The 59,836-nt window shown below is 37.0% G+C and overlaps 6 protein-coding genes, 1 long non-coding RNA gene, 2 other non-coding genes and 3 pseudogenes across 16 annotated transcripts; 8 read left to right on the forward strand and 4 right to left on the reverse strand.

Moving 5' to 3' along the window:
* The first annotated feature begins 4,337 nt into the window (after positions 1-4,337).
* Positions 4,338-28,055, forward strand: LOC18422234 (ATP-dependent zinc metalloprotease FTSH 6, chloroplastic-like; annotated as a pseudogene). The gene is made up of 6 exons (XR_016053996.1): positions 4,338-5,566; positions 5,757-6,068; positions 6,451-6,691; positions 7,300-7,639; positions 26,474-26,848; positions 26,930-28,055. The product of XR_016053996.1 is annotated as an ATP-dependent zinc metalloprotease FTSH 6, chloroplastic-like (transcript).
* LOC18422235 (pentatricopeptide repeat-containing protein At3g47530) lies at positions 8,560-10,520 on the reverse strand. The gene is given in 3 exon segments (XM_020664127.2): positions 8,560-8,908; positions 8,910-9,816; positions 9,819-10,520. Coding segments are annotated over 3 exon segments (1,575 nt in total). The 5' UTR covers positions 10,261-10,520; the 3' UTR covers positions 8,560-8,682.
* Positions 10,622-13,648, reverse strand: LOC105420624 (pentatricopeptide repeat-containing protein At2g02980, chloroplastic-like; annotated as a pseudogene). Its single transcript, XR_016055083.1, has 2 exons — positions 12,466-13,648; positions 10,622-11,449 (listed from the first exon to the last, which is right to left on the reverse strand). The product of XR_016055083.1 is annotated as a pentatricopeptide repeat-containing protein At2g02980, chloroplastic-like (transcript).
* On the forward strand, positions 13,983-20,486 carry LOC148782639 (uncharacterized). The gene is made up of 3 exons (XR_966576.3): positions 13,983-14,037; positions 15,428-15,539; positions 20,168-20,486. It is a non-coding gene; the product is annotated as an uncharacterized LOC148782639 (long non-coding RNA).
* LOC148782640 (small nucleolar RNA snoR143) lies at positions 14,357-14,499 on the forward strand. The gene has a single exon (XR_016055152.1). It is a non-coding gene; the product is annotated as a small nucleolar RNA snoR143 (small nucleolar RNA).
* LOC105420629 (pentatricopeptide repeat-containing protein At4g21065-like) lies at positions 26,111-30,738 on the forward strand. The gene is made up of 2 exons (XM_020664140.2): positions 26,111-28,264; positions 29,164-30,738. Exons 1-2 carry the CDS (start codon positions 28,102-28,104, stop codon positions 29,775-29,777), a joined length of 777 nt encoding a protein of 258 aa, XP_020519799.2. The 5' UTR covers positions 26,111-28,101; the 3' UTR covers positions 29,778-30,738.
* LOC18422237 (ATP-dependent zinc metalloprotease FTSH 6, chloroplastic-like) lies at positions 30,319-32,923 on the forward strand (annotated as a pseudogene). The gene is made up of 3 exons (XR_016055080.1): positions 30,319-31,454; positions 31,650-31,697; positions 32,328-32,923. The product of XR_016055080.1 is annotated as an ATP-dependent zinc metalloprotease FTSH 6, chloroplastic-like (transcript).
* Positions 32,924-33,998: 1,075 nt separating this feature from the next.
* Positions 33,999-37,974, reverse strand: LOC105420634 (pentatricopeptide repeat-containing protein At3g47530). The gene is made up of 2 exons (XM_088866136.1): positions 35,138-37,974; positions 33,999-34,544 (listed from the first exon to the last, which is right to left on the reverse strand). The coding sequence occupies exon 1, from the start codon at positions 37,497-37,499 to the stop codon at positions 35,535-35,537; it is 1,965 nt and encodes a 654-aa protein (XP_088722262.1). The 5' UTR covers positions 37,500-37,974; the 3' UTR covers positions 33,999-34,544; positions 35,138-35,534.
* Positions 37,965-41,178, reverse strand: OTP85 (Pentatricopeptide repeat (PPR) superfamily protein). Its single transcript, XM_006827193.4, has 2 exons — positions 39,855-41,178; positions 37,965-38,925 (listed from the first exon to the last, which is right to left on the reverse strand). The coding sequence occupies exons 1-2, from the start codon at positions 40,898-40,900 to the stop codon at positions 38,169-38,171; spliced, it is 1,803 nt and encodes a 600-aa protein (XP_006827256.3). The 5' UTR covers positions 40,901-41,178; the 3' UTR covers positions 37,965-38,168.
* Positions 41,179-41,316: 138 nt separating this feature from the next.
* LOC18422242 (uncharacterized) lies at positions 41,317-50,549 on the forward strand. Of its 5 annotated transcripts, none has more exons than XM_011623974.3 (3): positions 41,317-41,473; positions 42,840-42,954; positions 49,967-50,549. In XM_011623974.3, the coding sequence occupies exon 3, from the start codon at positions 49,996-49,998 to the stop codon at positions 50,272-50,274; it is 279 nt and encodes a 92-aa protein (XP_011622276.1). In that variant the 5' UTR covers positions 41,317-41,473; positions 42,840-42,954; positions 49,967-49,995; the 3' UTR covers positions 50,275-50,549. The 5 variants fall into 5 exon arrangements, 3 of the variants coding, with proteins under 3 accessions (XP_011622276.1, XP_011622284.1, XP_020519816.1); XR_016055082.1 differs by having other exon boundaries at positions 41,464-41,534; XR_016055081.1 differs by lacking the exon at positions 41,317-41,473 and adding an exon at positions 41,521-42,639.
* On the forward strand, positions 41,814-41,930 carry LOC148782641 (small nucleolar RNA snoR143). The gene has a single exon (XR_016055153.1). It is a non-coding gene; the product is annotated as a small nucleolar RNA snoR143 (small nucleolar RNA).
* Positions 50,550-54,038: 3,489 nt separating the features above from the next.
* Positions 54,039-58,951, forward strand: LOC18422243 (ribonuclease 1). Its single transcript, XM_006827195.4, has 4 exons — positions 54,039-54,170; positions 54,881-55,036; positions 56,715-56,913; positions 58,505-58,951. Exons 1-4 carry the CDS (start codon positions 54,078-54,080, stop codon positions 58,741-58,743), a joined length of 687 nt encoding a protein of 228 aa, XP_006827258.3. The 5' UTR covers positions 54,039-54,077; the 3' UTR covers positions 58,744-58,951.
* Positions 58,952-59,836: the final 885 nt, after the last annotated feature.

The raw sequence follows: 59,836 nt of genomic DNA on the forward strand, positions 1-59,836 counted from the left end.
TCAAAATTTAACTTAAATCCCCCACTCTCTAGTGCCACCCAAATACTCCTTGGTCTCATCTTTACTCTACCTATCAAAAACAAATTTGGCAAATTCAAAAGAACATCTGATTGTGAAAGCCCCCAACCCTCCTTAGTAATTGAGGGCCAAGACCAAATGGACAGTTTGACTTTACTCAACAGTCTATCTAAAGATAAACTTTCCTTCAAAAGTCTGTCTATTTCTTTCTTTCCATAGTTCCCATAGAGTAGCCCCTATCTCTATTTGCCACACCAAGATACCCCGGGAAGGTAAATGATTAAAAGCTAACTGTGATACTAAACCATCACAGATTGGGGTAGTAAAGCATGAACCCCAAGTAGCTCAAATAACCAGTACCAAATTCTTGCGGTAACGTGACAATGGTTGAGAAGATGCTCCCCAGATTCCTCATCTGCTTTACACATCAAACATATGTTAGGTAAAATTTACCCCTCTTAATAAAATTATCCACCGTCAGAATCTTATTTTGGATAGCTAACTATAAAAACACCTGTACCTTATGGGGAATATGTCATTTCCACACTTTGACTGTGGCAGATAAAGACCATCTCCATCTATCGTGAGAAAAAAACCTATAACAATACTTCATCAAAAATACCCCATCATACTCAACTTCCCAAATCACTTGATCTATTGCCCATTAGGAAATATAAACCGAGTCCAAGATACCCATCAAATCGTTTCATTGAAGATAAATATCTTCACTCAGCTTATTATATAGGAAATTAATACTTCAAGTAACACGATTACCTCTCACTTTAACCATATCAGAAACCTTAACAAAAAGTTCCGGATAAGTAAACTTCAAAGGGGCATCACCTATCCACTTATGATGTCAGAAAGAGATGTTGTTAGCACAACCAATATTCCAACGAAAATAACTCACATTCATCGGCCTACATATATAAATAAACGTCCACAAAGAAAACATCTCTCTATTTCTACCCCCTCCTAACTACATTCTCTGCCTATCCAGACCATATTTCGAAAGCAAAAACCTGAAACCAAAGCTGATCTGTATACTGAAAACTTCTCCAACACCACTTACAAAGCAAATCCTCATTCATATATTTTATCTTTCTAATGCCAAGACCACCTTCACTCTTAGGGGTACAGACACAATCCACCTAAGTAAGTGATACTTCCTTTTGTCTCCAAAAGATCCCCACAAAAATTACACATCATTCTCCCAATTTTCTTTATCAAGTAGATTGGTAAAGTAACTAAACAAGAACTTAGCAATGTAACCCTACCACCCATAGACAGGTATTTTGGTTTCCAAATATCCAACTTCACTTGGACTCTCTCTAACACCTTATCCTAAACCGTTATAGAGTGCTTAGAATTTGAGATTGACATTCCCAGATAAATAAAGGGGAAAGAGCCCACCAAGCAACCCAACAAATTTGCCAAACATTGAATCAAGGTCGAAGAACAGTTAATACCTATCATTGAGGTCTTATGGAAATTGACCTTCAAATCCAAAGCCACCTCACGGCAATCTAAAAATCGAGCAATGTTTTTCACTTGCGTCTCATTTGCTTCACAAAAAATAAGCGTATCACCTGCATATTGCAAATGAGAAACTCTGGACCCATCTCAACCACTTTAAAACTAGATAAATCCCAACAGCCTTCCACTTTATGAATCATCAGGCTAAAACATTCTGCATAGATAAAAAAAAGGAATGGTGACATGGGGTCCCCTTGGCGAAGACCCCTGGAAGCCTTAAAGAAACCAATAGGGCTTTCCTTAAAAATTATTGAGAAATGTGCAGAGGATAAACATCCAAAGATCCAATTCCTCCATTTAGCCCCAAAACCCATATTCTTAAGATTTTCTATAAGCAACCCCCATTCAACTCTGTCATAAGCTTTTCCATATCAAGTTTAATAATGACTCAAGGAATTCGACTTTCACTCTAGAATGAATACATTATTGAGCTACCAAAATATTATCAGTGATTTGACGATTCTGAATGAAAGCAGATTGAGTGTTAGAGATAAGAAAATGTAAGACTGACTTCAATCTTTCAGCCAAGACTTTTGTCACAATCTTGTAAAGACTGGTCAGAAGACTGATGGGCCTAATATCTGATAACTCTGTTATCATTGATTTTTTAGGGATAAGAGGTATATAAGTGACATTAACCCCTTTGAATATCTCACCCCTAGTCATAAAAGCTCTAATCATCGCTAATAATTTAGACTTAATCACGTTCCAAAATCAATGGGAAAAAGAAAAAACGAAAATCATCTGGGCCTGGAGCCTTATCATTAGGTAGAGCAAAAACGGCACCTTTAAGTTCTTTCACGCTCCAAATTAGAACTCATCTCTACTGTCAAAACTTTAAAAGGGTATCCTTTCCAGTTTTGGAATAAACTTCACCTCTGTCGAAAAAGCCTAATTCAAGCTCCTCCCTTTTTACTTTATTATCACCCCATTTTACCACTAGTTCTATGTTCACATATATGGAGAGGAAAAGCTCCTGCCTTATGTAATAATAAAGGGTAAAAAAAGAAAGAAAAAAGAAACGGTGTACTAATACACGGGCCATAATTTTGCCACAATCTTTTGATATTCTCAATCTCGTTCCTCTCCTTTGATCTTCCACCTCTTGTTTTGTCTATTATGGCAACGTTTTGTCTCCAACCATGTGGGAAACCCAATCAAAAGTTTGAAGCCAAACTAGAACTAGCCAAGTCCTTAAAAAAAAAAAAAAAAAAAAGGAAAACTGTTAAAAGAAACTTATGTATACAGTTTGGACCTCAAAATTTGATGATGTACTATACTTGTATTAATAACTACATACTAATGAAGTTGAAGGGGAAATTCTATAAGACAGCTATGAGACTAGCTTCACTTTATGGAGTGGAATGTTAGCAGGTCAAAAAACAAGACACCCTTAGGATGTGTAGAGGTCAGATGAGGATATTAAGAAGGACGAGTGATAAGAAGGGATTGAATTCGAAATGAATACATTTGAGAGAACCCAAGTATGGCTCCACTAGGTGATAAGATGAGAGAAAATAGCATGTGAGTTGGCCATATGCAACGTAGATCGAGTATAACACCTACTAAAACTTGCAAGTTGGTTTAAGTGGAAGGCCAAAAAAAAAAAAAAAAGAGTAAGCCCAAAAAGATATAATTGGAAGTAGTGAAAAAATATATGACGACTTATGCCATCACTGAGGCAGAGTCTTTGATAAAGCAGAATAATGAATCAAAATTTATGGAGCCAACTCCAAATATTTAGAAAAAAAACTATGATGATGAATCCACTAGTACCGACCGATTTAAAAAACTGAAAATTTAAAAATTCACCTAAGTCTTCAAGAAATAATCATGCTCCAAGATTCAACAGACCACCTATTTTTTAGGAGATAATTCCTAGGTCTTTTGGAGAATAATTAAATAACAATCGTAGCATGTTCCTGTGGGCGCACACTGTATAGTACTCACTTCTGCCGCAAGAGCTTTCTAGGAGGATCTTGTGAAATTTTGACATCCATCTAATAATCACCAGATAAATTTGGTTTTGTTATTTCAAGTATTTCAACGCTTAGATCTTGCCATTCAATTCAAATTAAACTATTACTTTTTTCAAGCCAAAAATATATGGTGTATTTATTTTTTGCGAAGTTCGTGCTAAATGTCCAAAATTCAAGATCTCAACAAATATTCTTAAAGATAACGACACTCTTTGGGGACTTTTGCCCGAGGGAGCAAGTGGACAGTATGCTCCCGCTGTACCAAGAATCCTTTCAATATCTGTAGAGGAGGTCCTTACGTGGGAATAGACATCGACACATACAAAAGCATGTCCATGACTCTTCTCTCTCATCGTCCAAATCCATGTTTGCATGCTTTTCACCATTTGGAGCCTAGTCTCAGTGGTTCTCTCTCTCTCTCGATACTTCTTCAGGTCATGAAGCCCATCCATCTCTCTCTCTCGATGCTTCTTCACAAGTCATGATTCATACAATGAAGCTACTCGAAACCACCTCTTTCCCTCCCCATCTCTCTCTCTCTCAACATCACACAAATGAAGCTTCCCGAAAGTTGAAACAGCTTCTCTCTCTCTAAAGTTGAAACCTGAAAAGAGCCTCTCCTTCTCTCTCTCGGTATATATGTACATGTGCTTTAAGAGAACAACATTAAGAGGACTGCCCAGATCATCACCTTATAGACAGACACAGGAAAAACGCTTAACACTAATTTTATTTGCGCCTTTCTCTCACTTGAAGGGCATTTTCTTTAGGAACCTACACTTTCTCTCACAAAAGGGAGTCCCAACTTAGTTACTAAAGACATTTCAAATTTCAGGCACAAACATCACTGAGATTTTCAGTGAAGGTCAACAAAGATGTCACCCACTCTCTCTCTCACTACTTCTCTTCACACCTTCTCCAAAGCCTTAGATTTCTCAACTGATGGGGTTCGGAGAAAGAAGCCTCTTAAGATACTTGCTACTTTAAGGGAAAGCCCAAATCAAATTCCCAATAAAATGCTCCAAGATGATAGTATAACAAGAAGTAAATTGTTGAGATCAAGTCTGCTTTCTTTAGCAGGTGGGGTCTCTCTGGTTCAAAAAGCTTAAGCTGAACCAGAGAGCCCACAAGAAGCCTCATCAAGTAGGATGTCATATTCAAGGTTCTTAGAGTATTTAGACCAAGGAGATGTGAAAAAGGTTGATCTCTTCGAGAATGGAACAGTAGCCCTTGTTGAGATAGACAACCCTGTTCTCAACAAAATTCAAAGAGTTAAGAGTCCAGTTACCTGGTCTCCCTCAAGAATTGCTGAGAAAACTCAAGGAAAAAGAAGTAGATTTTGCAGCTCATCCACTTGAAATCAACATGACTGATGCCATTTTGAACCTCCTAGGAAATTTAGCATTTCCATTGCTTCTTTTGGGCTCTCTCTTTTTGAGAAGCTCACAATTGAACAATCCAGGAGGCCCCAATTTGCCGTTTGGGTTAGGAAGGTCTAAAGCAAAGTTTCAAATGGAACCTAACTCAGGGGTCACCTTCGATGATGTTGCAGGGGTTGATGAAGCTAAACAAGATTTTAGAGAGACAGTCGACTTCTTGAAGACCCCGGAAAAATTCTTGGTGATTGTAGCTAGACTACCCAAGGGAGTTTTACTCGCCGGTCCTCCGGGTACTGGAAAGACCCTTTTGGCTAAGGCCATAGCTGGAGAAGCTGGGTTGCCATTTTTCTCTCTCTCTGGATCTGAATTCATAGAGATGTTTGTTGGGTTGGAGCTTCTAGAGTGAGAGATCTCTTCAACAAGGCAAAGGCAAATGCACCTTGCTTGGTGTTCATTGATGAGATAGATGTGGAAGGGAGACAGAGGGGGACTGTAATTGGAGGAGGGAATGATGAGAGAGAACAGACTTTGAATCAATTGCTTACTGAGATGGATGGGTTCGATGGAGACACTGGAGTGATTGTTATTGCTGCAACCAACAGGCCAGAGATCTTCGATCAAGCTCTCCTTAGATCAGGAAGGTTCGACAGGCAGGTAGGAATTAATAACAATTTGCAAGTTACGTTCTTTGTTTTCTGTTTTGGATATCATGATTTTCTACTGTGTCAATCACTATAAGCAAAATTCTGTGTGTTAGAGAGAGAGAGAGAGAGAGAGAGAGAGATGCGGTTGACATTCAACTTGAAGTTTCTTACAAATTTTCCTGAACTCGTAATTTGAACAGGTGACTGTTGGCCTCCCTGATGTGAGAGGAAGGGAAGAAATTCTCAAGGTACACAGTAGCAACAAAAAACTTGACAAGGATGTCTCTTAATGTTGTAGCCATGAGAACACCAGGGTTCAGTGGAGCCGACCTTGCTAACCTCATGAACGAGGCTGCTATACTTGCTGGTAGGCGTGGCAAAGAGAAAATAACAGTTAAGGAGATTGATGATTCAATTGATAGAATAGTTGCAGGAATGGAGGGTATGCAAATGACAGATGGGAAAAGCAAAATCCTTGTGGCTTATCATGAAATTGGGCATGCCATTGATGTGTAAGTATTAGCACAAACTCATGCACACAAACTGAGAGAGAGAGAGAGAGAGAGAGAGAGAGAGAGAGAGAGAGAGAGAGAGAGAGAGAGAGAGAGAGAGAGCTCTACAAAGAGCTACCATCAACAGAGACTAGTAACACAGTGACTCTAAATTGAGATAGACCAACTTTTGAAAATGCTACCAATTCTGAGAACACCATGCCTCCAAACTGCTATAATCGGTCAGAGACAGAGAACAGCATCAGGCAAAATTGAGATTTCTTCTCTAGTTTCTAAGCCAGTATAATGATTAGCATGGAAAAAGAATATTGTTATCCAAGAATTCGATTCATTTTGTCTGAAATGTCGCTTAATCTAACACTTTCTTTTGTGTTATATCCAGAGCATTGACGCCAGGGCATGACCCTGTTCAAAAAATTACTATAATACCTCGAGGTCAGGCTCGTGGGCTAACTTGGTTCATTCCCGGAGATGACCCAACTCTTGTTTCAAAGCAACAAATATTTGCAAGAATAGTTGGAGGCCTTGGAGGAAGAGCAGCTGAGGAAGTGATTTTTGGAGAGTCTGAGGTCACCACTGGTGCAGCAGGGGACTTGCAACAGGTCACCCAGGTAGCAAAACAGGTAAAGTTTTCATTTACCTAACATCTCGATTTGCACAATATATACAATATACTCTAGGGTCAATGCTTGTGTTTATTTATCAATACATACCGCAAATCGCATATGGAGAAGCAATTATTAGTGCAAAATTAATAAACTAGTATCATAACATAGTTTGCTGTTGATTTACAGTTGTATCATGCATGAACATAATAAAATTAAAAAAATTAAAAGATAAGGGGAAAGGTAAATAATAAATTACTCAGGCCTATGTGCCTGAGTAAGATTTACTAAAATTGAAATTTAAATTCAACAAAGCTTACCAGTATTTCAAAACCTTGCATTGCTTTTTGGTTTAGAAACAGTGAAGGTGACAAAACTGTAGGAATTAACCAATCAAGGGAAAACACACCTGTCGAAGTCGACAATTTAGAAGATATTCAAAGCATATTTTGAAGTGGAATATTTTTAGAAAATCAAATGGAGGAATACAAAAATGATCAACCTTTTCATTTATTTGCTGTATCATACTATTTCTTTAATTATTGAATAAATCTTTCTAAACAAATAATAAACAAAAAGGGTTCCTTTTGGAGATTTCCTTAATCTCTACTTTCTTCCTTTTGTAGATGGTCACAATGTTTGGGATGTCGGAGATCAGACCGTGGTCATTGACTGAACCAGTAGCCCAAAGCAACGATGTGGTTTTAAGAATACTAGCAAGGAATTCCATGTCTGAGAAACTTGCAGAGGACATTGATAAGTCAGTCAAGAGAATTATAGACAATGCATATGAAATAGCCAAGAACCACATAAGAAATAACAGAGCAGCCATGGACAAGCTGGTTGAAATGCTTTTAGAGAAAGAAACACTCACAGGAGATGAATTCAGAGTAATATTGTCAGAGTTAACTGAGTTTCCATTGGACAAAGCCAGTATAAGTCCTGCTCCTCTACCGGTCACAGCTTGAAATCCATGATACTGTACAGTATTTGAAATAAAGACTTGATGTAAATCTCATATTTAGATAATGATCAAGAATAAATACTTCTAATTCCTGAAATACCTGGGCCACCCCATCCTTTTTCTCTTCCTATAATTAAACGAGTGGCAATCCTATTCTTTTTTAATTTCATCATACACTACGCCTTTTCAGAGCACAATCATTCATAGTTGCGGGAAATTTATTAAAGGAAACAATTATATCTGGGGCATGCTCATCAAAGGCAAAAGCAGAGATCAATGGTTGCTATGCGTTTTTCAATGGTGATATATGGTTGTTTTGCTTCTTCGATGTTCAGTTTGTAGAAGGGATTATATACAATGAGACTATTTATCTTTTGTACATAGAGGTCACACTCATTCTTACTCATTAAATGTCAAATTGGATGACTTGGGGTTAGTCACAAAGTCCGATAAATTTTTTTTTTGAATTTTATGTCTATTCAATGATACTCTTACAACCATCAGTTTTGAAATTTAAGAGACAAAAATGATTCTGTACAAAAGATAAATGGTCTCTTTATAGGCGATCTCTTTGTGGAATGCTCTGTTACCGCTTAGAGGATATGTTCATGAAGATTGAAGTTTTTTGGGGTTCGTGCACTTGCCTGATTGGTCCCAGTGTTGAGGATTGTAAACTCTAAATCTCCCGTTCAAATTCCACACCAACTTATCCAGAAAAAAAGATGAAAACAAAAGATGATCCATGGGCTTTTAAGGTGTTTGTATGGCACCATCAACAAGAGGGACGGCAGACTATCATGAAATTTAGTAGTCTTTTGTTCTTCAGGGGTGTATCTTCTGTCTGATTCACTGCTCATCATGCTCTGGTCCTTGGCTATGTTCGAAGAGATGCATTGTGATGATTGGCTCAAACCGTCCAATACATGGTTGATGCTTCTCACTTTAAGGAATTGTACCCGACAAGCCAGATAAAGCCTTGTAGGCCTATAATTGGCTCAGTATCAAGCCCCAAGATTGACAATCAACTGGTTGTTCAATATTTGGCTCACCAGTAATCGTTACAAGAGCAAAGACCTTCTCTAAAATGGTGGAACCGGCTTCTATCTCTCACTATGATCTCTCTGTTATAAATCCTTGAAAGAACCTTCGCAACAGAATTCCAATCCACACAAATCCTCAGGTTCTTAGTGATCCTAATTGTCGTTCCTGGAGGTGTGCTGATGAGTGCGAAAGCGATTGCAAACTTCTCACTACCGTAAGAGAGCTTTCTCTCTCATCTCCAAATCTGAATCGTGAAGCTCAGCTGCCATGTTCACAGCATAACCTGAATACTTCAATTGCCTTTCCATCTCTTCAAGCATTGCATAAATCTCCTTAGATCGAGGGTGTGAATTATCATCCACCACAAACTTGTAAATCTCTCCATTCACTTCAATTGAACTCCATCCTGGTGAGGTTTGAATCCCATCATCTTTCATCACTTTTCTCAAGTTTGCAACCCCATCCCAGTTGCCCTTCGATGCATAGATATTTGTTAGCAGAACATAGTCACCCGCTTGTTGAGCCTTTAGGTCAGCGAGATGATCCATGACCTTTTCACCAAGACATGCGTGGCCATGGATGCGACATGCACCGAGAAGAGTTCTCCATATGGTCGCATCAGGCTTGACATGCATTGAGCTTATCGTCCCATAGGCCTGTTCCAGCATTCCAGCTCGACCGATTAGATCAACCATGCACCCATAACGGTGCAAATTTGGCACAGTCTTATACTTGCCATGAATGAGATCATGGAAATGTGCATGCCCATCATCCACTAATTCGGCATGGCTGCATGCAGATAACACACCAGTGTGCGTATGCTCATCAGGCTTAACCCCCGATCTTAACATGGCATCAAAGGCATCAAGGGCCATCCTCCCATGACCATGCATTGCGAGCTCGGATATCATGGTGGTCCATGTGACCACGTTCCTTTCCATCATCTCCCTAAAAACTATATATGCCTTATCCAAACACCCACACTTTGCATACATATCAATCAGAGAATTACACAGATTAATGGCTTTTGTAAATTCTCTTTGGTCTATATACTCATGGACCCTTTCGCCTAAATCCAATGCCCCCAAATTAGCGCAAGCCTGAAGAGTAAGCAGGCAAGTAACATTATCTGGGTGGGCCCATCTTCTGTTACCATCTCCTCGAAAAGCTTTAACGCATCTCTGGTTCGTGAATTTTGCAGAAAACTTGAGATTAGAACATTCCAAACAACTGTATCTCTTCGAGGCATGATATCGAACACTCTATGCGCATCGTGACCATAATGACATCGAGCATACATATCCATCAAAGAAGTTAAAAGGAACACATCTGGTTCATACCCATCTCGTATAATCCGACAACGAATTTGTTTTCCTTCGAACACGGCAAGAAGATTTGCACATGATTTGAGTGTGAAAGAGGAAGCAAAGGCATCGGTGTTCACACCAGTTTTCCTCATATGTTTATAGAAGAAGAGGGCTTTCTCAGGGGATTCACCGAGAGAGTAGCCTCTGAGCATGGTGTTATAGAGATAAACTTCAGGTTTTCTTATTCCGGCAAATACCAAACGAGCGTAATTCATGTTAGAGGGGGAAGAGAGGGCGACGAAGGAGAGGAGATGTCGTAAAATGGAGGGATGGTGTATGATAGATGTGCATATAGGTCAGGCATGGATTTGGCGAAGTTGATCCATGGATGGGCATAATTTCAAAAGAGAGATTAATGTCTCTTCGTGGTTTTTGTCTGCCATCTTCTGAGTCAAACCCACAGTTTTTAAGTTTTAACGAAGAAATGGAGGTTAGGGGAAGAACACTGATGTTTGCTTCCTGACTCAGCAGGGGGCTGGCCCGGGTCGAGTATCCCATTTTAAAACACTGATAATTAATTATAAGAATTACAACCAAATAAAAGACAAACCAAATAAAAAGGAACAAGGTTACATAGAACAAAACAATGGTTTTATAACATACATTTCTAATCAAATGGAATATACATGTGCACTGAGAAGAATCACTAAATTACAAAGAGTGAAACCCACCAAGAAGTTAAAATTCTCAGATCCTGGAGAGCAGACTCTTTTTTAGATCCCAAGATATCAAGAATTTAACAATAATTTCCTCTTAATTTATTTACCAATAATCACCACACGAGCACGACCCACCTCTAAAGTGGTGGAAATGATGCAAATCCCACAATATTATCTCCCTATCAAAAATCTTCAAAACGAGCTTCGCCATGCAGTGACAATCTGCACACACGCTGAGGTTCTTCACAATGGGCACGGTGGTACCAGGGGCCATATTTATGAGCCCAAAAGCCATGGCCAGTTTTTCACTATGGTATCGAAGTGTCGCTTCTTTATCTTCCTTGCCCATATCGACATGAAAACCAATGAAGTTTGAGGTATATAACCACCAAGCTTAAGCTGTTTCATGAGCGCGTCAAGTATGCTCTGTAGCTCTATAGCTTGAGGGTGGTTCCCATATCCTGAGAAGAACTCATGAAGCATAGTCCCCACCGTGCTCCTTGTCGTGTTCAAATATATGCTCTGCAACTCTCTTGCCCAACTCTACACTGCCTTGGACACCACAGGTGGCTAAGAGGGTGTGCCATAATATGGGGTTGGCTTGATCGGGAGGCTTTTGATGAAACTATAGGCCTCATTTAGGAGACCAGCTCGACCGACTAGGTCCACCATGCAACCATAGTGCTTTATTCCTGGTGTAACCCCGTACACGCCCTTAATACCTATATGCCGAAAATAAGAAAAGAGTGAGAAAAATTTTCATTCAATATGGATCTTTTCAAACCCACTGTAATACACCAGATCCTATCTGAGTTCCATTTTCATTATAAGGTAGGTATGTTTATTATATCAACATTAATCCACTAGATTCAGAACTTCACTTTCAATATAGCGCGTATTAATGAGCACCAATGCACATTTTCATTAATCATCATCTATAAGAGATAATAGACAGTGCTAGAGAGAAAGTAGGACTCATGAACATGACATCATCACAGTTCAAGGCTCTCTCCTTCACCATTCATCATTTCAATGGATGGTGACCACCCACTAGGACCGTCATTTTATGTTATCCACTAAGTGTTTGCGAACTCCGTTGGTGCAACTTGGAACCGGTTGGTGGGATCGAGAACCGGGCACTGGCCGGTTCCAGTTTTGGCTGGTTTTGGTTATCCGGTAAGATATTTTTTAAAAAAATTAAAAAAGAATTATATAAAATCTTAAAAAATAAGGGATTTGTTTTTTTTGAGAAAGTAAAAATAGAGGAGTTTTTTGTAATGCATTTTTGAATGAACGTTTTGGAAAGTGTTTTGGCTATGAATACTTATTTTTCCATTTTTCCATCTTTTTTGAAAAATTACAAAAATACTCTTAACCACAAATCGGTTTTCTAAAAATATTTTTTTTACTCATTTTCAACTTCATTTGGATATGTTTTGTTTAATTATGCTTTAAATATATTTTTTATATTTGCTTAGATTTTTTTTTTTGAATGCTTTTTTGACCGGCCAGGACTTAACCTAATTAGGTCAGTTGAAGTGGCCGTAGAGGATTACTCGAAACCGGCCCTTGGCCAGTTGTCGAAGCTGGTTCAATTTTTCGAACACTGGTCCATTTAATTGACTACATTTAACATATTTTTCGAACACTGGTCCATCAATTGACTACATTTAACATATTTTTACTGGTCCATCAATTGACTACATTTAACATTTAACGAAGAAGAGACTACCTTCGGCCGAAGAAGAGACTACCTTCGGCCCTCGTCTATCAAAGCCAGTGTGGCTACAAGCATACAAAACACCAAGGAATGTGATATGGTCAGGTTTGATTCTCTCAGTCTCCATCTTTCTAAACAAGGCGAGTGCATCCTCTCCTTGTCCGTGTATTGCAAATGCAACAATCATGGCAGACCAAGCCTGCGTATCTCCAAAAGACATCTTTTCAAAAACCATTTTTGCATCCTCTATGCTCCCACATTTTGCACACATATCTATGAGTGCAGTGTTCACCTTAACGAACTTATCGAGTCCATTCTTCTTCAGAAATTCGTGAACCCACTTCCCCAAATCCACAGCCCCGAGTAGAGAGCAAGCAGAGAGCACGCTAAGCACATTTACATTTTTTGGCGGTGTATTATGTGCCTCCATTTCTCTAAATAGGGCCAAGGCCTCATTAGGCTGACTACTTTGAACATAAGCAGTGATCATCGAATTAGACGAGACCACACTCCTCCCTTTCATTGTGGTATTGAAAACCTTATGAGCTGATTCAATGGCACCACAATCAGCATACATTCGTACGAGTGTTGGCTGAACAAAGGTGTTCGAATCAAGCTTGATCTTTATGCAATGGCAATGCAAAGCTCGGCCTTCTTTGAGAGCTGAAGCCATGGCACAAGCCTTGAGAATTGAAGGGAATGTGTAGTTTTCGGGTTGAACGTTATTGGTAAGCATCTCGACAAAGAGATTGATTGCTTGAATTGGGGTGGCTACGAGAATATGATCCAATGAGAGTGTTGAAGAGGACAGTGTTGGGTTCTGGGATTTGATCGAACAATTGTTGGGCATATTCGATGTTTTCAGGTAGAGAGAGAGAACAGAAACTTAAGAGATTAGAAAGGGTGGGGACGTGGTTTTGGAGGTGGGTTTTGATGGTGTTGGCTTGGTTTTGCTTGAGTTGGGAGAGGGTGGTACACCTAAAGAGGAGAGAGAGAGATGGTGGTGATGGCGGGTCTGAAATTTTAGTGCCAGGAGAAAAGAGATGGGTTGGGTTGAGAGGTAAGGATGTGGAAGCCATGGCTGAAAGAACCCAAATTATATCTCAATCAAATTTCCTCTCTCTCTGGCTTGGAAAACTGTAATAGTCTTTACAGCATGGTAATCTATCTGAAACTGGAAATCACAGGTAATGTACCCCTTGATGCAAGCCTAAAATCTCTCTCCAATGGAAACCTCTCCCACTGTGAGAATTTGAGACACAAGCTCTCTCTCTCTCTCAAGAACACATGCTCCCGCGGGAGCAACGTGGTCTAGTTCGCTCTCCCTAGCGCAGAGAAGAACGATTTCCGGTCTTCAAAAATAAGGGTAATTTAGTCATTTGTCCAAATACCGCCAACTCTTGATTGGACGGCGTTAAAGGGAATCGCTAGTGTCCTCTTAGCCGTATATCACGGTAACGGGAGTAGCTAGCGTTGTCTTAACCGTAGATCACTGTGCCTCTTCATCTCAACCGTTGATGTAACACTTGAAACGCTTTAAAAACCCTAAAGGGACCCCGTTCGGAGAAGGCATAGAGGCCCTTCATTCCATGGCCATGCCCATTGTTCTTAAGGTTTCTCTCTTCTCTTCCTCTTCATTTTATTGACTCTGTCTAATGTTTGGTCTTGTTTGCGATCAGAGATGAGAGATCTCTCTAGGTTTCTCTCCCTTCATTTTCTATACTCTCTCTAATGTTTAGTCCTTGTAGTTGCTTTATTTCCTTGAGATTTGAACGACAGGGCTGTTTTTTATTTTTAAATTAGGGTTTTAAAAGGAGATGGTAGTTTTTTATGTTTATTTTTTCTTCTGAATCTTTGATATATTAATATCAGATTTTCAGCACCGTTTGATTTGCACAAGGTCTGATCCATTTCTTGGTTGGATTGAACTTTGAAACTGGTGCTAAAATAGAAGTCCATTGCATTGCGTTTTGAATGGAATGCAATTGTAATGGAAGCGGCCAGACAACCGTAGGGTTGGATCCACAGATAAAGGGCTCAAAATGCCCCTTGTCTACTGATTCCAACCCACACCTATCCCTCTCTTGATGAAATTTGATGAAATTTTATTACACTTTCGATGAATTTCCTTCTCCTTTAGATGCATATCTCTGTCTCTTATCACGTGGGTCTCTCTCTATACTTTTATTGAATATCTCTCTTTTGATGAAACCGACCTTTCTCTACCTCTGAATTACCTTTTCATTTATGTTTTTGTTTTTTTTTTCCTGAATTACCTTTTATTTTTGTTGATTTTTCTGAATTACCTTATCTTTTTTTCTTTATTTTTTATTTTTTATTTTTTGTCGTAGGTGATAGAAAACTAGGCCAAACTGGCTACTGCAAACTAGGGCTTGCGCCCGTTCTGAGTGCCTTGCCCTACTCGGCCCGTGTTTTTCCATAGAGCAAGTCTTTTGATTGCTATAGGACTGGCTGACGCCCGGCCCACCTATTCATATAAGCTAGGTCCGCTTTTTCCTATAAGCTAGGATGACTCAGTAAGCTAGGATGACTCAGTACTATTTTTTGTACTTACAGGTTCAATGTTTTCAGCCACCCTTTTCTTTTGTTCTTATCCATCGTTTTTGATATGTTTTAGTCTTTTGGATTATTGCCTATCCTAATTATCTTTTGGTACTTTAAATCCAACTATTTAACTAATTGTTTTAGATTTTGGCCTCTGAAAATTCATAAGGCTGTTGGGCCGTCGTACTGAGAAACTCAGAAATTGTTGAAGTTTCTTCCAGTTGCTACAAATCAGAAATTTGTTCGAGATTTTATTTTTTTGGGTGGAATGCAAAGATATTATTTATGAATTTTATTTGTTATTTCATTAGTTTTCAACAGTAAAATATGAAAAGTGGATTTATGCATTCTTTTCATTTAGCAATGTTTATGGTTCATATCAATGTTGGCAATGGTTGTACCTGAAGATGTAATTGTTAGCAATGCTTGTACTTGCAGTTGTAATTATCGAAAAGATCCAATATATCAGAGCCGATCAAGATTCTTACGTGGTAGAGCCCTTCTGTTCAACAAAGCTCAGATAGAGGTGTTTTGTGCAACAATATTTTAGGTATGAACCACTGAAATTCTTTGGAATAATTGCTAATAATCTTGTTTGAAAAAGCTCATGAGGTATCAATCCTATATTGTGAAAGTAAGGGTTACCTCATAAACCCTTTACAATATGTTGCTCTAATTCTTGTAAGTCTGAAAACAGTGTTGGAAAAATGGGGCTGTTCGAATTCTACTTGCTCAGTTAGATCCCACTGGCTGGTTCTTGTTTTGCCCGGTTTTGGTGAACTGGCCAAGTATTTTAAAATAAATAAAAAATTATAGAAAATCTCATAAAAGTAAGTGATTTTTTTTGGCCATTAATACTTCTGTTTACATATTACATCTTGTTCTAGAAAATTTAAAAAATATCCCTTGAATTGTTGTAATTTTTATTTTATTAATTTTTAACGTCATTTAAATGTGCTTTGTTTAATCATGCTTTAAATATGTTTTTTTATATATTCTATTTTTTAACAAATTTTGACTTCCAAGGACTTCAGCTACCTGGTTTACTAGTTAGGCCGGTTGGACTGTGTTTGAACCCATATCCGGTTAACTGTTTCGAGTCGATTTTTCCTATGTTGGTATGAAACAAAAGATCATAAAATAAAAATACAAATTGTGTATCTTGTAATGAATTATCTGGTTTGTTTGTTTTCAATCCTTTCAATTGTTTAAAAATTTCATTATGAAGCACCATTTTACCTGTTTGAGGGGCATGCTTTAAATAACCACCCATATTGTATTATTACTCAAGAAATAGTCATTTTTGGTTCATTAGACATGCCACCTGTCTTGTATAATAATCATGGGTATAGTCTTTATTGGTTCAATTCACATACCTTAGTCGTTGGATTTTTATTTATGAAGAGCTTTATTCTCCCTTTTTTAGGAAAAAAAGACATCTTGAGAATTACAAGGCCATTCTAAGAATTTTTTAATGTATTTTTTTGAGTAGGTGTGAGTGAAATAGAAATTAGAAACAAACCTTCTTCTTTTTAATAGGGAAGATTTTTTTAAAAAAATGTTTAATAGACTGGATTTTAGTCCCTTAAAAGGCAACTTTGCCGAGGTGATCATTTTTTTTTTGATCTCCTCTTTTCCCTGTTGCCAATATCAAATAAGAATTTTTGTGCGTGATCTTTTAAATCTATTTATCTGATCAATGCAAATCCTAATGAGGATTGTTAATCCACATTTTCCAATTTTAATGTGTATTGATATTTTTCATTGATAATCCATATTTTCCAATTTTTTTAATTGGGAATGTACTTTAAAATATCAATCAATAATTTGTGAATTTAAAAATAATCCTCTAGATATTTTGTAATTTTGTATTTCCATTTTACCCCTAATTTGGACATCTAATTCCTGAACAAGTTGTCTTGCATTTTTTGGTTAAAAACATTATTCATGAGATGGTAGAAACGCGGGAGGTTTGAGCATGTCTCACTCAGAAAATTAGTCACTAACTATGATCGCTGAATCTCGCTACTTGTAAATCTTCTAAAACATATATTGATTTGGAAGTTGTATATATTTGAACCTAGCCCATTTAAATGAACAATACACAAAAGTATTCTTTCTATGGTAAAAACATGGGTGCAGTTGGCATACAGATGCATCTGTAGGTGTAGATACAGATGCATCCGTAGGTGTAGAGGTAAGGTGCACCTTCAAGTTTTATCATGGTGTATAATTTTGATGTAAAATGTTCTTAGGATTATCTCAAAATCTATTTTTATAACTGATTATAAAGTTTTAAATTTCAATAATAGTTAAAATCAACTAGATATGTAACCATATCAAAATCTTGAAAGTGGATGTAGATAATATGCTGTAAAATGCACTATTTTCTATTTTTACCACTGTAATCATCACATGACGCTAAATCTCTTAGCCATAATGGTGAGAGGGAAGGAAGAGAGAATATTCCCTTGGCAAATGCCTCTCGAAGCTTTGAAAAAAAGCCTTTAGGCTTTCCATTAATAAAAATGGAAAAATGAATGGATTTGAGGCAACCCTTTATCCATAAAAGCCAAACCATGGGTTTGTAAAAGGATTGTCCATTCCATTTCAAGATCAATCTTACATATAATAGGTAACGAGATTAAAGAATTAATCCTTATCCTTATCCTCCCTAATGTCTAGGGATCTCTCTATTCTATTCAAACAAACTGCCGCTCTCTACTTTCTCTTTCTACTCTTCAAAGTAAATAGGACTCACCAGTCTCTCTCTCTACATGTGGAGAAAACTATCTTCCAATACATCTCATTTGCACAAATCCACTTGTACAATTTATTGTTAAGTGTAAATCTTAAGGTCCTATCTTCCTTATCCATTACACATGTGTCCCATTCCTTCACATCAATTAGAGTGATTCTATCTAAAACTTCCCTAATTTTTGCTTCGTAATTACAATTATTCTTTTTCTTCCATTCCATCAAATCCTTCTTAACTCCTTGAACTTTTTTGGAAACTATGAAACCACTCCACCCATCTGCTTCATTCGTCAAACATGATTCTTAAACATGATTCTTTTATTAAATCATTCATGACAATGGAATGTGGTCCGAGGACATTTTTGGCAAAGCCCTAACAGCTGCCCTAGAAAACAATTTAGCCCAACCAACATTAACCAAAAACAGATACAACCTAGTCATAATAGATAAACAATTTTTGACCAATTAAACTTGGCCCTAGCTGCAGGCAAATCCAATAAATCAGAATCTGCTACTGCTTTATTCTTCAACCATGATTCTTTTATTAAATCTTCATCACATTGTTTTTGATCCATGCTATTTCAAATTTGGAGTAACTCCCGACCATCTTACGAGATTGACTTTCCCATATGAATGGAATGTGGTCAGAAGGCATTTCTGTCAAAGCCCTAACAGCTGCCATAGAATACAATTTAGCCCAACCCACATTTGCCAAAAATGCGCGCAGAAAACATCACATAGACCGAACCACCAACATATGGAAATATGGAGGTTGAACGCCTGGCAACAGACATATGGAAGTATCTTTTATGCATGTTTATAGATTAGGAAATATGGAGGTTGAACGACTTGCGAAAGATGGTATTGTTACTACCGAACTAACTTTCTCTTGATTGGTTTTAGTTAGTGCTGTGTTTCTATTTTTTGCTTTAATTTTGTTTGTTTGTCGAGTTTTTATTTTTTTCTCTTTGTGTAAGTTTGTTTTTTCGCTGAGTCTTTAGGACAACTGTGATGTAATTCTAGTAAAGTTTGGAATGTAATGTTACTAGTTCTCAAAAAAAAAAAAAGAAAGAAAGAAAGAAGAAGTTATTCTAAAGAGAGAAACCAACATCATTGGAAAATAGAATGCAATATATATCATAAACCCTAGAAAGAAAGCATTAAATTGTTTATAATTCCTTGCATCACCCGTAAACCCATCAAATTGTTCATAATTTCAAGCCGTCCATAATTTCGTGCATCATCCACATGGTCACCCATAAAGCCTAAAAAGAAAGTAGTATCAAACTGTTCATAATTTCGTCTGTCATCCACATGGTCACCCATATTTTCATAATTGCTTATATTCCAAGAACCCTCAACTATGCATTAAAAAGAATGAAATCAATATTATTATCGCGAAAGAAACCAAGAGAGAAAAAATCGCCTTCAAATCTTCATCATCATCATCCATGGAAGAACTTGGATCGCGTCTCTTTGCATATCCACCGAAAAAGAAGAAACATATCTGTTATTACGTTTTGGCCAATCGCTTGAACCTGTTTGCACATTTACCTTAGAGAGAAAAGGCTGTGAAGAAGAAGAAGAAGAAGAGATGGGGGTGAGGAAAGCCAACGCTTATTAAAATCGTTCAGAGGTTGACTTCATCTTCAATATTCATGACTATCATTCAAATCGTTTTGAGGTTGACACCACTTTCCCATTAGAATCTTTCTCCTCCAAATGGGTTTCTATTCATCTTTTTTCTTTTTTAAAAGATAACCACCAATGCATCCAAAGCTCTCGATTAGAGAGAGTTCACGTTCTAGTTTACACATGGGTTCAGCTCCACAAACTACTGCATTCGGTTCTTTCAGCTCTGGTGGTGCGGGGAGTGCAGGCCTCTTCTTGATCGAGGTAAAGCGTGTTTTTAGAGAAGAAGATTGGGTGCTTGAAATGGGAGGAAGAGTCATCTCTGGGTCTCTTTGGGAGAAGAGGGAGGATGAATATGATCACTTGTAGATTTTTTTGCCTGTAGTGCTGCTAATTGAGATGCTTTTATGGCTATACCTGTTTTCCCATAGGGGACCAGCAGTCGACCCAGTTTGTTTGAATAGAATAGAGAGATCCCCATTCGTTAGGGAGGATAAGGATTAGCTCTTTAATCTCTTTATCTCATATATCTCTCTATCTTTGATCTGTCCATCTTTGAAAGGCCACTTGATTTGGGACACGTGGCACATAAAAAATAACTACAGTTTTGGAACATAGGTTAGGAGGTAGGTTTCGTAAAATGAACGGTACTGACCATCAATGTGAAATTTGATACTTGAGTGTGTCACAAAGTTTGAACAAATTTTGTTAGAATATGCATACTTAGATAACCACTAATGCATTTGATGCTTGCGATCAGAGAGAGTTCACCCTCTTGTTTCCACCTAGGTTCACCTCCACGGACCGCTCCATTCGGTTCTTTCAGCTCCGGTGGTGTTGGGAGTGTATGCCTCTTCTTGTCCATTCATTGCTCGAGGGGCGTAGAGTTTGGAGATGGGGCAACGCCGGTTTTTAGAGAAGAAGCTTGGGTGCAAGTTGGCCATTGATTTATGTGGTGAAATAAATGTGCTATATTTTTTTTATCCTTCAGCTTAGGATTGACTTGATTTTTGGAGGGTAGCTTCCAATGTCTTGTATTAAAGATAAACTGATCTGTCATATTACTATTTTTGGTTGGTTTGATCAAAGTTTGACCATGCATTCATAATTGGGTTGTGATATTTCTTGTTTGCAGTAGGGAGGGCATCTATTTCTCATACTAAAGGATTTTTTTTCTTTTTCTTTTTTCATCTTAAAATTTATTATGAGATTGTTTTTTACCTACCTAAATAGACTTGGGTGGGTTGGTTATTATAGTGTAGACTATAGTTAACAAGTTGGGGATTATCAATCTCTCTCTCTTAAGTTATGTTGGGGTTTTTGATAGTGTATAGAGATGCTAAGCATCTCTCTCTATTTCTTTTACTTTTATTCTCTCTCTGTCTCACTGCTAATCATACTTCGTTAATTTTATGTACATACGGGTGCCTCCGAGTCAAGGCCACCCATTGGGACCAATTTAATTATACATTTTGGGTGAGCATTGTTATTCATCTTGATCATTGCACAAATATGTCCCTTTTTTTGGAGGAAATTCAAAACAATATATTCCCTGAGCTTCTTTTATGGATTCTTTGTTTACCTTATCTCTTTTTTGTTCACTTGTAGAAACTCAATAATTATGTACCAATAATTATGTAGATTTTTACTCTTTGGAATATAATTCTCACATTGTAAAGACATTTTTTTGTCTCATTTTATATGCAGTTTTATCTTATACAACTTTATTATTATATCATGTTGTTTTGAAATTAAAATAATCTTTTGTTTTTTCTTTTCCATTCACTTCTCTTTCATTTATTTTGTTCGGATCACCCTTTTTTACCGAAGAAAAAGGGTAAAGGTCTTTGGTTTATCCATTTTTTCTTGTGCAATCCCTTTTTTTTAAAAAATTCTTTTTATTTTTACATCGGTCTTCCTCAGTTTCCCTGTTTTTGAGATGCCGTTCTCAGTGAAAATGGGTGATGGTGTTCTTCCTAAATAATAATTATAGGTTTGTGAAAATAGACAATGGTATTTCACCTAAATAGTAGACACAAGTACTAAAGAAGAGAATACTCAAGATTTGAGTCAAACTTTCTCGATTTTTACACGAGCTACTCTATATTTATTCGATCTAATAAACTAATTTTACAATATCCAGAATAATAGCTATGCACTCCATTTCATGAATAGAATACGACTGGTTGACATGCTGGGTAGTCGGTTTGACCCGGCCCCATTGCCACCCTATACCTACACAAAATATGTAGGTATATTAAAATCATTTCACGAATCATATAATTTAACACAACGGTTCATATTTTAAATTTTAAGCGTACTAATTTTTTCATGTAAAGTTTTGGACAAATAATTACAAACGTGAATAGTCCTGTGTTTACCTTCGACTACAAATAAATTATTAATATGTAATTCATCAAATCATCCCATAGAAATTAGTTTAATAAGTTATTTATGCCTATTTTTAAAAATTCTTGTTATGAGCTTTGTTTAATTCCAATTTTAAATATGGTTCTAATGTGAGTCACAAATAATTGTGAAATATTTTTTATAATTATAATATTATCATAAATTAGAATTCTCCATCTAACTTCATTTATAAAATTTAAATCAGCTTAAAAAGGTAAAGATTGAATTATGTATTAAATCTTCCAAAGAGACGATATTAACAAAGAAAAAACGAAACTTAAAATGTTCATCTTATTAATATGTTATGATAATGTCTATATTTGTATTTAACTTATATGTAATAGAAATATTAATGTGAAATATAATTGTTTAAAAAATTATTGAGATGTTTATATTAACTAAATATTGTCAAAATCTATTCTATTTTCAATTTTAAAACATGCTTTTGATATAACTTCGTGGCAATTTAACCGTATTGCCACCGGTTACTGGCGAGTGAGGTCAGCGACTGCATACTTAATCATTTACTAATTTGATCGCTTATAGTGCTAGATGGATAATTGAAAGTATGGTTGATCTTATTGACTCTATTTGTGATTAAAACTATTTATATATTTGAATTATTTTGTATATTAATTGATAATATTTCTCGATTATAAATTTTATTTTATAATATTAAAATAATTGATATTTATTAATCTAAATTTAAAAGATGTGAACTTTTAAAGTTGTGGTCATAAATCAAAATTGTTTGACTTATAATTTTTACAACAAAAAAGGTTTATATAAGGTTGCAACTTTAAAAATTTAAAATAAGGTGCATCCTAAAAATCCATCATAAAAAGCTGGTTTGATGTTGGAAAATCCTGTAGTTGATCATCCATTGCAACATATGTACGAATTAGAAAAAAAAAGAAAAAAAATATGAATCTAAAAAGTGGTACATCTTATTTGCACTGGTAATGTTCAAGATTTTCATATTTTTATGGATATATTTGGTTGTAAAAAAAATTTATATTTGATAGATTTATTTCGTGGATATATTTATTTCATTATCCAAACTCACATTCTAACAAAATTTGTTCTAACTTTGTAACATACCCAAGAATTCGATTTTACATGGATGATCGCAAAGCAATGTGACGTCTCTCTAGCCAACGGATATGGTCTCATTCAATACCGTTATTTTTACGAAACCTCTTTCCAAACTTTTAGTTACAAAACTGTAGGCATATTTTATGTGCCACCTGTTCCAAATCAGGTGGCCATTCTTATATGGATGGATCAAAGATAGGGAGAGATTTGAGATAGCGAGATTAAAGACTTAATCCTTATCCTCTACTTTTTCTCTCTAATCCTCAAATTAAATAGACTCACCAGTCTCTCTCTCTACATATGAAAAAAAACTACTCTTTCTTATTGTCATATATACTTATTTTTGTGTAGAATACCAGTTTCTCTCTCTAGGATGGGTCGACCGTTGGTCCCTTATGAGGAAACAAGTAGCCATGAAAGCATCTCAACTAGCAGCACTATAGGGAAAAACTCTACACAAGTAGTAATCATCTTCAACCTCCCTCGTCTCCCAAAAATGAGAACCAGAAGACGAGATGACTCTTCCTCCCATTTGTTTCACCCAAGCTTCTTCTCTAAAAACACGCTTTGCCTCATCTCCAAACTCTATGCTCTCTCGATCAAGAAGAGGCTTGCACTCCCTGCAACATCGGAGCTGAAAGAACCGAATGGAGCAATTTGTGGAGGTGAACCTAAGCGCAAACCAGAGGGTGAACTCTCTCTAATTGCAAGCTTTGGATGCATAAGTGGTTATCTTTTAAAGAAGAAAAAAGATGAAGAGACCCCTATTTGGAAGAGAAGGATTTTGATGGGAAAGAGGTGTCAACCTTTGAACGATTTTAATGATATCTGCATGAATATTGAAGATGAAGCAGAAAAAGAAGAACAAGAAGAAGAGGTGTTTACTGACGGTTGGCTTTCCTCACCAATGTCTTCTTCTAGTTCTTCGTATACTCGCACTTCTTCTTCTTCTTCTTCGCGGACTTTTCTCTCTAGTGTAAATGTGCATTCAGATTCAAGCAATCAACCAAAAAGTAATAAGAGACGTGTTTCTTCTTCTTCGGTGGATTTGCAGAAAGACGTGATGCAAGTTCTTCCATGGATGATGTTGATGAAGATCTGAAGGGGATTCTTTCTCCTGGTTTCTTTCTCAGCAATTATGAAACACGTGATGTTTCTCTTTAGGGTTTATGGGTGACCATGTGAAAGACGCATGAAATTATGAACAGTTTGATACTTTCTTTTTTAGGCTTATGTGGAAGATGCATGAAATTATGAACAATTTGATGCATCCTTTTTAGGGTTTGTGGGTGATGCAAGGAATTATGAACAATTTGATTCTATTTTCCAATAATGTTGGTTTCTCTCTTTAGCCCAAATCAAGGAATGCAAAAACATATAAATGCCAAGCGATTTGAGAGAAGGAGAACCAAATGCCAATAAATTTCAAAAGTTCTTTTTCTTAATCGTAAAACTAGTTATTTGTGCACATTCAAGGGATCCCAGACGACAATTTTTCACCCTTTTTTTATGCAAAAGGATTTCGACCAAAAATCACCATTGCCCATATTTCAATGTACTCTTCTTTCTAATAATGCGTTTTAGTCAATCTGGCAATTGTGTTCATGATGACACAGTAAAAGCTTGTATTTTTTTATTCAAAACACGTTCAAGTAGATTTTGTCAACCAACCCTTTGAAAGTTATATATAGACATTAAGTTTTGTGGCTATGATCTTTTGGGTTGTTTATTTTTCTGTTTTGGATTCCCATGGATATGCTTGGGAAAGGATTCAGCATACCTACGGATGAAGATGACATTATCTATCCTATGCAGATTCTTCACCTTCTCTCTTGTTCCAAACCACCTTGTTAAGTATAGGATGATGACCATTTTATCCATGCCCCACGGCTTGTAGATCAATCTCTCTACTCTCTAGACGCCTTTGAATTATACCAAGTGTTAAAATTCTAAGAAGAAATTTGGACACTGTTCTTTTTCTCTTTTTTTTTTTTCTCTTCCATCTATTTCTTCCTTTTTTAAATTTGGGAACAAAGTAAATTACTATTCCATGACTCTTGTATTAACTTGTCATTTCATAAAAAAGTATGCGTATCCAATAAATTGTTAGTGTGTTTTCACAATTGCACGTTTTATCTTTTGTTTTTGGATCTCAGTCCATAGAAAACTTTATTTTCACGAGAGAGATAGAGAGGGATGTGTACCCAATAAATAAGTGAGAGAAAGAATTATACCCCATAAAATAAGGAAAATAGCAAGAGAAAGAGAGATCAGGATCGGACAGGTGCTCGAATCGGCAAAAGGATTGGTCCACTAAAAAGACTTTTTATATGTATAAATAATTAAAAATATTTATATTTAAAATTTTAATTAAAAATAAAAAGAGAAATGATCCACTCAAATAAAAAATATTAGGTTACACTATTGAAAGATCAATAAAAAATAAGAGATTTTTTCAATTAATTTAGTAAAAAAAATCCATCTTCTTCCAAAAATAAAAAATTTGAAGGAATTAAAAATTTAGTCCATGATACTTAAACTAAAATTAATAAAACCCATGACACTTAGGTGAACCTTTGTCGAGAGAGTAACAAGTGGACTATATAGGGACAGAACTTTTTAATAGAACTAAAAAGGGCAGCAAAAAAGTGAACGATGCATATCATAAGTAACAAAATTTTCATTTTAACCAGATGATTTTGGGCAAAATCTTAGAGGTCTTTTCCATTAAAATATCATGTGCAATCAAAATAAAAAACATAGGGAAAAGGACCCGGTTTATGGGTAGTGGGGAAGAAACGCGGATCTCTTAATAAATTTATTTATGAGATGGATTTACATCAATTTGCATCCATTTTTAACGGAGATGCTTTGCACTTTTTGGATGGCACCGCGGGAATGCACTCCCGCCCGGATCAAACACTTTTTTCTCGAAAAAAACGAAAGTATCGAACTGAAAAATGGAGCGGTAGGAAAAGATTGGATCGGTTGAACCCATGAGAACTGACGATCAAATCCATTCAACCGGTTAATGATGAAAGTAGAGGGAGAATTATATCCCCAAAATTCATGAAACGCAGAGAGAAATTTTCTCGAAACTTATAACCCCATAGGTTATCATATGAGAGAGAGACAGAGAGCAAGGGAGACAGAGAGCCCGACAGAACCATCTGAGATTGAAAGCCAGGCAATCATATAAGACATAGAGAGAGGCGAGAGAAAATAATATCCAAGAAAAAGCTATGAAAAGACAAACTTACCCATCTTTCTCTCCTCAATTCGTTAACGTATATACTACTTACATCGGCATTGCGGAAAATCTCTGTCTCCCTAAAAATGGCGAGGAATTGGTTGGACAAAAGTACTTATGGATCCTTTGGCCCTGATCATTCGTGAGAAAAATCTCCTCCTACACCCTTGACGATTAGAAAAACCAAGAAAAACCCAAACTTAAACGCCCTGTAAGCTCTCTATGGCGAAGATGTACAAGCCTCAAGGCTTTGAAACAAATCCATGGATTCACGGTCATCAACGGGTTCAATTCCAACCCCTCAGCTCTCAGAAAGCTCATTTTCCATTGTGCAATCACAGTTTCAGGCGCCATGGATTACGCCCACAAGCCTTTCCACCAAATTTTGAAGCCGGACTCCTTCATTTTCAACACCATGATAAGAGGCTCCTCTCAGAGCTCCACCCCATCTGATGCATTCACTCTCTACACTCAAATAGAGAGAACCCATATCAGGCCTGACAAAGTGACCTTCTCCTTCTTGCTCAAAGCTTGCTCAAGGCTCTCCTCCGCTTTCATGGGTGATCAATTTCATACCCATATTTCAAAACTTGGGATCGAATCTGATATGTTTGTCAGGAACACTCTAATCCATCTCCATGCTACTTGTGGGAGCTTGGCAGTTGCAGAGAAGCTATTCGATGAATCAGGGAAGAGAGATGTAGTGGCCTGGCCTGGTCTGCGCTTTTAGCTGGCCATTTCAGGGAAGAGAGATGTAGTGGCCTGGCCTGGTCTGCGCTTTTAGCTGGCCATTTCAGGGAAGAGAGATGTAGTGGCCTGGTCTGCTCTTTTAGCTGGCCATGCAAGAAGATGAAGCATTGTTTTTGCAAGAAATTTGTTGGATGAAATGCCCAACAAAGTTTTGGTTGCTTGGAATGTGATGCTCACTGCTTATACGAAGTGTGGAGACATGGAATCGGCTCGTCGGTTGTTTGACGAGATCAAAGAGAGAGATGTGGTGTCTTGGAATGCAATGATATCAGGCTATGTGCTGGCTGGTTCTCATGTCAATGCTTTAGAATTATTTGAAGAGATGCGAAGAGAGGGTGAAGCCCCTGATGATGTGACCATGTTGAGCTTGCTCTCTTCATGTGATCATCCCGGGGCATTGGATATTGGCAGGAAGATTCACTCTCTCTTGACCAACAATTGTTCTAGAGACATAACCGTGGTTCTGGGCAACGTGCTCGTAGATATGTACGCAAAGTGTGGGAGCATAGAGAGCGCTATGCGCATGTTTAGAGAGATGAGAGACATAGATGTTTCTTCGTGGAATTCGGTGATTGGGGGATTGGCTTTTCATGGATATGGCAAAGAAGCCATTTCTATGTTCTCTGAGATGCAAGGAGGAGACGTGAGGCCAAATGAGATCACATTTGTTGGGGTTTTGGTGGCTTGTAGCCATGTCAGGATGGTCGATGAAGGGCGGAAATAGTTTGAATTGATGAGAGAGAATTATGGGATTGAGCAAAATATTAAGCACTAAGGATGCATGGTCGATATGCTCGGGCGAGCTGGTTTGCTGAAAGAGGCCTTTGGCTTTGTTGAAGCGATGCCGATGGAGGCCAATGGGATAGTGTGGAGAACTTTACATGGGGCTTGTAGGATTCATAGGAATGTTGAATTGGCTGAGGTAGCTACTAAGAGGCTGCTTGAATGGAGGCCTGATAAGAGCGGGGACTACAATGTGTATGCATCTATTGATGAATGGGGTGGTGCTGTGAATGTGAGGAGATTGATGGGAGATAGGGGAGTGAAGAAGGTGCCCGGATGTAGCTCCATCGAAATGGATAGTGAGCTCATTCATTTCGTGTTTGATTCAAAACCCATCTCAAACTTGAACTTGTAAGTCATTTTATTAGAAGGAAATGGTGAATTATAGCATCGTGAATATGACACGAATGGAACGAATAGGGAAAATTGTTAAAGCATGATCCAAAATGCATCTATTGGTGAATGGGGTGGTGCTGTGAATGTGAGGAGATTGATGGGAGATAGGGGAGTGAAGAAGGAGCCTGATGTAGCTCCATCGAAATGGATAGCGAGCTCATTCATTTCTTGTTTGATTCAAAACCGTCTCAAACTTAGAACTTGTAAGTCATTTTATTGAAAGGAAATGGTGAATTATAGTATCGTGAATATGACACGAATGGAACGAATAGGGAAAATTGTTAAAGCATGATCCAAACTATGGCTTGTTGGATCATCACTGTTCAATGAAATGATGGATGCTGATGGAGAGAGAAAACCACCATGATTACACCATTCTGATGGATCTCACTCTCTCTTAGTCTTTGTTATTCAACTGACAGTGATGGCCCAATTGACTACGGTTGCTTCGCAGTCCATTGGATTAGAGTATACTTTCACGTTTGAGAAGATAAAAATGGAGATTTTATGGTAGCACTGGACTCTGCAATTATAGATATTTGGTTGATCATATGTTTATGCAAGTCCAATATATTTGAAAACTCTGGGTATTAGCTAAGAGACTTATGCTCTTAAGTAGAAACCGCCTTCCTAAGAATGTCCTTGAAAATTCAATAGTTCTATGTATATAGTTAAAAATCAAATGCTACTCACCATAATAATAGGCCTAAGGGGTTGATGCTACTTGTTCTTCAAAATATGAGTACCTTAACTGCCTCTCAAAAATAATCATATACGTGAAAGCATAGAGAGAATCACAAAAGCTGGTGCCAAAATAACACACACAAATGAAGGGGGTGACATGCTTGGATTCTTTAGTCTTTCCCCAACTGGGGTTCGCAGGCTAACCAGATTCATTATAGTCTCTTCTTCTCATTCATTTTTCTCTCTAACAACCACTACAAACACCTCCAAATCGAGATAAGAAACACTTCTCTCTCTCTCTTAAACTCATGCTTCTCAATGAGAGATTTACACCAGCTCCATACCCAAATAATACAAACTGGTTTCGATCAAAATGTGTTCATTATGAGCAAGATCTTTACTTTCTGTGCTATTTCAGTGCAAGGATCCATGGACAATTCTTTGTTGGTCTTCCAGCAAATGAAGCACCCTTATGGGTTCATATGGAACACCATGATTAGAGGCTTTGGACGATTCGGCAACTCATTTGAAACCTTCAGATTCTATCAGAAGATGCGGCAAAAAGGCGAGGCCATTGACAATTTCACCATGTCTTTCTTGCTCAAGATATGTGCTCAAGACTCTGTTCTAGAATTGGGCAAGCAAGCCCATTGCACATCGACAAAGCACGGTCTGGACTCCCATGTCTTTGTACCCAATACTCTCATCCACATGTATGCAATGCGCAGAGATATTGAGAGTGCAAACCAACTGTTCAAGTACATGCCCATCCATGATTTAGTGTCATGGAACACCATAATCGACCGCTATGTCCAATGTGGGCAATCAAAAGAAGCATTGAGAATGTTCATAAGGATGCAACGAATTGGGATGGAGCCGGATGAAGCCACGATAGTAACCATCCTCTCGGCTTGTGCAAACATAGGTGCTCTCGATTTTGGTAGATGGGTTCATTCTTATTCTCAAGAAACAGGTCTTGACAGTGTCGTATCAGTCTGCAACACTCTCATAGACATGTATGGGAAATGCTGAGGCATTCAGCACGCACGCAAAATATTTGATAACATGCCTCGTAGAAACATAGTGACATGGAATGCCATGATTATGAGCTTAGCCATGCATGGCCACGCCGAGCATGCATTACAGGTCTTCGATATGATGCAAAGATTGGGAAGAGAGGAACCAAATGACGTAACTTTTCTTGGGGTTTTATGCATAGTGACACGGAATGCCATGATTATGAGCTTAGCCATGCATGGCCATGCCGAGGATGCATTACAGGTCTTCGATATGACGCAAAGATTGGGAAGAGAGGAACCAAATGACGTAACTTTTCTTGGGGTTTTATGCGCTTGTAGCCATGGTGGTCCTCCTCCTCAGTACAGGGGTGGGGGGTGGCAGGTTTTGGGTTAACCAGGAAGCTGTGATTTCTGAAAGGCAAACTTAAACTATCACCAGTTGGACCTACTGGAGGAATCAAGGGACCTCAACCTTGATGAGAGAAACATAATAGTAGGAGCGAAGATGGATTGTAGCAAAGTTCTTAAACAAGAACAAATCTTGTTTAAGAAAGATGTCATCCACTCTCTCTCTCACTATCTCTCTTCACACCTTCCCCAAAACCTTAGATTTCTCAACTGATGGAGTTTGGAGAAAGAAACCTCTTAAGATAGCTGCTACTTTAAGGGAAAGCCCAAATCAAATTCCCACTAAAAAGCTCCATGATGATAGTATAACAAGAAGTAAATTGTTGAGATCAAGTCTGGTTTCTTTAACAGCTGGGGTCTCTCTGGTTCAAAAAGCTCAAGCTGAACCAGAGAGCCCACAAGAAGCCTCATCAAGTAGGATGTCATATTCAAGGTTCTTAGAGTATTTAGACCAAGGAGCTGTGAAAAAGGTTGATCTCTTTGAGAATGGAAACAACCCTGTTCTCAACAAAATTCAAAGAGTTCGAGTCCAGTTACCTGGTCTCCCTCAAGAATTGCTGAGAAAACTCAAGGAAAAAGATGTAGATTTTGCAGTTCATCCACTTGAAATCAACATGACTGATGCCATTTTGAACCTCTTAGGAAATTTAGCATTTCCATTGCTTCTTTTGGGAGCTCTCTTTTTGAGAAGCTCACAATTGAACAATCCAGGAGGCACTAATTTGCCGTTTGGGTTAGAAAGGTCTAAAGCAATGTTTCAAACGGAACCTAACACAGGGGTCACCTTCGACGATGTTGCAGAGGTCGATGAAGCTTAAACAAGATTTTAGAGAGATAGCCGACTTCTTGAAGACCCCGGAAAAGTTCTCAGCGATTGGAGCTAGAATACCAAAGGGAGTTTTACTCGTCCGTCCTCCAGGTACTGGAAAGACCCTTTTGGCTAAGGCCATAGCTGGAGAAGCTGGGGTGCCATTTCTCTCTCTCTAGATCTGAATTCATAGAGATGTTTGTTGGAGTTGGAGCTCCTAGGGTGAGAGATCTCTTCAACAAGGCAAAGGCAAATGCACCTTGCTTGGTGTTCATTGATGAGATAGATGTGGTAGGGAGACAGAGGGGTACTGGAATTGGAGGAGGGAATGATGAGAGAGAATAGACTTTGAATCAATTGCTTACAGAGATGGATGGGTTCGATGGAAACACTGGAGTGATTGTTATTGCTGCAACCAACAGGCCGGAGATCTCGGATCAAGCTCTCCTTAGACCAGGAAGGTTTGACAGGCAGGTTAGAATTAATAACAATTTGCAAGTTAGGTTCTTAGTTTTCTGTTTTGGATATCATGATTTTCTACTGTGTCAATCACTATAAGCAAAATTCTGTGTGTGTGTGTGTGTGTGAGAAAGAGAGAGAGAGAGAGGTGCAGTTGACATACAACTAGAAGTTTCTTACAAAATTTTCCTAAACTCGTAATTTGAACAGGTGACTGTTTGCCTCCCTGATGTAAGAGGAAGTGAAGAAATTCTCAAGGTACACAGTAGCAACAAGAAACTTGACACGGATGTGTCTCTTAATGTTGTAGCCATGAGAACACCAGGGTTCAGTGGAGCCGACCTTGCTAACCTCATGAGCGAGGCTGCTATACTTGCTGGTAGGCGTGGAAAAGAGAAAATAACAGTTAAGGAGATTGATGATTCAATTGATAGAATAGTTGCAGAAATGGAGGGTACACAAATGACAGATGGGAAAAGCAAAATCCTTGTGGCTTATCATGAAATTGGGCATGCCATTGCTGCATAAGCATTAGCACAGACTCATGCACCCACATGAAATTCAACTGAGAGAGAGAGAGAAAGAGAGAGAGAGAGAGAGAGATAGAGTTCTATAAAGAGATACCATCAACCAGAGACTAATAACACACAGACTCTAAATTGAGATAGACCAACTTTCGAAAATGCTACCAATACTGAGAACACCATGAGTCCCTACAGCTATCATCGATCAGAGACAGAGAACAGCATTAGGCAAAATTGAGATTTCTTCTCTAGTTTCTAAGCTAATATAATGATTAACATGGAAAAAGAATATTGTTATCCAAGAATTCGATTCATTTGTCTGAAATGTCCCTTAATCTAACAGTTTCTGTTGTGTTATATCCAGAACATTGACGCCAGGGCATGACCCTTCAAAAAGTTGCTCTAATTCCTCGAGGTCAGGCTTGTGGGCTAACTTGGTTTATTCCTGGAGATGACCCAACACTTGTTTCCAAGCAACAAATATTGACAAGAATAGTTGGAGGCCTGGGAGGAAGAGCAGCTGAGGAAGTGATTTTTGGAGAGTCTGAGGTCACCACTAGTGCAGCAAGGGACTTGCAACAGGTCACCCAGGTAGCAAAACAGGTAAAGTTTTCATTTACCTAACATCTCTATTTGCACAATATGTACAATATACTCTAGGATCAATGCTTGTGTTTATTTATCAATACATACTACAAATCGCATACGGAGAAGCAATTGTTAGTGAAAAATTAATAAACTAGTATCATAACATAGTTTGCTGTTGTTTTACAGTTGATCATGCATGAACCCGTGTTCGCAAAATCGAACTGGAACGGTTAACTGGACATGGGCCCAGAAGCACTTTAACCGGTCAAAACCAGTAAACCGGCCGATTCAACCGCTCTAACCGGGCAAGTCCTGAACAATCAAAAAGTATTGAAAAAAAATAAAAAGGATGCAAAAAAAAATCTACTAAAATATGAAAACCATATAAGAATGTGATTAAAACAAAACACACTCAAATTAAGTTGAAAATTAATGAACAAATGGATTTGAACAAATCGCTTTTGCCCAGGGGCATTTTTTAATTTTTTTAAAAAAGATGAGAAATATAAAAGTGATTATCAATGACTAAGTTGTTTTTAATCTTTACCATAATGTAATGAATATTAAAGACTTGACAAACTCTATTTTTAAAAGAAAATGAAGAAAAAATTAACTTATATATAATATAAGCCTTTCTTTTTGTCAACTAAGTAGTAAATGGTGTATTGGTTAGTGGGTCTAATAATAAAGGACTTTATTACTAGAAGTTTTTGAGTTCAATTCTCTTGGGCAGGTAAATTTTTTGGGCAGGTAAATTTTTTGAGCAGGTAAATTTTGTGAACCTTTGAAATGAAGGAGGTAAATTTTTAGAGCCTTCGAAATGAAGGAAAAAATAAAGGACTTTTTTACTAGGAGTTTTCTAGTTCAATTCTATTGGGCAGGTAAATTTTTTGAACCTTCAAAATGGAGGTGAATTTTTTGAGCCTTCGAAATGAAGGAAAAACGCAACCAAAAGATAAAAGCGTTGGTGCGGCGGGATTTGAACCTGCTAACCAATAATCCATTCTAAAAGATATGATATAAGTTTAAAGTAGTATTCTATTTAACGTTTAAAATACTGGTTGATCACCAATACCGCCCAAAACCGGAACCGGCCATTGACCGGTTCCGATCTAACCAAGCGGTTAGCGGTTAGATCGGCCGGTTTTGCGAACACTGGCATGAACATAATAAAATAAAAAAAATTAAAAGAAAAGGGGCAAGGTAAATAATAAATTACTTTGGCCTATGTGCCTGCCTGAGTAAGATTTACTAAAATTGAAATTTGAATTCAACAAAGCTTACTAGTATTTCAAAATCTTGCTTTGCTTTTTGGTTTAGAAACAGTGAAGTGACAAAACTGTAGGAATTAACCAATCAAGGGAAAACACACCCGTCGAAATTCACAATTTAGATGATATTCAAAGCATATTATGAAGTGGAATATTTTCAGAATATCAAATGGAGGGATAGGAAGGCGATCAACCTTTTCATTTATTTGATGTATCTTAGAATCTTAATTATTATCCTACTATTTCTTTAATTATTGAATAAATCTCTCTAAACAAATACTAAACAAAAATGGTTCCTTTTGGAGATTTACTTAATCTCTACTTTCTTCCTTTTGTCGTTACAATGTTTGGGATGTCGGAGATCAGATCATGGTCATTGACTGAACCAGCAGCCCAAAGCAGCGATGTGCTTCTAAGAATGCTAGCAAGGAATTCCATGTCTGAGAAACTTGCAGAGGACATTGATAAGTCAGTCAAGATAATTATAGGCAATGCATATGAAATAGCCAAGAACCACATAAGAAATAACAGAGCAGCCATGGACAAGCTGGTTGAAGTGCTAACAGAGCAGCCATGGACAAGCTGGTTGAAGTGCTTTTAGAGAAAGAAACACTCACAGGAGATGAATTCAGAGTAATATTGTCAGAGTTCACTGAGTTTCCAGTGGACAAAGCCAGTATAAGTCCTGCTTCTGTACTGGTCACAGCTTGAAATCCACGATACTGTACAGTATTTGAAATAAAGACTTGATGTAAATCTCATATTTAGATAATGATGAAGAATACATGCTTCTAATTTCTGAAATACATCCTTTTTCTCTTCCTATAATTAAACTAGTGGCAATCCTATTCTTTTTTAATTTTGTCATACACTAAGCCTTTTCAGAGCACAATCATTCATAGCTGTGGGATATTTATCAAAGGAAAGAATTATATTTGGGGCATGCTCATCAAAGGCAAAAGGAAAGATCAATGGTTATAAATGGTTGCTTTGCTTCTTCGATGTTCATTTTGTACAATGAGACCATTTATCTTTTGTATATGGAGGTCATAATCATTCCCACACATTAAATGTCAAATTGGATGACTTGCAGTGAGTCACGAAGTCCGATAAATTTTTTTTTTTGAAACTTTGTGTCTATTCAATGACACTCTTGTAACCACTCATTTTGAAATTTAAGAGACAAGAATGATTCTGACTTCCAAATACAAAAGATAAATGGTCTCTTTATAGGCAGTCCTTTTGTGGAATGATCTGTTATTGCTTAGAAGATATGTTCATGAAGTATGCAATTTTTTGGGGTTTGTGCACTTGCCTGATTGGTCCCAGTGTTGAGGATTGTAAACTCTAAATCTCCGGTTCAAATTCCACACCAACTTATCCAGAAAAAAAGAAAAAAAGAAAAGAAGATCCATGGGTTTTAAGGTGTTTGCATATGCGCCATCAACAAGAGGGATAGCAGGCTACCATGAAATTTAGTAGTCTTTTGTTCTTAGTGGGTGTATCTTCTGCCTGATTCACTGCTCATCATGCTTGGATCTTTGGCTATGTTCGAAGAGATACATTGCGATGTTTGGCTCAAACTGTCCAATACATGGTGATGTTTTTCACTTTAAAGGAATTGTACCCTACCAGCCAGATAAAGCCTGGCTTATAATTGGCTCAGTATCAAGCCCCAAGATTGACAATCAACAGGTTGTTCAATATTTGGCTCACCAGTAATCGTTACAAGAGCAAAGACCTTCTCTAAAATGGTGGAACCGGCTTCTATCTCTCACTATAATCTCTCTGTTATAAATCCTTGAAAGAACCTTTGCAACAGAATGGCAATCCACACAAATCCTCAGGTTTTTAGTGATCCTAATTGTCATTCCTGGAGGTGTGCTGATGAGCGCGAAAGCGATTGCAATCTTCTCACTATGGTAAGAGAGAGCTTTCTCTCTCATCTCCAAATCTGAATCGTGAAGCTCAGCTGCCACGTTCACAGCATAACCTGAATTCTTCAATTGCCTTTCCATCTCTTCAAGCATTGCATAAATCTCCTTAGATCGAGGGTGCGAATTATCATCCACCACAAACTCGTAAATCTCTCCATTAGCTTCAATTGAACTCCATCCTGGTGAGGTTTGAATCCCATCATCTTTCATCACTTTTCTCAAGTTTGCGACCCCATCCCAGTTACCTTTTGATGCATAGATATTTGTTAGCAGAACGTAGTCACCCGCTTGTTGAGCCTTTAGTTCAACGAGATGACCCATGACCTTTTCACCGAGACATGCGTGGCCATGGATGCGACATGCACCGAGAAGAGTTCTCCATATGGTCGCATCAGGCTTGGCATGCATCGAGCTTATAATCCCATAGGCTTGTTCAAGCATCCCAGCTCGACCGAGTAGATCAACCATGCACCCATAATGGTGCAAATTTGGCACAATCTTATACTTGCCATGAATGAGATCATGGAAATGTGCATGGCCGTCATCCACTAATCCGGCATGGCTGCATGCCGATAACACACCAGTGAGCGTATGCTCATCAGGCTCAACCCCTGATCTTAACATGGCATCAAAGGCATCAAGGGCCATCCTCCCATGACCATGCATTGCGAGCCCGGATATCATGGTGGTCCATGTGACCACGTTCCTCTTCATCATCTCCCTAAAAACTATATATGCCTTATCCAAACACCCGCACTTTGCATACATATCAATCAGAGAATTACACAGATTAATGGCATTTCCAATTCCTCTTTGGTCCATATACTCATGGACCCTTTCTCCTAAATCCAATGCCCCCAAATTAGCGCAAGCCTGAAGAGTAAGCAGGCAAGTAACATTATCTGGGTGGGCCCCATCTTCAGTTACCATCTTCTCGAAAAGCTTCATCGCATCTCTGGTTCGTGAATTTTGCAGAAAACATGAAATTAGAACATTCCAAACAACTGTATCTCTTCGAGGCATGATATCGAACACTCTATGCGCATCATCACGATGATGACATCGAGCATACATATCCATCAAAGAAGTTAAAAGGAACACATCTGGTTCATACCCATCTTGTATAATCCGACAATGAATTTGTTTTCCTTCGAACACGGCAAGAAGATTTGCACATGATTTGAGTGTGAAAGAGGAAGCAAAGGCGTCGGTGTTCACACCAATTTTCCTCATTTGTTTATAGAAGAAGAGGGCTTTCTCAGGGGATTCACTGAGAGAGTAGCCTCTGAGCATGGTGTTATAGAGATAAACTTCAGGTTTTCTTATTCCGGCAAATACCAAACGAGCGTAATTCATGTTAGAGGGAGAAGAGAGCGCGACGAAGGAGAGGAGATGTCGTAAAATGGAGGGATGGTGTATGAGAGATGTGCATAGGGCTTGGGCATGGATCTGGCGAAGTTGATCCATGGTTGAGCATAATTTCAAAAGAGAGATTAATGTCTCTTCTTGGTTTCTGTTTGCCATCTTTTGTTGGGCTCTCATGACTGATTTTCCTTCATTTTCGGTATCTATTTCTTCTTGAAAATGGGGTATGATTGGGGCAAAGGAAATGGATGGTTTTTGTTGGGTTTTTATTGATAAATTCTCATGGGTTTTTGCAGAGAGTGCAGAAGATGATGAGAGATGAATTTGATGCTTGGCTTTGTGGGTGCTGGTCTTGAGGAAGCGAATGGCTGCCATTTATTTTGAAAGCTAAGGAGCCATTTCATGCTTGTTTAAATTTCAACGTACATAAACTGTAACACCACATAACGTATATATGGTAATTCCTGAGGTTTAGGCCTTGGATCCTTTATATTATTAAAGGGGGGCGGCAATGGACCCAGGCCCAACCCGGTAGCCGATGCCCCGACTTGACCCGACCCAATGCAATGCCACCCTTAATATTGTACGCTATTTAAAGCAATGGTTTCCTTCGATTGACACTGGTTACCAGTGTTTAAATCCCAGGAACCTTAGCTAGCCACTGTCCCGAGCCTAAGTCACCTGAGTTGAACCCACAGTTTTTAACAAAGAAATGGATGTTAGGGGAAGACTGATGTTTGCTTCCAGACTCAGCAGGGGGCTGACCCGGGCTGAGTATCCCATTTTTGAAACAATGATAAAAAAGTATAAGAACTACAACCAAATAAAAGGCAAACAAAATAAAAAGGACAAGGTTACATAGAACAAAACAATGGTTTTATACAGACATTTCTAATCAATTGGAATATACATGTGCATCGAGGAGAATATCACTAAATTACAAAGAGTGAAACCCACCAAGAAGTTAAAATTCTCAGATCCTGGAGAGGTCTTTTTTAAGTCCCAAGATATCAAGAATTTAACAATAATTTCCTCTTAATTTATTTACCAATAATCACCACACGAGCACGACCCACCTCTAAAGTAGTGGAAACGATGCAAATCCCGCAATATTATCTCTCTATCAAAAATCTTCGAAACGAGCTTCGCTACGCTGTGACAATCTGCACACACCCTGAGGTTCTTCACAATGCGCATGGTGCTACCCGGGGCCGTGTTTATGAGCCCAAAAGCCATGGCCAGTTTCTCACTATGGTATCGAAGTGTCGCTTCTTTCTCTTCTTCGCCCATATTGACATGAAAAACCAATGAAGTTTGAGGTATATAACCACCAAGCTTAAGCTGTTTCATGAGCTCATCAAGTATGCTATGTAGCTCCATAGCTTGAGGGTGGTTCCCATCTCCTGAGAAGAACTCATGAACCACATTATCAACCTCAATTGAGCTACAGCCAGGTACTTTCGTAACCCCACGTTCAAACATGAGTTTACGAATTGAATTCACATCGTCCCATTTCCCAGCTTGGGCACACATATTGGAGAGGATAACATAGTCCCCACCATGCTCCTGGTCGTGCTCAAATATATGCTCTGCTACTCTCTTGCCTAATTCTACATTGCCTTGGACACCACAGGCGGCTAAGAGGGTGCGCCATAATATGGGGGTTGGCTTGATCGGGAGGCTTTTGATGAAACTATAGGCCTCATTTAGGAGACCTGCTCGACCGAGTAGGTCTACCATGCAACCATAGTGCTTTATTCCTGCTGTAACCCCATACACGCGTTTCATACTTTCAAAGTACCTATGTCCCAAAAGTAAGAAAAGAGTGAAAAATTTTCATTCAATGTGGATTTTCTCATACCGACTTTTAGTACACCACATCCTATTTGAATTCTATTTTCATTATAAGGTAGAGTATGTTTATAACATTAACGTACTAGATTCCATCATATAGCACCAATGCAAAAGGTAGAGTATGTTTAGAACATTAATGTACTAGATTCCATCATATAGCACCAATGCAATTTTTCATTAATCACCATCTATGAGATATAATGGACTCTGATAGAGAAAAAGTAGGACTCATGAACATGACTTCATGACAATTCAACGAACTCTCCTTCACCATTCATCATTTCAATAGATGGCGACCCGCTCGGACCATGATTTTCCATTGTCCATTCAAGTGTTCACAAATTTGGATAGTGCAACTTGGAACCGGCCTGTTAGATTGGGAACCGGGCCTTAGCCGGTTCTTATTTTGGAGGGTTTTGGCGATCCAATCGGGTATTTAAAAAAGAATTACTATTTTTTTATAAAATCTCAAAAAATAAGGGATTTATTTGTAATGTGTTTTTGATGAATGTCTTTTATCCTTTCGACAAAGGTTGGAAAATGTTTTGGCCATGAATACTTATTTTTCCATTTTTTCATCTTTTTTATAAAATTTTAAAAATACCTCTGGGCACAAATAGATTTTTTTAAATCCATTTTCACTAATTTTCGACTTCATTTGGATGTGCATTAAATATAATTTTTTTTCAATAATTCTCAACTTCATTTGGATATGTTAATCATACTTTAAATATAATTTTTATATACTTTTTAAAACGGGCTGATTGACTGGTTACTCCAAACAGGCCCTTGGCTAGTTTCTGAGGCAGGTTTGATTTTTTGAACATTATTCCATTCAATTGACTACATTGAAACATTCAACGAAGAAGAGAGTACCTTCGCCCCTCGTCTATCAAACCAGTGTGGCTACAAGCATACAAAACACCAAGGAATGTGATATCGTCAGGTTTGATTCTCTCAGTCTCCATCTTTCTAAACAAAGTGAGTGCATCCTCTCCTTGTCCGTGTATTGCAAATGCAACAATCATGGCAGACCAAGCCTGCGTATCTCTAAAAGGCATCTTTTCGAAAACCATTTTTGCATCTTCTATGCTCCCACACTTTGCATACATATCTATGAGTGCAGTGTTCACCTTAACAAACATATCGAGTCCATTCTTCTTCACAAATTCATGAACCCACTTCCCCAAATCCACAGCCCCGAGTAGAGAGCAAGCGGAGAGCACGCTAAGAACTGTTACATCGTTTGGTGGTGTATTGTGTGCTTGCATTTCTCTAAATAGGGCCAAGGCCTCATTAGGCCGACTACGTTGAACATAAGCAGTGATCATCGAATTATATAAGACCACACTCCTCCCTTTCATTGTGGCATTGAAAACCTTCTGAGCTGATTCAATGGCACCGCAATCAGCGTACATTCGTATGAGTGTTGGCTGAACAAAGATGTTCGAATCAAGCTCGAGCTTTATGCAATGGCAATGCAAAGCTCGGCCTTCTTCGAGAGCTGAAGCCATTGCACAAGCCTTGAGAATTGAAGGGAATGTATAGTTATCGGGTTGAATGTTATTGGTAAGCATCTTGACAAAGAGATTGATTGCTTGAATTGGGGTGTGGCTACGAGAATAGGATCGAATGAGAGTGTTGAAGAGGACAGTGTTAGGTTCTGGGATTTGATCGAACAATTGTTGGGCATATTCGATGTGTTCAGGTAGAGAGAGAGAACAGAAACTGGCGAGTTTAGAGAGGGTGGGGGCGTGGTTTTGGAGGTGGGTTTTGATGGTGTTGGCTTGGATTTGCTTGAGTTGGGAGAGGGTGGCACACCTAGAGAGGAGAGAGAGAGATGGTGGTGATGGCGAGTCTGAAATTTGAGTGCCAGGAGAAGAGAGATGGGTTGGGTTGAGAGGTAACGCTGTGGAAGCCATAGTTGAAAGAACCCAAATTCTATCTCAATCAAATTTCCTCTCTCTCTACTAAATTCCCTCACTCTCTGGCTTGGAAAACTTTAATGGTCTTTACAGAATGGTAATCTGACAGTGCAAATCACAAGCAATCTACCCCTTGATGCAAGCCTAAACCTCTCTCTCTCTGTCTGTGGCAATGGAAACCTATCCCACTGAGATTTTGAGACACAAGCTCTCTGTCTCTCTCTCTAAAGACCACATGCTCCCGCGGGAGCAACGTGGTCTAGCTCGCTATCTCTAACGCAGCAGGGAACGATAACCGGTTTTCAAAGATATGGGTAATTTAGTCATTTGTCCGTATACCGCCAACTCTTGATTGGACGGCATTAACGGGAGTAGCTAGTGTCCTCTTAACCGTAGATCACGGTAACGGGAGTAGCTAGTATTGTCTTAACTCTTAACTCTTAACTGTATATCACTTTGCCTCTTCATCTCAACCGTTGATATGACACTAGAAACGCTTTTAAAACCCTAAACGAACCCCAGTTCAGGGAACGCATCGAGCCCCGTCATTCCACGCCCATTGTGCTTCAGGTCTCTCTCTCTCTTCATTTTATTGTCTCTGTTTAATGTTTAGTCCTGTTTGCGATGAGAGGTGAGATGTATCTCTCTAGGTTTCTCTTCCTTCATTTTCTATACTCTCTCTAATGTTTAGTCCTTGTAGTTGCTTAGTTCTTTGAGATTTGAACGACAGGGATGATTTTTTATTTGTAAATTAGGGTTTTGAAAGGAGATGGTAGTTTTTTATTTTTATTTTCTGTTCTGAATCGTTGATATTTTAATCTCAGATTTTCAGCATCGTTTGATTTGCACAAGGTCTGATCCATTTCTTGGTTGGATTGAACTTTGAAAACGGTGCTAAAATAGAAGTCCATTGCATTGCATTTTGAATGGAATGCAATTCTAATGGAAGCGGCCAGACAACCGTAGGCTTGGATCCACAGATGAAGGGCTCAAAATGCCCCTTGTCTACTGATTCCAACCCACACTTATCTCTCTCTTGATGAAATTCTCTTGCCCTTTCGATGAATTTCCTTCTCTTTTAGATGAATATCTCTGTCTCTTATCTTGTAGGTCTCTCTCTATACTTCTAATGAATATCTCTCTTTTGTTGAATCTGACCTTTCTACCTCTGAATTACCTTTCTTTCTTTTTTTTTTCCTGAATTATGTTTTATTATTGTTGATTTTTTCTGAATTACTTTTTCATTTTGTCTTTATTTTTTATTTTTTATTTTTTTGTTAAAGGTGATAGAAAACTAGGGCAAACTGGCTACCGCAAACTAGAGCCTGCACCCGTTCCGAATGCCTTGCCCTACTCGGTCTGTGTTTTTCCGTAGAGCAAGTCCTTTGGTTGCTATAGGGCTGGCCCATGCTCGACCCGCCTATTCCTATAGGCTAGCTCCTCTTGTTCCTATAAGATAGGATGACTCGTTCAAACTATTTTTTGTTCTTCAAATCCAATTTTTTCAGCCACCCTAATTTTCTTTTGTTCTCTATATCCATCGTTTTTTATATGTTTTAGTCTTTTGGATTATTGCCTATCTTAACTATCTTTTGGTACTGTAAATCCAACTATTTAAATAATTATTTTATACTTTGGCCTCTGAAAATTCATAAGGCTCTTGGGCCCTCATACTGAGAAACTGAGAAATTGTTGAAGTTTCTTCCAGTTGCTACTATTCAGAAATTTGTTAAGAGGTTTTTAACTTTTTTTTTTTTTTTGGTATAAAGCTAGGATATCATTTATAAATTTTATTTGTTATTTCATTAGTACTCAAAAGTGAAATATGAAAGATGGATTTATGCATTCTTTTCATTTAGCAATGCTTATAATACATATCAATTTTGGCCATGCTTGTACGTGAAGATGTAATGATCAGCAATGCTTATACTTGCAGTTGTAATTATTGAAAAGATCCAATATATCAGAACCAATACAGATTTATCTTACGTGATAGAGGCCTTCTGTTCAACAAAGCTCAGATAGAGGTGTTTTGTGCAACAATGTTTTAGGTATGAAACACTGAAATTCTTTGAAATAATTGCTAATTTTCTTGTCTGAAAAAGCTCATGAGGTATCAATCTTATATTGTAAAAGTAAGGTTACCTCATAAACCGTTTAAAGTATGTTGCTCTAATTCTTTTGAGTATGAAAACAGTGTAGGAAAAATCGGGTTGTTTAAATTCTAACCGCCCAGTTGGATCCTACTGGCTGGTTCTGGTTTCGGCCGGTTTTCGTGAACAGGCCAAGCAATTTAAAACAAATAAAAAATATAGAAAATCTCATAAAATATGGGATTTTGTATCGGCCATTAATACTTTTGTTTACCTATTTACATCTTGTTTTAGAAAATATAAAAAATACACTTTGAATCTTTATAATCTTGTTTTTTTTTAATTAATTTTTAACTCATTTGGATGTGTTTTGTTTAATCATAGCTTTGAATATATTTTTATATTTTTAAGAATTACAAGGTCGTTCTATGTATTTTTAATGTATGTTTTTTGTTTTTTGAGTAGGTATGAGTGAAATAGGAAATTAAAAACGAACCTTCTTGTTTTTAAATAGGGATTTTTTTTAAAAAAATGTTTAATAGACTAGATTTGAATCCCTTAAAGGCAACTTTGCCGAGGTGATCATTTTATTTTTTGATCGCTTCTTTTCCCTGTTGCCAATATCAAATAAGGATTTTGGTGCGTGATCTCTTAACTCCATTTATCTGATCAATGCAAATCCTAATGAGGATTGTTAATCCACATTTTCCATTTTTAATGTGTACTAATATTTTTCATTTAATATGCACACACATACAATTGCTTGGCCTTTTTTTTTAATTGGGAATGTACTTTAAAATCTCAATTAATAATTTGTGAATTTAAAAATAGTCCTCTAGATATTTTGTAATTTTATATTACCATTTATCCCTAATTTGGACATTTAATGCCCGAGCAAGGGGTTTCGCATTTTTTAGTTGAAAACATTGTTAATGGGATGGTAGAGACAGGGGATCAGCATGTCTCACTTGGAAAATTATTGTGACTAACAATGATCGCTGAATCTCGCCACATGTAAATTTTCTCAAACGATTAGTGATTTGGACGTTGTCTATATTTGAACCTAGCCCATTTGAATGAACAATACAGAAAAACATTCTTTCTGTGTTAAAAACATTGTTAATTAGTAGTACAGACACTGGATGTTCGAGTATATCTCACTCAGAAAAATGCTGTGGCTAACAATATTCCTGAACTCTGACACTTGTATAGTTTCACCAACAATAATTGATTTAAACATTGTATACATTTGAACCTAGCCGATTTGAATGAACAAAACACATAAATTAATAAGATCAAATGCAAGGCCAAGGTGGTCAGGGTGGTGGTGTCATACCGCATTCTTGGGTTTCATTCCTATCTCCTTAACATTAAATAATCTTTGAATGAAAATATAACACTTATGTACTCTAAAGTGAAGACTTAAAGAGTGCTTTCTTAATAATAAGGTTTGGAATCGAATGTAAGATGTCATGTCATGGCACTGTCCAACCTGACCACCTATGTTTTATGTCTCTATGTTTTTTTTTGTGTTTTAGTTTTTATTAATTCAATACGATGGATGGTTTGGATATTAGATGTTTGAAAATCTTTTAAAAAAAATTGACAAGGGATGAGCTTCTCTTGAAAGAAGGATTGTCTGGAACAATAGATGTTCGAACTGGTCCATTGATAAGAAACCCATTTTGGTTATCCAATGTTTGAATTGTTTGTTGTAAAAATAGAGGATATTTGATTTGTTTCTTTTCAAGGCATCAATCACCGTTTGTATACCTCTCTTATATCGATGGAGGATGTTGTGCCTCTAAGAAAATAGTCACTCGTTTTTGAGGACTTTTTTGTAAAAGTGGGTAGGCCCAGCCTATGACTATAGGTGTTTGAGAGGCCATCTCTTTCATTTGATATTGGGTTGGGCTCGCTATATTGTTACCTTTCGTCCATGAAGTTTTTGGGCCTTTTAAATTTAGATGTTCTGAGGAGTGTTTGTAAATTGGCCAGTAATTAGTGTTGTGAAATAAATGGTTGACTTTAGCTATGCCATATTTGATCCTTTATCCTATGATTGACTTGATTTTTGGAGGGTAAGCTCCTGATGTTTTGGATTAAAGATAAACTGAGCTGTCAGATTACTATTTTGGGGTAGTTTGAGCAAAGTTTGACCATGCCTCCATTTGGAATGTCTGATTGTTTGATTTGGGCTTGATTGGGTTGTGATATTTCTTGTTTGCGGAGGGGAGCATCTTTCTATCATATTAAGGGCATTTTTTCTTTTTTTCATCTTAAAATTTATTATGAGATTGTTTTTTACCTACCGAAGTAGACTTAGTTGGGTTGGGCTTTTGTAGCGTAGAACCAGTATAACACTCGTTAAGTGGTATAAGTTTGTTGAAATAGAAAGCTCAAAAATGGGTAAAGGTCCCGAGTAGAACTGTCGTGTGGGGCTATTAATGTATTTAACCATGGGAACTAGGCCTGACCTATTATTTTCTTTGGTACCAATTGTGGAATTGTTTTATTTAATCTTCATGAACTAACAAGTACACCATGGAAGGTTTAATTTCAAAACTTGATGAACAATGAAGGAAGCAATGGGTGGTGGTGGAAGCTAGGCTATTTCTCTCTCTTTCTCTTTATTAAGTTCTCAAATAAATTGAAGTTGTGTTTTTTGAATCTTAGGTTTGTATTTATATTAAAGTGGTACTTAGTGAAGTGATATAGATCATTGATGCTTTTTATCTATGGCACATGAGATGGCTATGATCCTAGCCACTCATCCACATCTATCCATCAAGATGAAGGGATGAGATTACCACACTTCTGTAACCCCTTACTGACCTATTTATGGGATGTTTTGATCATTTTTCCTTTTAGGCATGCTTCACATTTATGACATGGCTCAAACTTCTGTGATGAAGCCACATAAGAAAGTCATATTTCAAAATATCTCCCATGGATTAGATTTTGTTTTGGCTCAAATATCTTAAATATACCAAAAGGGTTACATGGGAGCCTTATACAATTACTAAAAGAGTATATGCACCTATGATGCTTTGGTGATTATATTAGATACCAAGGCTTGTTATAGAATTTTTACAATGGAGTAAATTGTAAATTACTTGTGGGACAAGAACCAAAGAGTAAAAAGGTTAACCTAGGGTTTATGGGTGATTTGTGTGTTGTAGTCTCATTCCTGATCTTGATGGTTGGATTGAGATGAGTGGTTAGGATCATAGCCTCTCATATGCCATAGATGAAAGGCATCAAGGGCCAAGATCACTTCACCCGTTATTACTTTAATATAAATACATTAGATTTATTCAACATTAACTTCATACCATTTGAGGACTTAGAAAGAGAAAGAGACTCAAAGTGGCCTCTACGCTCCTACCGTTTTTCCCTTCATTGGTCATCAAGTTTTGAAACCAAAATCCCGTATGGTGTGCTCACTAGTTCAATTCTATACTGCTTTTATTGATGTTTAATTTCATCAAAGATACATTTTCCTCATCTTTAGGTTGTAAATCTTAATTCCATGGTATTTCATGATAGAATTAAAACATATGCATCTTACCTTGATGTTGTGTAGTCTAGATTGAATTTCTATCAACTAGACATCCTTTTCTCTAGCTTTTGCTCACTTGATTTCATTGAGCATTTAAGTGATCGTAATCATTAGATCAGTGAGTCTTCTAAGTCCTCTAAGTTTCCAAAATATTGACTTCGTTATTGCCTTGAGTAGTCTTCTAAGTCTATGAACCATGAAAATCTACGTGCTCATTGTCTAAGTGTTTTTAGCAGCATCTCTCTCAACCTATTTTGATGTTTAATCTTCGTCATCTCTATCTCACTTTGAACCTACCCTTCAGAATTATAAACTATACCATACATGCTTTTATGTATGGAACAATACTAAGTGCCTCAAAGGTCCATCTTGTGATCTGGGCACAAAGGGTATGAGTTTTGGTTTTTCCATACTGAGCACTCCACTCATTGTGGTTATATTTGTGAATAATTTGAGATTGTATTCAAGTTGATTATTTAACCGCTTTGTTTTAGTTATGGATGACATAATTAGGAACCTATAGGATGAAATATTGTGGTTCATGTTGTTCGCATATGCATAGTTGTGACCGATGAGACCCAAAACGGCGTCAAAATAAATTTAGAACTTTGGAAGGATGCTCTAGATTCCAAAAGTTTTAAAATTCGTCAGACTAAGAAAGAATATGGAATGCAAGTTTTGTAATAATAGAAATAGAGACGAGGAAGTAGTTACGATTGATTGGCCACAAAGTACAAAAAAAGAGTATTTGGATTGCAAGTTTGGTAGTAATAGGAATAGAGACGAGGAAGTGGTTAAGATTAATTGGCCACGAAGTACAAAAAAGACTGCACTTTGGGTATCTTGTATCGATAATTCAGGAAAATGGAGAGATTGAGGACGATGCTTGACACAAAATTAGAGTTGGTTGGGCGAAGTGGAGATAACTAGAATTTTATGTGCATCACATACCAATGAAGCAATACACCCATAGAATGAGTGTAGCATATATGAGGATGTTGAGATTGAAGATTGGCTAGACAAGAAGGGATAGAATTTGAAATGAATCCATTCGGATTAATTTAGGTGAGGCATCAATAGGCGACTTTATGAGTCCAATGTTATTATATTCGCTGTAAAATACTCCCAAAACAAACCTTTCTAAAATCTTGAAGTGTTACAAAACCTTATAGTTCATAGCCTCCCTTCTTTACCGCACTTCACCGTGACCACCATAGGCTCAAATGATGTTCCATGGACTTTCAATTAGAGTGATGTCTTTCTGACCATATAGGCCTCAAAAATTAAGGTATCACATTTTACCTCAAAGAGAATATTTTACACACTTAACCTAACCCTAATTTTCTCTTATAAAAAAGGGTTCGTGGCCCCTTTAGTTTTCACTCACTTGAGAGTAATAAGTTTTTTCCCAAAATTTTATTGTGATAACGGTAGAGGGATAGGCATGCCTGTAGTAGAGTGAGGAGTCATAGCCAGCCTCCCTTCTTTACCGCACTTCACCGTGACCACCATAGGCTCAAATGATGTTCCATGGACTTTTATTCCACTCATTTTCTTCGTCAAACACCTTCGTCATAGGTGATTTCCAAAAGGTTCAAACCTTTTTGCTATCTACATTAGCCCCTTTTAAATGTCCTCATAATGTCTATTTTTTACTTGGCATAGTCCATAACTTTTCCTTCCATTTAGCCTCATTAAAAGCTTGTTATAAGAGAGTATTTTAGAGCCTAATTCCTCTTTATTAAATTAGTCATTATTAGTCTAGGTTAATCTATATTAATCTGAGAGGAGAGTGAATGATACAATAGGTGGGACGTACACCTTATTTATACATTTTTTTTTACTTTGGTTATCATGCGACATTAAAGAAGTATTAAAACTTTTTCGCAGTTTCGTACTATATCTACTTCATGGGCCTTTTGAGATATGACCAATGAGAACTTTCCTTGTGTCATATATGTGGATCAATTAAAATTCTTCGTAAAGTTGGATGTAAAAACTCTTAGGTCATTAGTTTGAATGCTTGATATCAACATATGCCCTTTCTTGTAAAATGTGGTTTTCAAACATGTGTAAAGTGCTACTTTCCCATACTTAAAACTTTTTAATGCACAAGTATAAAATATGTAGGCTGCCTATGGATGATACGAGTTACACTTTACCATGTGCGTGCCCCATATCGAAGCCCATTCTGGCGCTCATGTAGCCTATTGGCCACATGTGTCCAGTTGGTCCTTGTTTGAAATTTTCCTAGTTTTTCCTATTGGAAAAGAAAAATATAGGGGAACTGGTAATAACAAATTGAACACTTACTCACATTGGCATGAATTGGCTTTTAACTATTCTGAGCCAGCTTGTAGATTTTTAAAACAAATAGCAGAAAATTGCACCTCCCCCACTCGTGAAATGATAGATATGCTGGTTTGTGTGTGATACTTAAATCGGCATGTAATGTGCTCACAGTTGGTTAGTAGTTTTATATTAACGGGGTTGAAAATCATAAAAAAGAAAAAAAAAAAAAAAAAAGGCAAAATTATTCTCTAAGACTTTGCTCTTAATCTTTGATGGGCAAAGATTATGTCCTCTTCAAATGAATTTTCTAGGAGGAAAAGTTTTTATAAGGTTAATACCTTGTGTTACAGAATTAAGGTACATCTCAAAAATTCATTGGAAAAGGCTTTTTTTATTTGGAAAACCACCTAATCAATCATTTTCATGTTGAGATGTGTGAATATGGGAGAATAAAATTTCAATATCCTAAAAATAGTACATCTTGCTAGATGTTTATTTTCAAGATTTTCGTGCATTTATAGATTTGCTTGATTTGAACCATTTTTTTTTTTTTTTGGAATTTATAATTTTATAATTAAAAATATAAAATATATTCTCAGGCATCCTAAGAGTTTTTTACCCCAAAATTGTATCTCCAGACAAAGTTTGGAAGTGTGTCCTTAATTGTTTAAGGTTGAGACCTTATGCAAACAATGCCCTTTTGTAAATCTTCGGACTTTAGATGATGCCCTCCCTGTTGAATCAATTTTCTTGGTAAGCTGATCTGGTTTTGGACGCTAGGATTGAATATGAGTGTAGTTTGACTAGGGAAACCCTATCTGCCTTGGAGCTTCTCTATATTTCATTCCCCCTTTTGAATAAGCTGATCTGGCTTTGGATGTTAGAATATGAGTGTAGTTTGATCATAACCCTAAGCACTTTCCAAACCCTATGCTATTAAGGCTTCAAACTCTTCATATTCTTTAGGATAGGTACACATGTATATGATGATGTCTAACGGTTTTCACTCTCTGTATCTGTCTCTTCGTCTGTTCTATCTCTTCCTACTCCTTTTGATACAAAAACGAGATGAGCTTGGTGCTTGATTTGAATATGGCATTGTGTTTTGCTTTCCAGGTAAGTGAGAGTAAATATTTCTATCTGTGATGAAACCCCAACCCCAAATGAATCAATCTGAAACCGAACGCCCCTCTGCAACTATCTCTTCGTGTCGGAAGAAGAAATCAGATGACAGCAGCTTTTTGGAGGACGTGAGGGACCATATCGATGAATTCATTCACGCTTCTATGGATGAGCACAAAACTTGTTTCAAGAAGACTATTCAGAAGATGTTTGGAATGTCCAAGGTAGTTGCTGAGAGGAATTTAGCCACCCAAAAGGAAGTCGAAAGTGTTCTGCCCCTCCAATCCGTTGTGTCAGAGTAGAACTTTTGTTATCAGACATCATGCCTGATTTCTGGAAAAAGAAAGAAGTATATGTTCTCTTGCTTTATTTCTCTTTTGTTTGATTGCAAAAAATTGAATGTACTTGTGTTTTTCCTTGTTAATTCAAAATTTAGAAGGTTTTTTTTCCTGGCCATAGTGGATGCTATTGAAATGTTTTTGTTTGTTTATGTTTTTCATATGCGAAAATAAGTTGCCTTCGGTAACTAAAACTAGTGTATGCTTGGTGATTATAATGAATTCATTGTTTGATATTTTATTTAGGGATGGATTACTATAGGACTCTTCATCTTTGGTACAATGAGGTCATCTTGGTTGTTAGATGTTGGTTTGAGATTTGTCATAATTTTTTTTTTGAACTTGAGTCTATGTAACAAAAGTAAGTTGTATACTTTCTTTCCTTTTTTTAATAATTTGGATGTTTGGCGCGTGCTGCCATCTCTTGGTGGCATTGTCAAATATGTCTAGCCTTTGCCTTTGAGGCTTCAAAATTTTTGGTTTTACGGTGCTTTGAAAAGCGTTTATTCTCAAGATTACTTGATTAATCTTTCAATGCAATTTTTTGAGGTGGAGATGTCCATGGGGAATGAATTTTAATAACAGGGAAATGTATCAAAATATCCGTAAGGGATGAATTATTTTACATTACCCAATTGTTACTATTCCACCTTCCAACTCAAGATCATGGATTTTTTTAATGGGTATTTTAAAATTAAAACAGAAAATATCCGTTAGATGCTAAATTATCCATCAAAGGCTTCAAAATATTTGGCTTTATGGTCCTTAAAAAGTCATTTAATCTCAAGATTGCATGAATAATCTTTCAATACAATTTTTTGAGGTGAGGTCCATGGGGAATGAATTTTAAATAAAAGGGAAATGTATCAAAATATCCATATGAGATGAATTGTTCTACATTACCCATTTGTTACTATTCCAACTTCCAACTCAAAATCATGGATTTAACGAACAAGAGTAATTGTGACTATGTACCAAAAGTAAATGGGTATTTTGAAAATAAAACAGAAGATGTCGGTTAGATGCGAAATTAGTTGAGTCCCTAAATGATATATGGCTTTTTTTTGTTTTTTAATACGATTTTACTTTTATCAATAAATCAAAACAATTATAAAGCAAAGTTATTCACGACTCGTTGAAAAGTTGCATGCAACTCAATACCTATATAATTTAAACCCACGTGGTTTTCATGTGGTCTCCTATATAATCTAGAGAGGAATCTAAAAAAAGTAAATTATTTTTTAATTTTAAAATATTTGTATAGTTTACAATTGAGTCTCATTTTTAAGTGTATATAGTTTTTTTTTATATATACATTGGATTAAGCTCAAATTTAAGAGTGTGTATATTTTTATAATCACAAATCTGTTAAAAATACAAAAAGTAATTTTAAAAAGTAAATATTACTAAATACATTAAAAATTTTATAAGGATATTGTGGTTATTTTTATTATTGATTTTTTTTTTCAGGTGTACAGTTTTGAGAAATATGGATATTCTCAAATGTGGGATTTGAATTTATATATATTTAAACTATACAAGATATGATACTATTTTAAAATGTCAAAAATAAATTATAAATTCACTACGAAATTTTCCTTATTCGAAAATCAAATAAAAACGATGGAGGAAAAATATAAAAAGGAACACTCAATACTAAAGACTATAGGTGTGAATACACGCTTATTTAAGCTTGTGAAACTTAGTGGTCCCTCATTTGTTGCTCGCCACGACGCTTCTCCCCCTCTCTCTCTCTCTTTCTTTCCGTCGAGCTGCTACCATTTAGTCAACGACACCAACACCTCATCCGTATACCTACTACACCCTCCTATGTTCATCATTTCTTAGGATAAATTGACGTCCAACTAATTGAGAGAGACAGCAATTGACACCAAAAGAGAAGACTTTACATTGGCAAAATAAAAATCCAGACATAATTGATAATGGGAACTTAGATGAAGAGAAAAGAGAATCTTAGGCACTCCCACACCAAGTCAAAAAGGACTTTAATTACAATCGACTATAGTTAGGAAGAAGTTTATATAAAGTATTAATTTTTCAACTAAGAAGTAAAGTACACCTCAAAGGCAAGTGAAAAAGGTTGTGTCGATATTGGAAAACTCTAATCGATGGTCTTGAGTCTTGAGATACATGGATAATGAACGAAAAAGAAAAAAAAAAGATATCGTTTTAAAATAAGGCATCTTGTAATATGTTATCTGGATTGTTAATTTTTAATTATTTTCAGTACTTGTAAAACTGCTTGATGTGTATCGTTTTTTTTAGCTTTCAATTTTATAATAGGGTTAAAAAAAAAATTGACCCCACGGTAAGGTTTTTGGCACCACAACGCATCTTCTAAAAAAATTTGAAAATGCAGCTTACTTTTATATTATTTAAGATGGACCGAGCTTTCAATTTCATATTGGGAGAGAAATAGATTTTCATGTCATTGTAAAGTTTTCAGCACCACAATTGCATCTTCCAATAAGAACTGAAAGTGCGTTATTTGATTATTTAATATGAATGCCTTATTTAGACCGCAAATCAATAGTTAAATGTAAATGCGGTATTGCATGTGAGGGAGAGATTGAGAAAGAGAGGAGTGTCACCGTTAGATCATAGATAGAGAAGACGACATAAATGCACGACTCCAAACAAACCACAAAAAAAAACAAATTTGTGGCTCAGGGTGCCCTTTGTATAGAGCCGAGGCTCTAAACAATCAAAGTAGAGCACACTTTCAAATAGTATTGAGAAATATGGTTTCAATGCTAGAAATCTTTGTGATAGCCTTAAAATATACTTTCACCTCTAATTATAAAATTTAAAGCTTAAAAAACAGTGTATATCATGAAGATTCATGAAAACTTAAATCTTGAAAATTGATGGTTCAAAAATGCATTACACGATACACTATTTCCAAAACTTGAAATCCCTTTTTTTTCTATGTCCATGTATCTTAATGTCGAGATGATCAATTTGATGATATTGGGGCATCAAGACAACTTCTAGTGAAATTTATGAGGTGGGCTCCAATTTGATTGTTTAGAACCTCGACTCTATATGAACTTTTCCCTTAAAAAAATAATAGACGAACCCCACAAGAGAAATACCCCTTCTTCTTTTTTTTTTTGACGATAAATACATTAATATCCATTCAGGAAAACACAAACACCATGTGCACGCAAGCAAGGCGTGCCTTCCACGATCATTATTTTTCATACCAAACTATTAATTGGGGATATATTATCTGGCTAAAGGATTACGTGCTCCCAAGGGAGCATATTATTCACTCCTCAAGTTAAACCTTATCTACCATATTTTTAGATCCAAAATTTAGGATGTAACATCCTCCAACTTAAAAAAGGAAAAAGAAAAAAAATGTAAACTCTATATGTCTATGAAAATAGTAATACCTTAATATTGAATTGAGAATGTATAAAAATCTGATTGTTTAGAAACTCAAAATCCATTTAGTTTTCTCAAAAATATTCTTCGACTAACTATAAAGTGGATCCCCTCTCAAGTGGGGTTTTTTTTTTTTTTTTTTTTATCAAGGGAGTATGTTTATATTGTAGTCCCGCGCGATCATGATGTATGCATTCATTTATTTGTTGCTATTTTTGAAGGATAATGTATCAAAGGCAAGGCAAGGCAAGGCGCGTTCCTGTCCAAATTCACACCTCGACCTACTATATAAATATTCCACCTATCCGTCAATGGGAAAACCAAGAAAAAGCACAGATTCCTTGTATTTTGGAACCATGGCCGGACCCCCAAAAGTGATTTTCTTGATCCCTCTTCTCTTGTGCTTGTGTGTAGCTCAAGACTTCGATTTCTTCTACTTTGTTCAGCAGGTGAGATTTGGACATAGAGAGAGAATGGATGTCTTTCTTCATAATTTCTGAGAATTGATTACAGAGAGAGAGATGTTTTCTCAAGTTTTTTAGCCTTTGTTAGAGAGAGAATGGATTTTTTTCTTCTAAGGTTGTGAGTCTTGGTTAGAGAGAGAATTTGTCTTTCTTTGAGCCTTGGTTAGAGAGTTTTTTTTTATTTTTCTTCTCCTGGGTTTTTGAGCCTTGATTAGGAAGATAATGGATGTTTTATCTCCTTAGTTTTTGAGAGTTGGTGAGAGAGAGAAGTCATGTTTTTTCTCCCAAGTTTTGAGCCTTGGTTAGAGAGAAGAATACATGTTTTTTGAGCCTTGGTTAGAGAGAGAAGAATGCATGTTAGCTGAGCCTTGATTAGAGAGAGAATGGATTTTTTTTCAATATTTCTCTTGGTTTAGAGGGAATAGGGCTTTCAGAGAGAATGGGTTTTTTTCTTATATTTCTGACCTTTATTTTGGATTTTTTCCCTTATATATTTGTGGGTATTTTTTCTGTAGAGAGAAGATGTTTTTAGTTTCTACTATATTTTCTCTACTCTTGACTCTAGAGAGAGAGAATATTCGAGTCTTGGTTTTGACTAAAAAGGGAGCAGAGTTTTCGATTTTAGAGAGAGAAGTGTGCTTTTTTCCTATATATTGACCACTAAATTTAGGGATTTGGGCATATATTTTTTGCAGTGGCCTGGATCTTATTGCGACACCAAGGCGAGCTGCTGCTACCCAACGACTGGAAAGCCTGCTGCTAACTTTAGCATTCATGGACTCTGGCCGAATTACAATGATGGCTCTTATCCTTCAAACTGTGATCCTGATTCCCAATTTCAACCTTCAGAGGTTTGTCGTTATCTTAGTTCACTACCAATGTCCAAAAACAAGGCCCAGATTCGGGCCTGAGTCCTATATACAGACTCGGTCGACTTTTTACATGCAATCGATCGAGTTTGGCCATCTCAGGGCTAACTCGGACGGACGCGTCTGAGTCGTCGCACCAGATCTATAGAACAATATGTTTGGACTCTCTCTCTCTCTCTCTACCATTATGAGAGAATTGCAGGCCTCTCTCTCTCTCTCTACCATTATGAGAGAATTGCAGGCCTCTCTCTCTCTCTACCATTATGAGAGAATTGCAGGCCTCTCTCTCTCTCTCTCTACCATTATGAGAGAATTGCAGGCCTCTCTCTCTCTCTCTACCATTATGAGAGAATTGCAGGCCTCTCTCTCTCTCTACCATTATGAGAGAATTGCAGGCCTCTCTCTCTCTCTCTCTACCATTATGAGAGAATTGCAGGCCTCTCTCTCTCTACCATTATGAGAGAATTGCAGGCCTCTCTCTCTCTTTCTCTCTCTCTCTCTCTCTCTACCATTGTAATAGATTTGCAAGCCAAGTGTTCATGAGAAACATCCAAGGGAAAGGATATACTATAATCCACATGACCAATGGAAATCCCATGGTCATAAGTTTTATCTCCATTCAATCAATGTAGGGATTGGGAAAAGAGCGCGAGGGATCCATCAATATGACTAACGTCCTATTCTCTCCATCGACCTTCCATCCATTAATTGGATGGTGTCAACATTCATGACCTTATATTTTGGATGGTCATGTAGATCATAGAAATACTTTAGGGCTGGTTTGTTTAGTCACGTTAAAAATTTCCCTCAAGTTAGACACGATGAATATTTTTACGGCAAATTAGTTTGAAAAAAAGAGTACCACGACCAATTGAGGTGAACATATTTCTATACTTACCTGCACGAGGGAATTATTTTATGAAAAGTATTTCACGGGCAAAACAAAACAAACATGCCCTTCTCCTTCTGATCAACAAATGATCATGCTCCACCCATAAACCAATTCTACAAACATGGAATGTGTACTATAAGACTGTTGTCTTTGGTACGAGAATATCGTAATCATCCCTAGCCGTCTAGTGTGTTGCTTTTGGTACGAGACGATCGTAATCATCCTTAGCCGTCTAGTGCGAGATCAGGCACCAAGTATTATATTTTCTACAAAACTTGAAAAAATGTTTCTCCAACTTTAAATATAGTTAATGGCACATCCTCAACCGCCTTAATCACGATTATAGGTAATTGTGAATTTTGTATACCAAAAGTAAATGGGTGTGGTTTCTAAAAGGTTGCAACCTTAAACAATCCAATAAAGATGCACCTCTAAATTTTATCATAACATATAATTTTAATGTAATAAATTCCTATGATTATCTCAAAATCTATTTTCATATCTAATTAGAAAATTTTAAACTCCAAAAATAGTTAAAATCAAGTAGATCTGTGGACGGTTTAGATAATATGTTGCAAGATGTACCATTTCTAGAACATTCATACATCGATGTCGAGATGATCAATTTGAATGTTTTCCAACATTAAAACTAACCTTTTTCGATGGATATTTTAGGTGCATCTTTAATTCTGTGGCAACCTTATACAAACTTTTTTCAAAGTCAAATTGTCTTATTCAAATTCATAATTATCAATTTACTCTATGTAGGTATCAGATTTAATAGGACGGATGCGAAAGGATTGGCCAACATTGGCATGTCCAAGCGGCAATGGGGTGAAATTTTGGACACATGAATGGGTTAAACATGGAACTTGCTCAGAATCAGTCCTGGACCAACACCAATACTTTGAATCTGCTCTCAAACTTAAAGGCAAAGTTAATCTCGTTCAGGCTCTACAGGATGCAGGTAAATTGACAATATCTTTGACGAGTCGGCCAACTCATGAGTTTTGTCTTGATTTCTAGGATATTTAATAACCAAAATACATCTCAAAGCACTTTAAATCCGGTTCTGCTTTAAATCCTTAAATTTGGAGCTTTGAAACAATCCAAATATGATGATCTTCAAATAATTGAAACCATTATTGTCATCATAGCCTTATTTCAACGGTTTAGGGTCGGCAAAATGAATCCTTTTTTTAGCTATTCTACTCTATCAAAGGTCATACTCCTAATAAGATCATAAACCCCCATATCCATCTTCAAACAAAAATATATATCATTTTTAGGGCTTAAAATCATAAATTTATTCACGATTGAGTTGGTCTAAATGATAGACCTCCAAAATTATAGATTCATAATTCATCTCCTAGATGGTCCGTGAGGTAACAAACAGAGGAAAATTATTAAAGTACCGTAATAGATGAACAATTTAACAATTTACCTATATCTTTTGATTTAATTTTAAAAGACCGGTAAAAAGAATCATCGTCTTGAGTTTGAATAGTTGCAAATGGGTAAAATATCATAGTTCATCTCTTACAAGTAGTTTGATAAATTTCCTTTATTTATTTAAATTGCAATCCTATAATGGTATGCTTGAAAAAGAATTAAAAAATAGTGCTTCACATTTTCGTTTACAACAATTTACCTGATCACTACTTACAAACTGGTTATGGGCGAAGGCTTATTTTAACTTGCCTAAGGCCATGACAAAAATGGCTCTTCAAACTTCTAAAGGATCCGAGCTTGCATCTATCGTACTAGAAATTAGCATAGATTATCACCATTAAAGAATTAACATTTTGTGAAAGGATTCGGTTTCTATGCGGCCAAGCCCATGTATGTAGAAATGCGAGCCTCTTAGTAAATCTATTTTTGAGATGGATTTTAAGACTTAATTTTTAAGGATATGTAATCTCTAACATGGAGATCACGAATATGAAAAAATAAATAAATTTTTAAAATCTAGAAATAATAATTCTAATAAAAAAATATTTGGACCATTAGTTTTTATTATTTTTAGAGGGAACACCTACTTCAAGTAAAAAAACAACATACTGCTAAATCAAGAGTTCACCCATGCAAATGGGTTTGAAAAATCAAGTGAAGGGTGCCAATAATTTTTTCAACTTCCTTTTCAGGGGAGTAAATTTGCATTTAGGTTTGTTTTACTATTACCAAAATCATAGGTTTGCAAGCTTGGTATGCCACTATTCATACAGACGTACTCCTTATCTCCAAAATACCCATGAAACACCTGTGCCCTTGAACAAAAAAATCTACTTTTCCTTTATCTCCAATAGATGGGGAGACTTGATGACTATGGCCGCTGAGAGCTTGAGACTATGAAATTTTGGGCTTTCGTGTAAAGGTAAGCAAAATTTTTTTCTTTTTGACGACTAAGGCATCCATACAGAGCCTTACCATACCGTCATAAACTTAGCAATTGTTTCATCTTAAGCCATCTACCAATCGTTAAATCAAAGTGCAGTAAGTTTTGCAAAAAACAATTCTATAAAACAAATGCAAATATGATGGACAATCAAACCATGCAGGAATCTACCCGGATGGGAGCACTTACAGTTTAAACAGCATCACGGAAGCCATAAGAGCAGCAACTGGTCATACACCTGGAATAGAGTGCAACAGAGATGAATCAAGAAACCCACAGTTGTATCAGATCTATATGTGTGTTGATACCTCTGGTTCCTCCATTATTGAGTGCCCAAAACTCCCAAGGGGTGGATGTTCTTCACAAGTTGAGTTCCCTTCATTTGGATCTGAGTCTGCATAATGCAAAATTGGCCGAAGATGGACGTTAGAATCAATATTGATCCCCCATGAATTTTTTCTTTCGTAGTTACAAAATGTTTCATGCATTAAAACAAAAACAAATGTGTGGTCTCCAATGCTGAGTGATGATCCTTGAAATCACTTGACGGCCATTGTGTATTTGTGGAGCATGAAATCACATCGTATGAATAAAGTGGCAGTTCTTTGAATTTTTCTCGATCCTTTTCTTAGGAGAAAACATAAAAAGACTCTTTGATTTCCAAGAGATGAGGCAAAGTTATATGGCTCATTATATAATAGTCAAGGATAAAACCCCCATGAAAACCTAGTACTAGAAATTACCTCAATATTCAGGTAATTGGTCCAATAAGCATCAAAATAAACCAGAAGCTTTACTACTACTCCTGAGTTGAAAGAAATGATTCGATCACTAAGTAAGAAATGGTTCCATCACTAAGTTCTCCACTTTATGACGCAATACATTTCAATAGCTGACAGTGTGATGTGCCCAAGGAACTGAATGGCATCAATCATATGTTCACTTCATTATAGTCGTCGATAAGAATAGCACAATCATGTCCGCCATGATCATCATGATACAAACCCTCGAGCTACATTCGTAGGCCATCGAATGTCAATCTTCTCAAAGAGATGATCAGGCCTGTAGTCTTAGGCAAAGCAAACGTAAAATGAGCAGAGTAAGGAGGTGTGGAGAACAAGGAGTGAATACCTCAGTTACATCAAGGTAGATGAACAGCAAGCACGGGTCGGAGATGTTAAATTATAACATAAACATTGTTAAAAGACAGGGAAATACATTAAAACTACCTATCAGATAAAGGAAGTCTATTATAACTCTATGGAATACGGAGAAAAACACAGTCGAGGTCATCACTGCTGAAACACGAGAGTGGGATCCATAAGAGCAAAACATGACCTCAATTGTGTGCCCCACACAGTCCATCATTTCAATGGACAATGATGGCAATGCACAGCGGTTTTTCCATAGGCTATTAGATTACAGTATTCATCACCAGCTGACAAATGAATGTTGATTTTGAATTATCCTTAATAAGGGTATTAACAAGAATACA

The sequence above is a fragment of the Amborella trichopoda genome, chromosome 4 (genome assembly GCF_054954075.1).
Source record: "Amborella trichopoda isolate Santa Cruz 75 chromosome 4, AtrichopodaSantaCruz75HAP2 v2.0, whole genome shotgun sequence".
NCBI classification, from domain to species: domain Eukaryota; kingdom Viridiplantae; phylum Streptophyta; class Magnoliopsida; order Amborellales; family Amborellaceae; genus Amborella; species Amborella trichopoda.

Bases quoted from the DNA above. Each gene is read 5' to 3' on its own strand.
- LOC18422243 (XM_006827195.4), top strand. From the start codon at position 54,078: ATGGCCGGACCCCCAAAAGTGATTTTCTTGATCCCTCTTCTCTTGTGC. The intron at 54,171-54,880 runs GTGAGATTTGGA...TATTTTTTGCAG, and splicing joins TCTTCTACTTTGTTCAGCAG to TGGCCTGGATCTTATTGCGA. The intron at 55,037-56,714 runs GTTTGTCGTTAT...TACTCTATGTAG, and splicing joins CCCAATTTCAACCTTCAGAG to GTATCAGATTTAATAGGACG.
- LOC105420629 (XM_020664140.2), top strand. From the start codon at position 28,102: ATGATCCAAAATGCATCTATTGGTGAATGGGGTGGTGCTGTGAATGTG. The intron at 28,265-29,163 runs GTAAGTCATTTT...GTGCTATTTCAG, and splicing joins CCGTCTCAAACTTAGAACTT to TGCAAGGATCCATGGACAAT.
- OTP85 (XM_006827193.4), bottom strand. From the start codon at position 40,900: ATGGCTTCCACAGCGTTACCTCTCAACCCAACCCATCTCTCTTCTCCT. The intron at 38,926-39,854 runs GTACTCTCTTCT...TTTGGGACATAG, and splicing joins TTGATAGACGAGGGGCGAAG to GTACTTTGAAAGTATGAAAC.
- LOC105420634 (XM_088866136.1), bottom strand. From the start codon at position 37,499: ATGGCAGCCATTCGCTTCCTCAAGACCAGCACCCACAAAGCCAAGCAT.
- LOC18422242 (XM_011623974.3), top strand. From the start codon at position 49,996: ATGAAACCCCAACCCCAAATGAATCAATCTGAAACCGAACGCCCCTCT.